Below are 72,089 nucleotides of genomic sequence, written 5' to 3'. Positions count from 1 at the left end.
ACCAGTAGCAGAGCAGTCACTGTACTCCTCAAGCAGTTGTAACTAGTGACAGGACGGTATTCATACTCCACAAGTGCATGTCACAGGCAGCGGGACTGTCTCTAGACTTCACGGGCAGTTGCCATTCAGTGAGGCATGCTTTGTACTCCACACAGGGTACTTGTACGAGGCAACAGAGCAGATATTTTCCTCACTCATGGTGTAGTCACTCCAGACTTTTGAGGGGGCCACCACTAGGCCCAGGACAGTGGCGTTGCTATGGCTGGTGTCACCCAGTGAGGTAGAAAATGGTGTTCCCCCCCCCCCCCCCCCCCCGAAGCAAATATTTTTGTTAACCATATGTGGGGGCTATGGGGGTGCTACTGTCGTGGGGGGGCATCCGTTAGCTCAGCAGACCCCCCCCCCCCCCCCCCGATCGCCGACGGTGGGGGGGAGCTAGCAGGATCCAGAGCCTGGTCTCGGGAGGGGCACTTCCATATTATTTTCTGTCCGCCGCCACAAAACAATGTAGTGCTTATAGAACAGACTACACAGTGTAGCGGTATACTGTATACTGTGTGGCACAGTGTAGAGGTATACTGTATATTGTGTGGCACAGTGTAGAGGTATACTGTATACTGTGTGGCACAGTGTAGAGGTATACTGTATATTGTGTGGCACAGTGTAGGCTATATGTGTATAACATAAACATATTTCACATGAAAACTTACAGTTACTTGGCCCTTGGGGATCTCGGACACCACTTCAACACTTTGGCCAGGGGCTCGGCGGAGCTGATGTTGTGCTTTATGCTAATGAGAAAGATTTCATAATAAGGATTTGGAGAAGGGGCAGAGGGATAGCAGAGCAGGGAGAGGATGGTGCTGCTACTAGGGGGTCATACCATGGGGGAGTAATAAAGCCCATCATAATGCCCCCCAGTAGAAATAATTCTCCTAATAATGTGACAGTGCAAAAAATACCCCCTTGTAATGCCCCAGTTGAGCTAATGTCCCCATAGTGCCCCCATAATGTGCCAGTATAAAATACCCCTATATAGTGCCCCCAGTAAATACCCATAGTGCTCCTCTCCCCCCTTTCTCCTAGTGCCCCTTATAATGTACCAGTATAAAATGCCCCATATATAGTGCCCCAGTAGATGCCCTCAGTGTCCCCCATAATTTGCAAGTATAAAATACCCCTTCTTAGTGCCCCCGTAGATGACCCCATGGTACTCCTCTCCCCCCTTCCCCATAGTACCCACCATAATGTGTCCCAGTATAAAATGCTACTGTACAGAGCCCCCATATAAAATACCCCTTCTTTGTGGCCTCAGTAGATGCATAGAGGAACAAGGAAGGGACACGCCTGAGGACGGCGATACAGATTACTATGCAGATGAGCGCTTCCACAATGGAAGCGCTCATCTCCCTGTGCCCTGCCGCCATCAGAGTCACTGGTGTCACCCCATCACTGGTGTCACCCGGTGCGGCCCGCACCCGCCACCCCCCCCTTGCAACGCCACTGGCCCAGGACAGTCTCTTTCTCAGGCCACAGCGTCTCTCTGGGTGCATTTGTCAGGGCCCCTACTCACGTTTCACAGTACACTCTCAGGGGGCAGCTGCAGGGTACAGCGGGCTGGAAAAGTCATAATGTATGGGCACTAGTTCACCAGAGTAACAGGATCATGCCTACCATGTTACAGTTTCTAGGCTGGAAGTGGTCTGCAACCATCAGAGCGGGTGGAGGTCCTTCACTACTTCAGTTTTCAGCTCCGTCCACAGATTATCCTCACTGCACACTAACTACCGGCAGATACGCTCTCAGCAGCACTTAGTCCTACACACCCCAGCTGACTGACCACCAGGTGCCCTAGCCCTTCCTATTTATGAAATGACCTCATTTTGCCATAACTTGTTTGGCACGAGGGTGAACTGGCCGTAGGCCTTACAGGGAAATCTTGTGGTGGGCTGATGCCCAGGGGGCCACTAGAGCCCTCCTCACGGCCTCCCGCTAGATACATAATGATCTGATACGCTCAGCATTAATTCATACTAGGAGCATCAGGTACTTATGCCCCTGGCCGCCCTCCTGAACTCAACTGTATCACCATCCTCAGAACAATGATACAGTTGAATACTGTGAGGCAGGAGGCAGTAGTTTATGCTGCACTGTGGTAATTCGTTCTGCTGGGGCGGTATTTTGTGCTGCACTAAGGTACTGCTGCCCCTGCCTACTAGCCCCACTTTTTCTTAATCTGGATCAGCCTACAACATTGGGCCACTTTTAGTTTTTTTCTAGGGCCACCATGAGTTCCCAGTCCACCCCTGGTTTGGCGCCAAACTACATCTTCTGCACATAACACCTGACCTCAGGGAAGCCTGGAGCCGACTGCTACGTCAGGTACGGTACATCTCAAATACAATATACAGTATTTTAGGTTTACATAAAGTCCCCTGACCAGCAAAATATGTTAACATGGCATATCACAGGATACATAACATGGTGGTCACCAGTTATTTCACTGGAGGTTACAATTCAAGGTTACAGTTTGCTTAAAGGGGTGCTAAGTGGCCCTACAGTCCTAACTGGGGAAAGATTATTTACCCTTTTTTAACGTATTTATTTCAATTTAGTATGCATCTGGAAAGTCCTCAATAACAAAGGAAAAACGAGTCCTGTCAGATGTGCAGTAGAGTATTTATCTAAAGTAAACACTAATGAGTTAATCCTATTCGGGGTAACATCATTTGTACATTAACATCAGTTCATTACTATGTAATTTACATCCCTTTTAAAGCACTCTACATATCTGATGCTATCAGAAAGGCACTACAGGTCCTAACATGTCCTACTACAAGTCCTATCGTGTCCTGCCAGCTGTTGTGAAAGCATCCTGTAGGCCCTAAGTGCGCATAAACCCAAAACTGCCCCATCCAATCCCCCCATTTACATCTAAACCACCATGGCCGATTCATTCAAACCCACTCTAACAAAAAATTGTGGTTGATCCTTTCATAAACCGCAAATAATGGTACGAGTGGCGGCGTTACTGAAAGATACAACAGGCTAAATTCAGAAAAACTGCATCAAAGCGGACGGACGCTTTCTGATAATTATCATAGAGATAAAATACCGTGTAACTTCTCTGGTAGTATTAGGGCCCCTACATACGTGAATTTATACTGGTATTTTTTTATCACTAAAATTGCCATTTAGACAGCTTGTGTTTTTTCACACACCGCAAGTGTGTTTTATGGCTTTTTTAGCAGCATTTTTTCCCAAATGACTGTGTAAAGTGCGTTGTTTTTTTTAACCATTTTTCTCCTATAGAGATATGCAAAATAACCGTGCATATTACTGTTTCCCAGGGAGCTTTGCACTTTGGATTGCTGTGTTGAGACTCTTAAATGAGGCTCCACAGTGTTTTTTGTAGCTGGTCTCCCTAAGGTCAGCTATTGTTTTGTTTTAGTAGTCTCCTATAGAGAAGATGTCAAAATATCGGAAAAAAACGGCTTCAATATGCTGCATTTAAAAATAAAAAGCCAGAGCCAAAAGTCAAAAACTACCGAATTAACAAGACCGCCAGTGGCAGAAATGCTTGTTTGTCCTGGGTTTCAAATTTTCCTTAGACCTTCAGCTAACATCTAGAGCTGGTGTTTTTACCACAAAAAATGCATGTGCACAAAACCGTACTAAATCCTGTGTAAACCTGCAAAGTTACTCACGTATATAGCGCTGACATATTCCACAGCGATTTGGAGACATTATCATCACTTGCTATCTCCAATGGGGCTCACAATCTAAATTCCCTATCACTTTGTCTTCGGAGTGTGGGAGGAAACCGGAGAACAACCCTGCAAACATGGGAAGAACATACAAACTCCATGCAGATGTTGTGCTTGGTCAGATCTGAACCCAGAGCTCCAAAGCACCAGTGCTAACCACTGAGCCACTTATCCCTCATCCACAGAATGAGGAAAAAGCATTAGAGTGGTGGGCGTTTGACCCTATCTCTGGCAGTCCCATAAAGAATGAAGGGTGGTCATGTGCGACCTGCCACTCCATTCACCCCCCTGAATGAATGGAGTGGCAGGTCACACATGACCATCTTTCATTCTTTATGGTAAGGTAACATTTCCATAGACTGCATACTGTGTCAGTTGTATACCTCCTGACCACGTACTGTATGTCCCACTGAAAGCCTGACTGTGACGTATACAGAGCCAGAAGCAGAATCGTGCACAGAGATATTCCTCATCTCTACTGACATCAAGAATCGTTTTCTATTCTGCTCTGAAAATGATGCATAGTCCTTACCTGTGCATTTACATTGTGGTCCTCTCTAAGATAGCACCAATCTCTGGGGATTCTAACAGTTTGAGGGTCTTTTTCCGGACCAAATGTTTGTCCCTGATAGTTGACCAGTATAAAGGTGCCATCGATAAGTGGGCAAGTGCTCATTTGTCGGGTGATCACATCATGTTTACGCAGAACATTGTCCTGAGTAAACAGCGGATGTGCTGCCAACAACATGCAAACTGCATAGGGAGCAAACAATCATAATAATGATTATTCATTCCCATTCATCATGTATTGGTGTCATTGAGAGTCCCTTTAAATGAGCGTTGATCATCTTGTATATTGTCAATTGGCATGTGTAACAGGACTCCTACACCTATTAACATGTTTGAGAAGGATCGGTAACAAGTGAAGGGGACAACCAAGGGCGTAACTACCATAGCGGCAGACCATGCGACTGCTATGGAACCCAGGGTAAGAGGGGGCCCAGTTGGGATCATCCCATCTTCTACTGGGGGTGAAAACTTGGTCAGGACTCTACGTACCCTCTAAGTGTAAGTTCACACCTGAGCGTTTTACAGCACGTTCCTACGCGCTGTAAAACGCACAACAAGGAGAAACCAATGCTTCCCTATGGGAATGGTTCTCACCTGGGCGTTTTACAGCGCGTACGATCGCGCTGTAAAACGCCCGACGCTCAAACAAGTACTTGAGCGTTTTTTAGGGCGTTTGTCGCGCGTTCCCGTACATAGACTTTCGGGAACGCGCGACAATGTGTGTTCGCTTGTCTCTGTATGCGCGCTTGTAAACGCCTGTACAATCGCGCATACAGAGCGCTCCTTTCAGAACGCTCAGGTCTGAACCCGGTGTAAAAGGAAAAACTTTTAGCAAATGAGGCAGTGGAAAAAATGGCCCAAGGGTCATTGAAAGGGGTTTAGGCAGAAACCCTTCTGTCCTGTGTGTAGGACCTGGTTTGATCCTTGCTATGGGGCCCTTACTTCTCTATATACACCACTGGGGACAACCGATTTAAGTCTCTTTCACAGCATTTTAACTTTTATTTTATATATATATATTCTATATGCTGTAACAATTAGAAGTAATGTGCAAGTATGAAAACTCAGAATAAAGGTAAGCAGATCTTCTGTAGAGGTCTTGAAGCTCTTGGTCTGCGGTTTCAAACCTACAGCATCAACTACTTACTAAAAACTGGAGCCTATTATGGGAAAGGAATCTAAAGGGTTTATTCCTATAGCCTTGGTGTTTATATTTCCCTACAGTGGTTTCATGGTGATGAGAAGTCCCTGACTGCGCTCTGCATAGTTGATCATTTGCTGCTCTAAAAAGAGACCTCAACAACCTCTCATTGCCAGACCCTCATGTGTAAAAACAAAAGCAGCCTAAGGACTATTGACCATTGCTCTCTGCCCCTTGCCAGCGCCCATCCCCACTCCTAATGCACAAACTGCATAGACATAACTAGATCAGGTAGGGAATTTGAACTATCTTATCAGATCCAAAATAAGCAATATTCAATTACAAGTCATACAAAAGCAAAATCTCATGGAGTTAAAGGGGAATTGTCATCAGAAAATTACCTATTGTTTAAATCAAGTTTTTATTTAAACATATTTTTTAAGAATTTTTGGTGGTTATTTTAATTTTCCATATCATTGACATTTAAAAAAAAATCTGAAAATCCTTCATTTTTTTGCCCTGACCACTAAGCCTAATAATAGGCACCACCACTTAACAGTGGTCTGAACAGATAACTTTTTTGTTGACATCTCATTATCACCACAGGCAGGATTACAATGAAGGGTATCACCTATATATAAATAACACAGGATTCACAATAGGTAATGGTTACAGCCTAATTGCTCACCCATAGAAGTAAATGAGATCCCTCCAGACTACTGTGTCTATGGCCTATGGTAGTTGCTGTAAAGCAGGCATGCTCAACCTGCGGCCCTCCAGCTGTTGCAAAACTACAACTCCCATCATTCCCGGACAGCCTACAGCTATCAGCCTACAGAAGGGCATGGTGGGAGTTGTAGTTTTACAACAGCTGGAGGGCCGCAGGTTGAGCATCCCTGCGGCAACTCTCTAAGTGCTATTAACAACAGATCAGCCAAGATGGCCATTCCTAGAATCATGTTCAGGAAATAGAATGAAAAAAAAAAAAAAGATTAGAAAGAAACGATATGGTTTTATCAGGTAGAAAAACATCCAGGTGACATTCCCTTTGAATCATGTTCTAAACAAAGGCAAAATCAGCTGCTCGTACCTTCCCTAGGGATTGGTGGCTTTGTGGTGGCTGTGCAGCAATGTAGCTAGATAGAGTCATGCAGGGCATGTGCTCCAGGTGCTGGGTGGGGTAGGCAGGGGCACCAAGGTAAAGCCAATGGAGACAAACAATCCTGATAAAGGCGTCAGAAATAAAGCTTTGTGAAAATAAACCTAAGGGTCCATTCACACGTCCGTAATTTGGGTCCGCATTTGTTCCGCAATTTGCGGACCCATTAGCTTTCAATGGAGCTGGAACGGACGAGAATCGCATTTCTGGGATCCACATCTGCATTTTCAGGATCCGCATCCGTTTTTTTCGGGATCCGTTTTTTCAGGATCCGCTATTCCATTCCTGAAAAAAATAGAACATGTCCTATTCTTGTCCGCAATTGAGGACCAGAAAAGGCATTTTCTATTATAGTGTCTGTGATGTGTGGTCCGCAAATTGCGGATCGCACATTGCAGGTGTCCGTGTTTTGCGGATCCGCAAAACACTTACGGATGTGTGAATGGGCCCTTAGTGTGCCACTCTACTCAGTGAGGCATATGGTGGGGGTCTAAACACCCATCCATAAATGACGATTCTAGTTCAGCACCAGGTGCCAACATCTCCCAGGCTCCAGAAGGAAAGGTACCTTTTCAAAAAGATAATCCATGCTGCTGGAGGAGGTTGTGAGGCATAATCTGAAGTTTCTGGGCCTCAAACTACCATATTCCATTTATAATAGAGCTGTCTTCTTATTGAGCTGAGGGGCATGTGGACTGTCTCAGGCACTAGACTCTAGGTAGGACAGCTACCCACTCACCTATAGCTACACCAGAGATATCTGTCATTCTGACTTTTTTCCATGTATAATAAGTTGTCACAATAATTTCTTCATCTGATAAACACCTATGGTAGGAGAACCAGCTTATGTCAAGTAAAGGCATAAAATGTCATATGCTCATTCCCTTTCTCCGAACACTGTCATTGAAGGGAAGCCTGTTTAAGCAAATTAGTTCTCAATAGACATAAATTGTGGTTAGCGAACCACCAGGAGAGTCTCAGGTCACATACGCCTGATTTGAAGTCACAAACGTTACCACCGTTATTTGTGTTTCCATAATGTTCTAGTCAAGACTGTTGACATGAAACCGGCGTCTTCCACACCTGACTGAACAACGGCCCACACACAAAAATAAGCATTCCCGTCTCACTCCTACTTCCGAGACACCTGTAAGACACCTGATCATTCAACGCTATCATGTTCTTTGCCCTCAGGCTCTGTCTGAACCATCTGTCTTCAGGTACAATAGTTGACGTGTGTAAGGAAAGTGACTGGGAAGAGCTTCGAACAATACGTGTGCAGTCTCCAGCCATGTATATTATGTATAACACAGGGATGTGCCACGGGTCATTTGATATGAAGAATGAATTATGTATATGAGTGTGTGTATGAACCAGCTCACCATTTTACCAGGTAACAATAATCCTGTAAATGGTTTAATACAACAATAGCCAACAACACCGGTCTGTCAGGTAGATAAGTATATTTATAGGATAAGGTCTGTTTCACACCACCGGCAGAGAACAAGCCACCGGAGCTCTCTATTGACTATAATGAGGTCCAGCGGAGACCCAGACGCCACCCGGCAAATATGCCGGGATTTGGGCGGATATAAATAAAGGTCCAGAGAGCTAAGGCAGGTTGTTCTCTGCCGGAACAGCCTACCAGAACTATTGCTGGCAGTGTGAAACAGGCCTAAGACAGTTGGGTCTTCACTGAATTTGTAGGGGTTTGTACTTGCATATGATGTGTCCCATAGAGAACAGATGGTTAGTTAAGGTTACAAAGATTTTTGTCTGTTGAGAGTCTATAGCCGGCCATAAATATTCAATAGCTGTTGGCCAAATAATCGTTTCGCAGACAACAACGTCTATCATTTATGTGTATTCAATGGGGAGAGAGGAGAAAGCTGCTGTCAGACACATCTCACAGGGGAACAAAGGGATCAGAGGAAAATATCACTTCACCCGATCCTTCTCCCCCTCAAAATCACATGTCGAAGGAGAGTCGGGAGCTCCTCATGCCTACTGGGTTGTCAGCCACACCCGCCGTTATCGGTGGATGCAGCCAACAATACACTAGTGTGTATGGTGGCCTCAATGTCTATGGAGACAGCCCCACTGTCCTTGACATCTCCTCTCAGTGAAAACAGGGCATTTGCCTATCTGATAACTTTTCTTGCCCTAGATAAGTGGTGTCAGTAGGCATTAGTCACTCATCTCCTTCCCTCTAGTCTATAGAAATTAACCTGCTTGTTCAACCAATCCAAGTAGGCTTGCCTTCCTCTGGATCAACATTGAGCAATCCCACCAGAAACATGGCAGACTAAACTGGTCAATCAGCGAGTCCTTGAGTACAATGGCAAATAATTGGGCAAATTTGGCTGCTCATGCCATACACGTCAATTTTGTCCAACTTTTTCCAATAAGGTTGATAACATTTTTACCCATGTTTATGGCCAGCTATGGATAGGCAGATTCTCTAATGATAACTAGCACCTATAAATATGTCCTATCCTTGTCTGCTAAGCAGACAACAATAGGGCATGTTTTGTTTTGTGGGCTGGCGGAATGGACAAGTGGATGCGGACAGCACACTGTGTGCTGTCCACATCTTTTGCGGCCCCATTGAAATGAATGGGTCCGTAACCGATTCTTAAAAAATGCAGATCGGATGCAGACTAAAAATACAGTTGTGTGCATGGGGCCTTAATGTGATCACTGGTACCCCTCCCCCTTCTATCATAAGCTTTACATTATTGTCAGCAGCAAGTCCTTTTCGTCAGGATGTTTACATGGGGCAATCGGGAAACAACGATTGTCATAACGTCTGCTCACCCAATCATAGGCCGGTGTAGGGTCTTCACTAGATAACAATGGAAAATTAGGCATTATACACAGAGTAAAGCAATTTGCATGGAGTCTGGCGGTAAGTACAGCTCTGTACTCTGTGTGCATCTGTATGTTGTCTTCATGCAGCACTGGATTCACTCCTAGCGGTACTTCTAGATAATATAGTACACCATGCGATGAAACATTTACTTTCTCACAAAAACTGTGTGTATTCATAAAAAATCTGCGGCACATAGAGATATAGTATGAGAGATATGTCTGTACAACACGGATCCATTACATGGTTATGCACATGAGCCCTTAAAGGGTTGCGATTTTCACTCAGCCCCATTTACTTCTATGGGGCCTGCGTTGCGTGATAAACGCACAATATAGAGCATGCTGCATAAGTGATTGGTGAAAATCACGGCTCATGTGCACAGCCCCATAGAAATGAATGGGTCCGGATTCAGTGTGGGTGCAATGCGTTCACCTCCTGCATTGCACCCGCGCGGAAATCTCGCCCGTGTGAACTCAGCCTTAGAGAGATGGTAAATTTCCTCCACAGTTTTGATACATGAAGCTGAGCAGCAGTGACCATATAAAATGAAATGTACTGTATCAGGTTGGCCTAATTGCTGTAGACTCTAATTTGTACTTTAGCTAATTGTAGCACAAATTGATAAGGCTGTCTGAGACCACCTTCCTTCTGCGTTTTGCACCTGCTAGAAAATTGTCTTCAGAATTGTAAGAAAACCATTAAAGCTTTCACCTCTATCAGTATACTGTGTTCAAAACTGCATGCAACACAAACAGGAGTGCATTCAATATACATAATAAAAAATGTAGCCCCGATTTACACAGGACGTTGAGTAGCGTAATGTTTAATTCTACACTGACCAAACATATAAATGCAACACTTTCGGTTTTGCTCCCATTTTGCATGAGCTGAACTCAAAGATCTGAAACATTTTCTACATACACAAAAGACCCATTACTCTCTCCTTGGCCGAGATAATCCATCCCACCTCACAGGTGTGGCGTATCAAGGTGCTGATTAGACAGCATGAATATTGCACAGGTGTGCCTTAGACTGGCCACAATAAAAGACCACTCTGAAATGTGCAGTTTGATCACACAGCACAATGCCACAGATGTCGCAACGTTTGAGGGAGCGTGCAATTGCCATGCTGACTGCAGGAATGTCTACCAGAGCTGTTGCCCTTGCAATGAATGTTCATTTCTCCACCATAAGCCGTCTCCAAAGGCATTTCAGAGAATTTGGCAGTACATTCAACTGGCCTCACAACCGTAGACCACGTGTAACCACACCAGCCCAGGACCTCCACATTCAGCATGTTCACCTCCATGATCGTTTGAGACCAGCCACCCGGACAGCTGCAGCAACAATCGGTTTGCATAACCAAAGAATTTCTGCACAAACTGTCAGAAACAGTCGCAGGGAAGCTCATCTGCATGCTCGTCGTCCTCATCGGGGTCTGGACCTGACTGCAATTCGTCGTCGTAACCGACTTGAGTGGGAAAATGCTCTCATTCGATGGCGCCTGGCACGTTGGAGAGGCGTTCTGTTCATGGATGAGTCCCGGTTTTCACAGTTCAGGGCAGATGGCAGACAGCGTGTGTGGCGTCGTGTGGGTGAGCGGTTTGTTGACATCACCGTTGTGGATAGAGTGGCCCATGGTGGCGGTGGGGTTATGGTATGGGCAGGTGTATGTTATGGACAACGAACACAGGTGCATTTTATTGATGGCATTTTGAATGCACAGATACCGTGACGAGATCCTGAGGCCCATTGTTGTGCCATTCATCCACGACCATCACCTCATGTTGCAGCATGATAATGCACGGCCCCATATTGCAAGGATCTGTACGCAATTCCTGGAAGCTGAAAACATCCCAGTTCTTGCATGGCCAGCATACTCACCGGACATGTCACCCATTGAGCATGTTTGGGATGCTCTGGATTGGCGTATACGACAGCGTGTTCTAGTTCCTGCCAATAAGCTGCAACTTCGCACAGCTATTGAAGAGGAGTGGACCATCATTCCACAGGCCACAATCAACAACCTGATCAACTCTATGTGATGGAGATGTGTTGCACTGCGTGAGGCAAATGGTGGACAGATACTGACTGGTTTTCTGACCCTCCCCTCCCCTCCCCTGTATGGCAAAACTGTGCACATTTCAGAGTGGCCTTTTATTGTGGGCAGTCTAAGGCACACCTGTGCAATATTCATGCTGTCTAATCAGCACCTTCATACGCCACACCTGTGAGGTGGGATTGATTATCTCGGCAAAGGAGAAGTGTTTATTAACACAGATTTAGACAGATTTTGAACAATATTTGAGAGTAATGGGTCTTTTATGTATGTAGAAAATGTTTCAGATTTTTGAGTACAGCTCATGCAAAATGGGAGCAAAACCGAAAGTGTTGCGTTTATATTTTTGGTCAGTGCATTTTTATCCACATTTTGTATTAGAGTTTTAGTACATTTGCCAAAATTTGCCATTTTTTTTAACTAAATTTGGTGCATCTAGTTTTACTCAGATCTAGAAGACATCTGGCATCAGCTCAGTGAGTAGAAGAGTGTGGCCTAAGATGCAACGCTTTGGACCAACACTGCTGCAAAATTTTGGCACATGTTAACCAGTGGTGTTAAGTTAGACAACAGTGTCTAGCCATGCACCAAATTTTTCATCCAGCCTGAGTCACTCTGATAAATATGCTGCTTCTTTAGACTAACTGTCTAAAGGCCCTCATACACATTAGACTATTGTTGACCAAACCCACCAATTTAGGCCAGCAGTCTAACATGAATGGGAAGCTCCTGATGATACTGGGGAAGAGAGGGATTAGGTGTGCTCATTTTCAATGGTCAATCCTTCTCCCAGAAAATAGCAGCTCTCTGCTAGAGAGATAGAGGTTGGCACATGTATAGAGAGATAGAGGTTGGCACAACAAGTTTGGCAGACAGCCATTGAAGTTATATGCGCACCGTTTACACTGTCTACAGGTTTAGTAAATTGTCCCCTTTGTTCTCTTAGGACTGATATCTGTAGTGGCCAGTGCGAAAACTGGATGGTTTAATGATTTCTCATAAGGTATAGACATTGACATGGAAAATTAAAATTAATCAAAAATTCAAAAAAAAAAATCTGCTTAACATAAAAACTTGATTTAAACAATAGGTCATTTTTTTCATTCCCTTTAAGACACTTTGGCCACACGGTGTTGGTGACAAAACCTTATTGTATTCAACCCTTCTTTGTGCACACTTCTACCCTGGAGCCAATTCACAGATCTCTAGCTTGTGGGCAGTTTTCAAAAAGGTTCACTAGAAGAAATATGGTTTTTGCCCTATGTGACCTTATGTTCTCCTTGACACCTTCAAATGTCTGAGTGACTAATGCTTACTGGACAAATGCCACCTTTCAAGATCCCCACTGGAGCAACAGCTCGAAAAACTTCACTCTTATTTCCCCCTCTTATGGTATAATGCACTCAATGCCTTTCAATAAATAAGTAAATTAGTAGTGGTGGGGCACTCTCTATAGTATTGAGTAGGGTTTATTAATAAATGTATAGAAGTAGATAAATATCCAAATGATCTATAATACAATTGATTTAGCAGCAATAATAATACGTAGAATACTTAGACTCACGTATTCACTGAGGAAAATAAACTGTCAGATGACATGCAGAATGTAAAAATAAATTCCCCATTAAAAGTGTCCTGTCTGACCCAGGAAGAAGTACAACAGCGACTTAAAAAGATTAAAATAGACAAATCGCCAGGACCGGATGGCATACACCCCCGTATCCTAGGGAAATTAAGTAATGTCATAGCCAGACCCTTATTTCTGATATTTGCGGACTCTATACTGACAGGGAATGTCCCACAGGATTGGCGCGTGGCAAATGTGGTGCCAATATTCAAAAAGGGTTGAAAAACAAAGCCTGGAAACTATAGGCCGGTAAGTTTAACACCTGTTGTGGGTAAACTGTTTGAAGGTTTTCTGAGAGATGCTATCTTAGAGCATCTCAACGGAAATAAGCAAATAACGCCATATCAGCATGGCTTCATGAGGGATCGGTCATGCCAAACTAATTTAATCAGTTCTAGACTTGACGGCGGCGAATCAATGGATGTCGTATATCTGGACTTCTCCAAAGCATTTGACACTGTACCACATAAAAGGTTAGTATATAAAATGAGAATGCTCGGACTGGGAGAAAATGTCTGTATGTGGGTAAATAACTGGCTGAGTGATAGAAAACAGAGGGTGGTTATTAACGGTACACACTCAGATTGGGTCACTGTCACTAGTGGGGTACCTCAGGGGTCAGTATTGGGCCCTATTCTCTTCAATATATTTATTAATGACCTTGTAGAAAGCTTGCATAGTAAAGTATCAATTTTCGCAGATGACTCTAAACTGTGTAAAGTAATTTACACTGAAGAGGACAGTATACTACTACAGAGGGATCTGGATAGATTGGAGGCTTGGGCAGATAAGTGGCAGATGAGGTTTAACACTGACAAATGTCAGGTTATGCACATGGTAAGGAATAATGCAAGTCACCCGTACATACTAAATGGTAAAACACTCGGTAATACTGACATGGAAAAGGATCTAGGAATTTTAATAAACAGCAAACTAAGCTGCAAAAACCAGTGTCAGGCAGCTGCTGCCAAGGCCAATAAGATAATGGGTTGCATCAGAAGGGGCATAGATGCCCGTGATGAGAACATAGTCCTACCACTTTACAAATCGCTAGTCAGACCACACATGGAGTAATGTGTACAGTTCTGGGCTCCTGTAAACAAGGCAGACATAGCAGAGCTGGAGAGGGTTCAGAGGAGGGCAACTAAAGTAATAACTGGAATGGGGCAACTACAGTACCCTGAAAGACTATCAACATTAGGGTTATTCACTTTAGAAAAAAGACGACTGAGGGGAGATCTAATTACTATGTATAAATATGTCAGGGGTCAGTACAGAGATCTATCCCATCATCTATTTATCCCCAGGACTATGACTGTGACGAGGGGACATCCTCTGCGTCTGGAGGAAAGAAGGTTTGTACACAAACATAGAAGAGGATTCTTTACGGTAAGAGCAGTGAGACTATGGAACTCTCTGCCTGAGGAGGTGGTGATGATGAGTACAATAAAGGAATTCAAGAGGGGCCTGGATGTGTTTCTGGAGTGTAATAATATTACAGGCTATAGCTACTAGAGAGGGGTCGTTGATCCAGGGAGTTAGTCTGATTGCCTGATTGGAGTCGGGATAGAATTTTTTATTTCCCTAAAGTGGGGAAAATTGGCTTCTACCTCACAGTTTTTTTTTTGCCTTTCTCTGGATCAACTTGCAGGATAACAGGCCGAACTGGATGGACAAGTGTCTTTTTTCGGCCTTATGTACTATGTTACCATGTACTATGTTATAACGCAGTGTTCCTAAAAAAATCTTCATCAATAGTCCATCAATAGATAGCCTCCAATAATTCCCAATGACTGGATGGGATACTGGTCATCCAGACCTACAATAGTATTGACTTGTCCACAATGTTAAAAGATATATCAAATGCGATTAAATTACAGCCAGATATCTTCTAAAATTCGAATCAGTGTGCCAGGTAATCTCCAAACTAAAGCGCAATCAAGCGCTGACAGTATTTAGAGCGGCGTCCCGCTCACTTGTCTGAGACAGCGGCGTCCCGCTGTATTATTCGGATAATGCGATCGCTAACTTTCACAAAACTGACACGATCTTACCGGGAGGACTTCAGTGGATTTTTCTTGCCCTCGACGCGGTGTGCCTCTTGTGTGATTCGGCGCTCCGGTCTCAAGGGCTGTTACTTGCCAGAAAATATCGCGCCAACGGTGGTAATGCACGTGGACCCGCAATGGATAAAGGTTTTCTCCGTACAGCAGGCGTTGTTCGCGCGAATAGATGTTGGAGAATGGCAAATTCCACTCCTCCTCAGGTAGTAGATATTCATGTGTCTGTGTTCCAATGCTGGGGGATAATACCATACGCGTTTCGGGGTTTAGAAGAATGACCCCTTCATCAGTGGTTGACGTCTTCCCTGTTGGTGCCCCTCCTTTACAAGAAAACCTGGCCTGGAGTAAACCTTCCAAATTTTCATAAATGTCATCAACCACTGATGAAGGGGTCATTCTTCTAAACCCCTGTGTTCCAATCCCCCAGCGTTGGAACACAGACACACGAATATCTACTACCTGAGGAAAAGTGGAATTTGCCATTCTGCAACATCTATTCGCGCGAACAACGCCTGCTGTACGGAGAAAACCTTTATCCATTGCGGGTCCACGTGCATTACCACCGTTGGCGCGATATTTTCCACATTGGATCCCATGATGAAGTATAATAATTATTTATGTACTCTTGAATCTGCACTTTATAGTACCTCCCTAAAAATACTTTTTGCACTTGCACTTTATTGCGGTTATCCTGCCGTGTGGTCACCACCACTGTGTTGGTGTTTTTAATCTTTTTAATTTATTTGTGTATGCCAATCATGTCTGCAATATATGTTTAATAATAATTTGATACTATAACCATGATGGATGTGTGATCCCTGAACCACATCTACTTCTATTGGTGTTCTTATCTGGTGACAGGCTACCTTTAAATGACCAGTAGACACTAATGATTGAGCAATTACTGTGCATCTGAAAATGGGACTCATGGTTATAAATGTAGATAACATTAGGCCGCTTTCACTCAGTCAGTGATTTCCAGCAATTCAATCATGTAGTCTAAAACAATAAAACGGATGATGTTGTTTAGAGTCATTATGTTATACTCATAGATGAAACACCTTAAAGGAATTCTGTCACCTGGATTTTAGTGACAGAGCTTTTAACATCATCACATCAGTCTGCTCGTTTTGTATTAAAATATACTAGTATTACTACCCTAAGTGTTGTCCTTTGTCTAGAAAATCGCTTTTATTAATAGGGCAATTACCTGAGTAAGGAGCCCAAGGGGCTGTCCCTCCGGCCGTTGGAGCCCAGACGCGCCCCTTCTCCTGGAGCCCAGCACCGCCCCATTGCTAATTTATTCACTCCTCATTGCCGGCTGGCGCATGTGCAGTGCGTCCTGTGAGGCCGATTCCAGGCGCTGGCATGTGTATCCACGGAATGCGTTCGCTGAGCCATCTGCGCATGCGGGCAGCCATCTTTTCTCACAAGTCCGGCGAGGCGCAGGTAAGTCCTTACCTGTACCTATGCCTGTGCGCGAGCCAGTCTGAAATCAAATACGGTGAGCGGGAGCAGGCAGTTCCGAGAACAGCCCGATGAAGGAACTGCCTGCTCCCGGTGACCGCATTTGATTTCAGACCGGCTCGCGCACAGGCACAGGTAAGGACTTACCTGCGCCTCGCCGGACTTGTGATAAAAGATGGCAGCCCACATGTGTTCGCGGGCGAACAATGCAAACTGGCCATCACTGCACATAACTATATGTGTTTTGCGGTCATCAAATTGCGGATCCGCAAAAAAAAACGGATGCCATCCATTTTTTTTGCAGTTCCATTGTAACAAGGCCTAAAACAGACAAGAATAGGAAACACGGAAACAAACAACGTTCGTGTGCATGTAGCCATTGTGTGTAGGGATGAACGAATCGACTTTGGATGAAATATCCGAAGTCGATTCGCATAAAACTTCGATTGAATATTAGAATGTATTGGCTCCAATGAGCCAAAGTTATTACTTCGCTTAGTATGGCGAGACTTCGGGTAATAACTTCGTAAATTAATTTCTACTGTAAAAAACTTTTGTACCGAACTCGGGTTCGGTTCCAGGTGGTACCTTGAAACCGACCCCAAGTTCGGGAAAAGTTTTTTTTACAGTAGAAATTAATTTATGAAGTTATTACCCGAAGTCCCGCGAATAACTTCTGCTCATCAGAGCCAATACATTCTAATACTGTACGGAGCGCTCACTCTGTACAGTGTCAAACAAAGTTTTATGCGAATCGACTTTGGATGAAGAATACTCACAATCACCGATAGAAACCACTGATAAAACACTGACTAGATACTGAATAGATACTAAAGGTGGATTTACACTGCCCGATTGTTGGGAAAATTTTCGGGAATGAACGTTAATGCAAACGATCGTTCCCGACAATCTGCACGTTCATCGGGTAATCTTGTCGCTCATGCAGGCACATCAATAATTGTTAACAGTGATCTGCTGCCCAGAAAGTGCCGCTGGGGCTATTGCTATCCCTCGTCCTCATATTGTGAAGGAGATCGCTGCATGTAAATCCGTCACCTAACGAGCAGCCGACTGTCGGGGAGGGCGGCTTTCTGGTCAGTGCGTATAAAACCCGTCTTTAGGGCTGTATTCAGGGGTGCACCACCAGTGATGCCAGGTGAGGCCTCAGGCAGCGCCAGGTAGGGGCAAGAGGGGGGCAGCGGAAGGGTCATGGGCAATCAGCGCTTTCATTGTGGCAAAGGGGTTAGGTTAAGAAATTGGCATGGGGAAAGGGGAGCGCTGTTTTAGTTTTCACCTTAGGCTACATGCACACGACCGTATGTGTTTTGCGGTCCCGCAAAAAAAACGGATGACGTTCCGTATGGCATCCTTTTTTTGGCGGATCCATTGTAATAATGCCTATCCTTGTCCGCAAACTAGAAAAAAATAGGACATGCACTATTTTTTTTGCGGAGCAACGGAACGGACATACTGATGCGGCCAGCACACGGTGTGCTGTCCGCGTTTTTTGCGGACCCATTGAAATGAATGGGTACGCATCCTATCCGCAAAAAAAATGGATCGGACACGGAAACAAAATACGGTCGTGTGCATGAGGCCTTAGGCAGCAGAAAGGCTAGGTGCACCCCTGGCTGCATTACATCAGCCGATTCTGCAGGCGATTGTCGGGAAGGAACACTTCCTTCCTCACAATCGCCTGCTCGCTAGATGAGGAGAACGCTGCTATTACATGCAACGATCTCCTCCACAGCATGGGGAGGAGCGATCGTTATGCCATCACTTGTCCTCATGCTGTCTAGTTATTTGCCGGCAGCGGATCGGGATTAGACAGCACGGTCTGCCGCGGGCAAATCCTGATCTTTCAGCATGCTGAATTCCGTTCCGTTTTGTTGTGCACTGTGACTGGACACAAAACCGCTGCAAACTGCAGTTTTGTGTTCTTTCTGCGAAAGTGAAAAAGCCGGATCCAGCACTAAAAACAATTTAAGTCAATGGTGCTGGATCCGTATTTTTTGTTCATATGATGGCCGATCGGGTGCAGAGCTGTGGGGTCAAAATCTGTCTCATTGGTCACAGACGTGTGCATTTTATTTCCGGTTACTGCCTGTGCTGACCGATTTCTAGGCCTCATGCACACGATCGTATGTATTTTGCAGTCCGCAAATAACGGATCCGCAAAAAATACAGATGACGTCCATGTGCATTCCATATTTTGCAGCACAGAACGGCTGGCCCCTAATAGAACAGTCCTATCCTTGTCTGTAATGCGGACAATAATAGGACATGTTCTATATGTTTGTGGAACGGAAATACGAACATACAGAAACAGAATGCAAACGGAATGCACATGGAGTAACTTCCGTTTTTTTTGCGGACTCATTGAAATAAATGGTTCCGCATACGATCCGCAAAAAAACCCTGAACGGACACGGAAAGAAAATATGTTTGTGTGCATCAGTATTTGTCATAGACTACGAGTCACCTCACGTGCGCCGAATTCAGTTGCAGCAAAAACTGTTCATCACTTTTTTCAGGGACGGGGTATCACTTGCCTTTTAAACATTTCCAAAAATAATTATAAAAGTCAATGTGCATTAAAGGGGTTGCATAAGATATAGAAAAGCCTCCAGAAACAGCGCCCCTTGTACATGGGCTGTGTCTGGTATTGCAGCTTAATTCTGGAACAGGGATGAGCTGCAATACCAGACACAGCCTGAGGACAAGAGTGGCGCTGTTTCTTGGGCAAAAAAAAAAGCAGATCCTTTTTCAGTGTTGTAGATGTTTATACAATTACACACAATTTATCATTTTTCATCTGAAACAATAATTACCATAGTCATGAGGAATATCTCTGCGGCTGCTACCCCTTGTTAGGGATCAGCCGGGTTCCAGCCATGTTCACAGTTGCATTTGAACTCCGGTAGCCTGATCGCAATAACTTCATAAATTAATTTGTACTGTAAAAAAAACACTTCCTGAACTCGGGTCCGGGTCCAAGATACCACTTGGAACCGAACCCGAGTTCGGGAAATGTTTTTTTACAGTACAAATTAATTTATGAAGTTATTGCGTGAAGTTTCACGAGACTTCGCGAAGCAATAACTTCGGCTCATGGGAGCCAATACATTCTAATACTGTACAGCGCTCCTGCTCCGTACAGTATTAGAACGAAGTTTTATGCGAATCGAGTTCGGATGTTTCATCAGAAGTCGATTCGCTCAGCCCTATTGATGACCTATCTTCAGGACAGCTTGTTCCTGTTCAAGTGTATACTACAGAGCCGCCCCATTGAAGCGAATGGAACGGCTTCTTGTAATCACACTGCTCACCGATGTGATGTCGAAGGCGAGCAGGTAAACAATGAAAGGAAAGCACAAAAAACGGCCTTCTCTTCAACCAGCTGATCGGCAGCGGTGCCGAACCCCCGCCAATCAGTTATTGGTGACCAGTGGCGCAGAGCAGGTAAGGGGTAAGCGTGCTTTCCTCTGCAGGTCTGAACATAAGGAGGGGGCCAGGCAGAAAAGCCCCCTGAAGGGGAACAACCCCTTTAAAGCTCTGTTCAGAAGCCATGGCCCTAGTGTGAACAGAGCCTAAAAGGTGCATTTACACTGCGTAGAGGAGAAGACCATTGTCGGCAAGGAAGCGTTCCTCCCCAATTGCCTGCTCGTTAGTTACATGCAGCGATCTCCTCCACAGTATGAGGATGAGCGATCACTGCTGACAGCGCTCCTTCTCATACATTGTTTCTGGGCAGCACTGTTCACACAGCATGGATCTGCTGCCCAGGAATGACGACCCCATGAGGACTGTCACTGGTTTGCTTTTCAGGAGTGTGGGAAAGCCTGGTGAAGAGGCGATCAATCCAATTTGTCCAATAGCTGGTGACCAGCGTTTATCAGAAAAAAATCTGAATTTGGCCAGTTTCACATGAGAGTGTTCGGTCTGGGAAACGCGCTCTGTGTGATGGCCGCATTTTCCGGACTGAACTCTGCTCCTGTGACCCAAACCTACAGCATCATCATGATTTATAATGCTGTGAGTTTCTGCCCGACTGCGGGTCTACTGGACTGCATTCACATAAGGGTCCATTCACATGTCCGCAACGGTTTTGCGGTTCGCAAATTGCGGATCCACTAAACACGGACACCGGCCATGTGCTTTCTGCATTTTGCGGACCGTACATTAATAGAAATGCCTTTTCTTGTCTGTGGCTGCGGACAAGCTCTATATTTTTGGCGGGGGCCGCGGAACGGAACTGCAGATGCGGACAGCACAAGGATTGAAAATGGATGGGTCCGCACCCGTTCCGCAAAATTGTGGAACGGATGCGGACCCATTTTGGGGACGTGTGAATGGACACGACAGTAGCCATTTTTGCGGTCTACAAATTGTCGATACTGGCCGTGTGCCTTCCACATTTTTCGAAACTGAATGTCCGTCCCATATGCCCATAATAAGGACAAAAATGTCCTATTTTTCCATTGAAGTCTATGGGTCCGTGAAAAAATCGTATAGCATCCGTGTTGCGTCCGTTTTTCACTGACAGGAAATTAATTTTCAGCTGGGCAGCATCTGTGAAATATGGATGACACACGGAGGGAAAAAACGGACCAAACACAGATGCTTTACGGATATCACACGGCCTGAATCTGTTACCGATATGATACTCCCTGCACTGCCATTCATGATGAGGAGCCCTCGTCATAAATTGAGCACATCCTCCAGCAGTTCGTGCGCGTGGAGTGAAATCCAGGTTTACGACATCTTTTAATCCAACATCAAATGTTAGTCATTTTACCAGGACTAATGGCCCGGCCCTGGCGACGCCTCAATGGAGAGGATGAAGTAAAAAACGCCCAGGACACAGAATTCTCTCACCTGGGAATTGGAAAAGTAGCAAAAAGAGACCTTGCGCCAAACTGGCTTTAGAAATGACCCCCAGTGCTTCTTACTGCTGCCATTTTCTTCTTTTTCTTTCCCTATTGAGAAGTTGATGTCAAAACGCCTGAAAACAAAAACAAAAGCAGCTGCAGCAAGCGGGGGATTAGAAAAGCTAAAAAACAAAACAAAACCCAAACAAACAAAAGAAGACGCCACCTAATGAACAACAATGGCGGTAGCAAGAAGAGCCTCCGATGCGTCCTCATGTCCTGCATGTTCCAGAGCTTCAGCTAACATCTGGAGATGGCTTTTTAGGTTACTTTCACATCTGCGCTTTTCCTTTCTGGTACTGAGATCCGTCAGAAGATCTCGATACTGGAGGAAAACGCTTCCGTTTTGTCCCAATTTATTGTCAATGGGGACAAAACGGAACGGAACGCAGTGCACCAGAATGAATTCCGTTTGGCTGTCTTCTCATGCCGGACACAAAAGCACGGAAAGCAGCGTTTTTCAGTGCATTGTGGGATGCGGAGCAAGACGGATCCGTCATGAAACACAATGTAAGTCAATGGTGACGGATCCGTTTTCTCGGACACACAAAACAGATCCGCCCCCCCATTGACTTACAATGGTTTTAGTGCTGGATCCGTCTTGGCTATTTTAGAGATAACACAACCGGATCCGTTCAGAACGGATGCAGACAGTTGTATTATCATTAGGGATGAGTGAATCGACTTAGGACGGTAAATCCGAAGTCGATTCGCTAAAAACTTTGCTGTAATACTGTACGGAGTTCAGTATTAGAATGTATTGGCTCCGATTAGAGATGAGCGAATTTCATATTTTGAAATTCGTTCACGCTTCGTTTGGTAGTAAAAGCAGAATTGCGTTATGGATTCCGTTACCACGGACCATAACGCAATTCCATGGCGGAATGCCTTTAGAGGCCTTCCGTTATTCATTCCGTCATAATAGAAGTCTATGGGCTGCAAAACGGATCCGTCCCGTTTCCGTTATGTAGGGGAGTCCTTTTACCACCAGGGGGTGCTTTTACCACCAAACGAAGCGTGAAAGAATTTCATAACATGAAATTCGCTCATCTCTAGCTCCGATGAGCGGAAGTTATTACTTCGTGAAGTCGTGCGAGACTTTGTGTAATGACTGGGAATTAATTATTACTGTATAAAAACTTGGTACCGAACTCAGGTTCAGTTCCACGGTTTTTTACAGTAATAATTCCCAAAGTTATTACACGAAGTCTCGCACGACTTCACGAAGTAATAACTTCCGCTCATCGGAGCAAACACATTCTAAGGGCTCATGCACACGAACGTATTTTCTTTGCATGTCCATTCCATTTTTTTTGCAGATCGTATGCGGAACCATTCACTTCAATGGGTCCGCAAAAAAAACGGAAGGTACTCCATGTGCATTCCATTTCCGTATTTCCATTCCGCCAATAAATAGAGCATGTCCTATTATTGTCCGCATTAGGGACAAGGATAGGACTGTTCTATTAGGGGCCAGCTGTTCTGTTCCGCAAAATACGGAATGCACACAGACGTCATCCGTATTTTTTGAGGATCCGTTTTTGCGGACCGCAAAATACATACGCTCGTGTGCATGAGCCCTAATACTGCACAGAGCGGGAATCCTGCACAGTATTACAACGCAGCTTTTTGCAAATCGACTTTGGATTAAGTAGCCAAGTCGATTCACTCATCCCTAATTATCATGACGGATCCAGCAAGAACGCAGATGTGAAAGTAGCCTAAGGCCCCTTTCACACGAGCGAGTTTTCTGCGAGGGTGCAATGCGTGACGTGAACGCATCGCACCCGCACTGAATCCTGACCCAGTCATTTCAATGGGTCTGTGTACATAAGCGTTTTTTTCCCACATCACTTGTGCGTTGTGTGAAAATCGCAGCATGTTCTATATTCTGTGTTTTTCACGCAGCCCTGGCTCCATAGAAGTGAATGGGCTTCAGTGAAAAACGCATTGTATCCGCAAGCAAGTGCAGATGCGATGCGTTTTTCACTGATGGTTGTTTGTAAACCTTCAGTTCTTTATCACGCGCCTGAAAAACGCATCAAAACACGTTGCACCCGCACGGAAAAAACTGAACAACTGAACGCAATCGCAGACAAAACTGACTGAACTTGTGGACCTAATCCGTCACGCTTGTGTAAAACAGGCCTTCAGGTGTGGGAAAAAAAAACTACATGTGAAGCAGACTGAGAACGAGGGGAGATGGATTATGCGCGGCCATTGGCAGCTTTTTTGGGCATCTAAGGCTACTTTCACACTAGCGTTCGGAGCGGATCCGTCTGATGTTTCATCAGACGGATCCGCTCCGATAATGCAGACGTTCGCATCCGTTCAGAACGGATCCGTCTGCATTATAACTTAGAAAAATTTCAAAGTGTGAAAGTTGTCTGAGCGGATCTGTTCAGACTTTACATTGAAAGTCAATGGGGAACGGATCCGCTTGAAGATTGAGCCATATTGTGTCATCTTCAAGCGGATCCGTCCCTATTGACTTCCATTATAAGTCTGGACGGATCCGCACGGCCAGGCTGCAAGCAGCGTTCAGGTGTCCGCTCACTGAGCGGAGCGGAGGCTGAACGCTGGCAGGCGGATGCATTCTCAGCGGATCCGCCTCCACTGAGAATGCATCAGGGCTGGACGGCTGCGTTCAGGGCCGCTTGTGAGCCCCTTCAAACGGAGCGCACGAGTGGACACCTGAACGCAGGTGTGAAAGTAGCCTTAATCTGCGCAAAATTCTGATGTGAAAAGCGGCGGTATAAATGGGACCTTTTTTTTTCATGGTAATGCAAATCAGTGAAAACGGATCCGTCCTGACTTGCATTGAAAGTCAATGGGGGACGGATCCGTTTACAATTGCACCATATTGTGTCAGTGAAAACGGATCCGACCCCATTGACTTACATTGTGTGTCAGGACGGATCCGTTTGGCTCCGCATCGTCAGGCGGACATCAAAACGCTGCAAGCAGCCTCCAGAGCGGAATGGAGGCTGAACGGAGGCAAACTGACGCATTCTGAGCGGATCCTTATCCATTCAGGATGCATTGGGGCTGAACTGACCCGTTTGGGGTCACTTGTGAGAGCCCATGACGGATCTCACAGCCGGACCCAGAAACGGCGCCAGTGTGACAGTAGCCGAAGTGGAAGAGACTCCTGAACATAAAGCGCCATCCACACATTTATTTTGGAAAACACCAGTAAAAAATGCCATAAAACCAGGCAAACTGTTTTTATGGCATTTTACTTAGGGAAGAAGACCACAGCTGTGCCCTCCATGCTGGGAGTTGTGGTTTGGGCACAGTCTGGAGCCCACCACCTGATGGCACCACGTGTGGTCAGTTTTAGTGGGCACCTTCTTCCTCCCCCACCATTCACACCTCGGTGTCAGTCCCCGGACAGTCGGCGGGTGTGTTGCCCGGGCAGGGCACGCCGCGGTGTGATTGCTCACAGGGTGACACCCACATTTACACCCGTGGGAGCGGAAGTGAGGATGAGGAGGGCGCAGTCCTCTGCCCTGCGCTCAGTGTGGATCAGGAGCGCCAGAGACGAGGATGGGGAACCTGAGCTGTGTCCCGCAGCCGCACCGCCCGCTGAGGTACTCCTTCTCCAGGAAGAACTCCGTGCAGGGCAAAGAGTGAGTCCATGGCTGTCTGAGCCGTACTACATTGTGTGTTCTTACCTGTCTGAGCCGTACTACATTGTGTGTTCTTACCTGTCTGAGCCGTACTACATTGTGTGCTCTTACCTGTCTGATCACATACTACATTGTGTGTTACCTGTCTGATCACATACTACATTGTGTGTTCTTACCTGTCTGATCACATACTACATTGTGTGCTCTTACCTGTCTGATCACATACTACATTGTGTGTTACCTGTCTGATCACATACTACATTGTGTGTTCTTACCTGTCTGATCACATACTACATTGTGTGTTACCTGTCTGATCACATACTACATTGTGTGCTCTTACCTGTCTGATCACATACTACATTGTGTGTTCTTACCTGTCTGATCACATACTACATTGTGTGTTCTTACCTGTCTGATCACATACTACATTGTGTGTTCTTACCTGTCTGATCACATACTACATTGTGTGTTCTTACCTGTCTGATCACATACTACATTGTGTGTTCTTACCTGTCTGAGCCGTACTACATTGTGTGTTACCTGTCTGATCACATACTACATTGTGTGTTCTTACCTGTCTGAGCCATACTACATTGTGTGTTACCTGTCTGATCACATACTACATTGTGTGTTCTTACCTGTCTGATCACATACTACATTGTGTGTTCTTACCTGTCTGATCACATACTACATTGTGTGTTCTTACCTGTCTGAGCCGTACTACATTGTGTGTTCTTACCTGTCTGATCACATACTACATTGTGTGTTCTTACCTGTCTGATCACATACTACATTGTGTGTTACCTGTCTGATCACATACTACATTGTGTGTTCTTACCTGTCTGATCACATACTACATTGTGTGTTCTTACCTGTCTGATCACATACTACATTGTGTGTTCTTACCTGTCTGATCACATACTACATTGTGTGTTACCTGTCTGATCACATACTACATTGTGTGTTCTTACCTGTCTGATCACATACTACATTGTGTGTTCTTACCTGTCTGATCACATACTACATTGTGTGTTACCTGTCTGATCACATACTACATTGTGTGTTCTTACCTGTCTGATCACATACTACATTGTGTGTTCTTACCTGTCTGATCACATACTACATTGTGTGTTCTTACCTGTCTGATCACATACTACATTGTGTGTTCTTACCTGTCTGATCACATACTACATTGTGTGCTCTTACCTGTCTGATCACATACTACATTGTGTGTTCTTACCTGTCTGATCACATACTACATTGTGTGTTCTTACCTGTCTGATCACATACTACATTGTGTGTTACCTGTCTGATCACATACTACATTGTGTGTTCTTACCTGTCTGATCACATGCTGTACATACTAATGTCAGATATATGATCACATGCTGCGTTATATGTTCCTGCTTATTTTCTGTATGATTGCATGCTATACATGCTATGCAGACATATCACTATCCCTCTGTCTGGTCAAAAGTTTTGTAAAACTTTGTGTAGTGGTGAGCGGAGTTCTGACTGTTCCTCTCGCTGGGCCATAGATTATCCAGTCTGTCACATTATAGGGCGGTGGTATTTGCTGGAATCATTAGAGGGAGTTTTAATATTTTTAGGTTTGATTGTGACGTGTATTTGACAATCTGATGATCCGGACCATTGAATGAATTAGTCCAGATTGTACAGTCTTATTCTTTGTTATAATGAATCTTTTATTTATGGGACACGTATTTGGAAGGGATTGTGCGCAGAAAGAGAAACTTTTTGGGGTTCTATAGATTGGATGCTGTGCTTACACTCGATCCAAAATCTCACACGTCTGATCAGATAGCGCGCAGAGAATGTGGAGCGGATCATCCAGATTTAAGAATTCCTGGGTATGGAGGGGAATATAATCCCTGCGGTCAGGTTACAGTCTGCTGAAAAATAATATCATGATATAATGGACTTTCTAGAAGAGCAGCGACGGCCGCTGTTAAGGCTACTTTCACTCTGGCGTTTTGGTTTCCGTTTGTGAGATCCGTTCAGGGATCTCACAAGCGGTCCAATACGGATCAGTTTTGCCCTAATGCATTCTGAATGGATAAGGATCCGCTCAGAATGCATCAGTTTGCCTCCGTTCAGTCTCCATTCCGCTCTGGAGGCTGCCTGCAGCGTTTTGCTGTCCGCCTGACGATGCGGAGCCAAACGTCCTGACACACAATGTAACACACAATAGAAAACTGATCCGTCCCCCATTGACTTTCAATGGTGTTCATGACTGATCCATCATGGCTATAGAAGACATAATACAACCAGGTCCGTTCATGATGCAGTTGTATTATTGTAACGGAAGCGTTTTTGCAGATCCATGACGGATCCGCAAAAAAACGCTAGTGTGAAAGTAGCCTAAGCTGCTGCCCATAACAAGTGAACGCGTCTATTGTGGAAGCGAGGAGAAGTTGTGGGAAAGTTTGTGGAGTCAGTTGGAAGTGCGGTTGAAGGGATTTGGAAGTTTGTTTCTTTGTATTAGGTCTATTTGCATATCTATTGTATGTTTCGGAGGGGTGCGGGGAGAGAACAGACCAGATAGTTCAGTTTGTGGATTGCAGAAAAAAACTAGTGACACTAAGGCCCCTTTCACACAAGCGTGGATGCAATGCATGAAGTGAACGCATCGCACCCGCACTGAATCCTGACCCATTCATTTCAATGTGTCTGTGTACATAAGCGTTTTTTTCACACATCAGTTCTGCGTTGCGTGAAAAACGCTGCATGTTCTATATCCTGCATTTTTCACGCAGCCCTGGCCCTATAGAAGTGAATGGGCTTCAGTGAAAAACGCATTGTATCCGGAAGCGAGTCCAGATGCAATGCGTTTTTCATTGATGGTTGCTAGGAGATGTTGTTTGTTAACCTTTCGTTTTTTTTATCACGCGCGTGAAAAACTGAACGCTATCGCAGACAAAACTTTCTTGCAAAATGGCGCCAGTTTCCGGACGTAATCCGTCACGCTCGTGTGAAAGAGGCCTAAGGCTTCGTGCACACAACTGTATCTACCTTGTGGTCCACAAATCGCACATCCACAAAATACGTATACAGTCCTTGTTGCATCCCCAGTGTACTGACTCGGTCCATGTTTGGCTACTTTCACATCTGCGCTTTTGCGGTCCGGTTTTGAGATCCGGCATGACATCCATTCTAATAATACAACCAGCCAGATAACCAATTTGGTTATATTATATCAAAAATAAAGGAACCGGCACTGAAACCATTATAAGTCAATAGGCGCTGGATTTTTCATGTCTGTAAAAAACGGATCCGGCACCATTGACTTACATTGTTTTTGGTGCTGGATCCGGCTTCTTCAGTTTCCGATGCCACAGACAAAAATGCTGCTAGCAGTGATTTTGTGTCCGGCATGGGAACGCGACAAACCGGAACAGAATGCATTCTGGTGCCCTCCGTACCAGTTTGAACAGTTTTGTCCCCATTGACTTTAATGTGTCTGCATTTTGCGGACAAGTATAGGACATCTTCTATCTCAAGACCTACGGATGCACAAAGCGCATATTTTCGATTTTCAAAAAGACAGAACATGGCCAGAAAATGTGGTCCACGGACCCATTAGAAACAACTGGTCCAGAAATAAAATATAGACAGGTCACGGGCTGCAAAACTGATACGGTAGTGTGCTTGAGGCCTTAGGAGGAGGATGCTCATGCATGTTGTTGTGTTTTTTTTTTTTGGGCAGATTCCATTGTTTCCAAAGGGATCTGGCAAGGATCTTGTGTGTCTAGTTACCGGCAGACCCCATTGGATGTCTGTTCTTGATGATCAGGGGGTTTGGGGCCTAGATCCCTGCTGGAGATGTCTTCTCAGCCCTCCTCACTCAGACATAACATGTAAGTTTGCCTGAGTTGAACATGTGTTCATATATTTGGGGAGGGATTACGAGAACTGCCAGCTGAAGAGTTTTTCAGATGCCAGTTCTGCGCCATGAAGTAGATGCCACTTAATACTTTAAGAGGCTCAGTAAGAGTCTACAAGATATTAAAGTGTAATTGCTTCTCCTCTTCCCATCTGTGTGTTCTGGGAACCCAAGCCAATGGAAGGTGGTTGTGTGTAGAAAATGTCTTCTGGCCATGTAACATGTAATCCAGATCTCTCAGGATGTGTAAGGAACGTCACATGTCTTATGTGACGTTCCTTACACCCCTTGAGAGATCTTTTGGCAGCTTTTTGATCTTTCTGGGAAGAAGAGTTGAATGCATCACCAAAATTAAGTATGAGATGCTTCATGTGGAGCACAGAAGTTAACAACAGCAGCATTTCGGCGTTCTGGCCTTTCTTGAGAGCGGCCTGTGTGCCGGTACATTGCTGTTTTTGGCTTGTATATCCCAAAATGAAGCAGCTTATACTTGGACTCTTCTGACCAGTTTTATTTCTTGGTTAGATTTAGGTGGAGCACACCAGAAATTAACCTGGCACACCCGTTACTCATTTGGATATAGCATTTTGCTCTTGTGTATGTTGGACACATTGTGTACGTGTCACGAAGCATCTTTGGTACATGCCACACAATGACCGATCCGTCCTAAAGGCGCTGGCCGATTGTAGGAGGAAACCGGCTGACCCTGGGGATCAGCCTGCAATATAGAGCTTACCGGGCAGACCAAGCGCCAGGCCTCCAGTTCTATCTTCTGGGTGCATCGGTGACCGTTCGTGACCCCTGCAGCCAATCACTTGCCTCTTCCTACTGAAACCGGACAACCCCTTTAAGGTCCCCCGACACTTTACGCTATTGTCCGCTGAACCCACCCAGAACTGCTGGTTCTGACAACAATCTAATATGGGTAACTCCCAAATGATGATATCGGGCAAACTGGATTTTTTATATATTTTTTTTTTCACCCGATCCTTTTCTCCCGTTGACAACACGCCTGAATCCAATGTGTATGTGGGAATCGGAAGAGAGAGCTGTTGGCTGAATGATCATTCAGTCGCCAGCTATTGAATGTTGTATGGCTAGCTTTAAAGGGAACATGTCATCAGAAAATGATCTGTTTAAATCACATTTTTATGTTAAACCTTTTTTTTTCTTTGAAATTTTGGTATTTTTTATTTTTCCGCATCACTATCTATATTTAACAATAAAATAAATAAATGTATAAAATCCTGCAATTTGCCGGCGTCTCCTTCTCCCAGGCTGTAGCGCTGGCCAATCGCAGCGCTCAGCTCATAGCCTGAGAGAAAAAAAAAAGCCTCTGGCTAGGAGCTGAGCGCTGTGATTGGCCAGCGCTACAGCCTGGGAGAAGGAGACGCCGGCAGGTTCCCTTGGGTGGAGCCTAACTATGAAGATACCGGAGGCTATAAACGGGAGAACGGAGCGGCGCCCAGGGATAACAGTAAGTGCAGGGGGATCCCTGGGCGCCGCTCTACGCGTCTGTATAGTCAGTTTAGAGGTTTTATTCTGGTGAAAGGTCCTCTTTAACCTAAAAAAATTTGATTTAATTTTCACATTCCCTAACTATGGAATTGTCGTGGATTATGACATTTCCCGCTTCCGTCTCCCTGTGTGACTCGGAGATGGCGCAGTGTCACACTTTGGAAGTGTAATTATCTTATAAATGTAATTATCGATGACTGGTTTTACGCAGAGGTTAATTTGATGTCGTTTAAAGGGTTACTGAACTTTAACCCCCCTCCTTCCTGCAGAAATGATAATGCATTTACCACACCAACAGTTTATAATTAGGTTTCAAGCAGTTAGAATACATGGACAATTAGGCCCCAGGGGTCGTCCCTTCCCCCAACCCCACTACGTTACTGTAGACAAAATGACTTTGTCTTAATTGTATTACATTGAGGCAGTGAAATGCAATCACATGTTCTCATGTGGCGTGAAGGATTCAGACAGATAAAAAAAAAATATATATGAGATTTCCTGTCAATCTGATCGTTGATTAGATAAAAAAAAAAAAAAAAAGTTTGACTTTATAATGTAATGGAATTTTTTTTTATTTTTTAAATGGCGCCCCTCGTTTAAAGAGGACCTGCCCCCTCTCCTGACCTGTCTGTTTTAGCAACTACTTGCACCCTCATATAATATGAATTTTGGAGCATCAATTCTTATGGCTCTATGATGTGCCATTCCTTTATTATTCCTGCCAGCAGTTACCAGTTGGGGTTGTGTCCCTGCACAGCTTGACACTATACAATCAGTGCTTCTGATGTCAGACTGTGCAGGGACACCCCCCTAACTGGTAACACCCTTCTGGACCTTCACTGCAAACTGCTAGTAATTCATTCACAACTTCTAGCAAGAATAATAGAGGAATGGTACAACACAGAGTCCTAAGAATAGATGGTCCAGCTGGTTACTAATACCGACGTTTCAGGAGAGGTGACAGGTCCTCTTTGAACTTGACACTGCCATTGATGGTGTCTGCATTGTATCCTTTCATAAGAGATAAGATTCTGTTGACCTCTGTCAGAATCCATCTTGATTCAACCCTGCAGTAGATAAGTGGCTGGACCTCTTGGCTCTGATCAGCATGTTTTCTCCTTTTGAACAGGAACCTGTCACAAATGCAGTCCTATCTAGAGACAGCATATTATAGAGCAGGAGGAGCTGAGCAGATTGAGATATAGTTTTATGGGATAACATACAGTAGGACTTGTAATTTATTCGTCTAAAATCTGGATGTAGGAGTCCACCTACTCATGATTGACATTTGTATGGGGAAAGGCGGCCAGTCACTCATTAGTACTGCCCACTGGACTCCTACACCAGGAATGAGCAGAGATTTAGATGAATTAATTACAGGTCATAATAAATCTTTTCCTATAAAACTACACCTCAATCTGCTCAGCTCGTCCTGCTCTATAACATGCTGCCTAAAGCTCTGACTGCATGTTCAATGTAACAGGTTCCCTTTGAATGTAAACCTTCCACCTCCCAAATAGAATTTACTCTCTGCACAGCATCTGGGGTTTCATTCATGGTCCCTGGACGTTAAACTTGGGTATGAAATTCTGGTTGGACCTGCAATTGCTCTCCTTGGCAGACTGAGAGCTCTAAAGATATCGGCATGTCTGCCCGAGCCCTGTCTGGGCCGAAGACTTCTCTCCAAGTACAATATTAGATGATCCTTCCATTTGGGGATTGGCCCGGGCCGGGTGAGGGTGGAGTGCACAATCTTATCTGCACTTATTCGCTCTGATCTGTCTGTTTACTGCCTATTACTAAACTGTTTACCTGTGATCCATGCTTGATGGAATCCAGCAGCCTTGCAGTGATTGCTGCAATGTTTATGGCGGCCACTAAAATCCTGTTATCAGTTTACTTTTTGCCTCAGGAGTTTTGTAAGCTTTGAAATAATACGGTAAATCTACAATCATGGGATCGGTGTTTTGGAGTCGGTGTGTAGAATTGTTAAGCTGACCATGCACATAAGATAATTGTCAGGTGATTCCACTGATTTCAGTAGGACCCGGGGCCTTTTATTGCATATGGAGGCCTCCTGATGTCAGATGATGAGGGAGATGAAGATTTGGTTTTTGGATTTCAGCTGCCTGATCCTTTTGTTCTAGGAGAGAGGGGAGAAAGCTGCTGCCAGACATTTCTGCCAGCAGTTTTCTCCCCATTCAAGAAAACACACGCACGCTTGGCCAAGTGGACATCTAGATGAGGGATTGGGAGAGACAGCTGTCGGGCAAGCAAGCTTTCGGCCAACAGGTTTCTCATCTGTAGCCAGCCTTAAACTCCAAATAGGTTATAACTAATGATTGTTTGGATCATTTAATGAGTTTTTCTTTGAGAAGTCATTGTCGTTACTTGTGTTTGAGGCTGTCACTCCTAGAATTTTGAATTTCTCAGTAATGAAAATCTGGGATTTATACAGTAGTACAAAGAGTCCCTGTGACTCAAGAGTATGGACTTTTGACACTTTGTCTGTACAGCTGCATATTAGGGTTAAACTTTATAGTAAGTTCAAAGTCTGAGGAAATTTATCAAAACTGGTGCAAAGGAAACATGGAGAAGTTGCCTACCAGATTGCACCTTTCAGGCTACTTTCAGACTAGTGTTCAGAGATCCAGCAGGCTGTTCAGGCAGCGTCCGCCACTGCCGGATCTCTGAATGTTGGGGTGAAACTGGCCTTAGTTCTGCAGAAGCGTTTTGGAACTTGAAATCCAAAACCCAATTAGTTGCCCATGAGAGCATCTCGACTTGTACTTTGCTCCAGCTCTCCTGTAGGTCTATATGGTCTATATTTACAAAATGAGAACAGATCTAATCAAAGGAGAGCCAGGAAAAGGATTCCTCCATCCCTGTTTTGGATGGGGAAATATGGATTGTGAATACATCATTTGATCAGTCACCTCACTTGAGCTGACCATACACTAGAGATTTTCGGTGGCCACTTTCTGAATTACTTGTTATTGACGCTTGGTCTGAGAGGTTGTGGATCTGTACCCAACAATGGCTGTTCTCAGATATCTGCCTTTGTGATGTAAAGAAGGTCACAGGAAATGGTCTCAGTTGGCCTTTAAGTCAAAACTATCCAAGTTAGCGCAATCACATTGACGATTGCATCGTCAAGCAAACAGTTCCACCATGCGTGACCATCTTCGAAAAGACATTAGGCAGATCCCAGAACAACTGGGGACAGCAAAGAAACCAAAGCGAGCAACCGTAAGGGAACGTTTAACTTGTCAAAACATTGTGAAGCTGTTCTCGACACGTGGTCTCATAACAATTTATTATAGGTCATAAAGCGTTAAGGTTTTTGTAGCCACTGGTGTCAGCGTAACATTTCATAATAGCATTGATGTATGTCTAGTGGTGAAAGGATTCCATGCAGCTGTCTCACCCCACCTCTCTTCACAGGCAGGATAGCAGAACTAAGTGGACGTATTTGTTTGGGAATGAAAGTGGCGCCGGGAGAGTGACCCATACGGACAACATTCTGCACTATATCCCAGGGAAGGTAAGCACTTGGTTCAAGCATTTGTCTCAATTAGGGCTGCAGTAAACAATTATTTTAGAAATCGAGTATTCTATCGATTTTTATTTTTTGATTAATCGAGTATTCTAATACGAAAACATTGACTGTTTTTCCTTTATAAAAACTCATCAGACCCCTTGCCATCAGTTCCCAACACCCTTCATTCCCCCCTGTGTGATCATCCCAAGTGCTACAGTTTCCCCCAGTGCCTTCAGCTCTCTCCCCCCCCCCTTTTCTTTATGCCAGCAGCTCTCCCCCCCCCCTCCCTTTCCTTATGCCAGCAGCTCTCCCCCCTGCTCTCCTCCTGGTTGCTATGACGCTGTGCACTACGGGTGCCCGGCCTTAGTCGCACCAACTTACCTTTCCAGCAGGGGCGCCGACGAGACACTCCATCGTTCCGCGCTGCTCTGCGTCTGACGTCATACAGTGCGTCAGGTCACCGCGTGCGTACATCAGGAGGTCAGTGCAGCACGGGACCATGGATGTGCTGTGGAGTGTCCGGAGGCCCCCTGCTGGAAAAGTGAGTATTGCGGGAGACCACGGAGCGGGAGTAATAGCAAGTGCTCCACTACCGCTCCGTGGTCACGTGACACAAACGAATGTTCGAATCAAAAAATTTGCATCGAGGATTCTTTATTTTTTGGTTGAATTACTCAATTCAATAGAGTAATTGTTTCAGCCCTAGTCTCAATCAACCTTGGGAATGCATTTGTGCTGTAGATAGCCAGCTTATCGATCTGCCGAGCAAGGAAGGGTAAAGTCTGTTCTTGGGTCTCCTTCTTATCAAGCACGTCTGATGTGTACATATCTCTGCATACTTGGAATCTGGGATAGGCTGCCAGGGTACTCCTCACTCATCTGTGTTCCCATAGGAAAGGCGTTGTATAAAATGACCATATTAATGAACTTTCTACATACACATACAGGACATATGCATCCATTTTTAGGAGCTGTTCAGATTTTATTATGGAATTAGTATAGTTAAAAAAACAAAACCAAAAACAAAACTTAAATATTGCTGTAAGTTAAAGGAACGATTTGAAAAATAAACTGGAGTGATGGCGTCAATGTGGCCTCAATGCTTTTTATGACCTATGCAGTTTTATGAATAACCATTGTGTCTGAGGAGTATAAACCACGGTATATGGCAATATGTAGAGGACTGCTAGGCTGGGGCTTATTAAGAAATTTGCCACCATGGAAAAAAAAAAACTATATAAAATTGACGCATTATGATGAATTGTTTTCAACCACAATGTTTCCCTAGGAGGGATAAGTTGTGGACGTCTTGTGATGTTCACAAGAATTCCAAATCGGTGGAAATGCTTGCATGCCTGTGAGACGTCATAACTCTGGTGATTGTCTGCTGATTGACCTTTTGACTATCCCTCTCCTTGTGAAGAAAAAAATAAAGTAGATAGTCAGACATCGTGAGCAGAGTGATCTAACCTCTTGAGTTGGAAACTGAACTAATCTGGTATAGCTTAGAAATTTGCTATGGAGCCTTAAAGGGGTTGTCCGGGTTTAGAGCGGACCCTAGACCTACCACATTTTCACCTAGGCAGCTCTCCTAATATGAGCATTTCATGCTCTGATGCTCTTCTTTGCCCTGCTCTGAATTACGCAGGGCAAGGACTTTTTATGGAGATCCGGTGACGTCCCGGGTTGTCCATGGGTAAGCTAGGTGGAGGCTTCTGCTTAGCAGTGAGCCCGGTGATGTCACTGGCACTGAGGGCGGGCTTTAGCGCTGCCCTAGCCTGTAAAACGGCTAGGGCAGCGCCAAAGTCTGCCCATCAGTGCCAGTGACGTCACCAGCAACACCGCTAGTCGGAAGCCTCCACCTCGCGGTGTGAAAATATAAACAAAGAAGCCCTTTCCCTGTGAGATCCAGTGCAGGGAAAGGAGGGAGAGCATCTGAGCGTTAAATCCTCATATCAAGGGGACTGGCTGGGTGAAACTGTGGGTATGTCCGGGTTCAGCACTGAACCCAGACAACCCCTTTAAAGGGAACCTGTCACCGGGATTTTGGGTATAGAGCTGAGGACATGGGATGCTAGATGGCCCCTAGCACATCCACAATACTTATTCCCCATAGCTCTGTGTGCTTTTATTGTGGAAAAAACCCTGATTTGAAGCATATGCAAATTAACCTGAGATGAGTCAGAGCTTGAAAATATGACTCTTCTCTGGTCACACAAGTAAGATATGACTCTTTTATGTTAATTTTCATATGTATCAAATCAGTTTTTTTCCCACAATAAAAGCACACAGAGCTATGGGGACTGGGTATTGTGGATGTGCTAGCGGCCATCTAGCAGCCCATGGCCTCAGCTCTATACACAAAATCCCGGTGACAGGTTCCCTTTAAGGTACTATTACACTAATTGGTTATTGTGTAAATGATCATTAAATCGAGTGAAACTGCAAGATTATTGAGCAGTGTAAAAGCAATGAACGATAGAGCGACAATTGGTAGACTTCTCGTTGGGTCGATCGTTTTGGTGGGCACAAAAATCATTGTTGGACGTTAACAATTTCATACATGTAAACGGGAATAGTTCACTGATCGCACGATTAGACGATTGCACCGTGGGTGTGTTTAAGCACGCCACTCAAGTTATCGCTTTGTGTGACTATAAAACTGTCTGCTTTACAAACGATGGAATATGCAATTGAAGTTAAGATGTTCTGAACGATAATCGGTGCGTCTAAGGCTACTTTCACATTAGCGTTTTTGTGGATCCATCATGGATCTGCAAAAACTTCTGTTACAATAATACAACCGCATGCATTCGTCATGAACGGATCCAGTTGTATTAGGTCTTCTATAGCCATGACTGATCCGTCATAAACACAATTGAAAGTCAATGGGGGACGGATCCGTTTTCTATTGTCAATACTGAAGCGTTTTCTTCCGATATTGAGATCCTATGACTGATCTCAATAGCGGAATTGAAAACTCTAATGTGAAAGTAGCCTTAAGGGTCATTGTGTAAATGTTCTCCACACCAAGAAACGACACTCGTTCAGTCGTACCAATTATCTACTCGTGTAAAGGTACCTTAAGTTTTGAGGCTGGATATTATTGATGTTTATGAAAATTCTTATCTCTGGACCAATACAAAGTCAAGTTAGCTCCTGGATGGTTCTTTCAAGCTCCCCAAATCTGCTGAATTTTGTCTATCCCCTTTCAAACAATGGTAGGCAACTCTCTACTCTGCGTACTCCGAAAACCTTTGTAAGTATAGGATGCTCCTTACCTGGGAGCCTTCCGTTGAGGCCTACAGAGGTAGCATGTTGCCTTTGGTCAGAAAGCACCATGCGGTGGCACCTGTTTTTTTGGATAATTATTATTATAGTATTCTGCGTCATCAGTGTAAGTAAGAGTTATATTGGTTGTAGTTTGAACAGGTGGCTAGCCACTGCTTGCCCAGACCAGTACATGCAACATTGTGAGGAAACTACTTTAAAGCTTGGTTTTTGTCACACCTTCTTGAAACTATTGAGAAATTAAGTCTCACTGTGGAGTTCTACAGAATATATATATATATATATTTTTTTTTGCACTGTTAATGTACGCAAGCAGTAACGCTTCATTACCTTTCAGTTTTTGTAAACATATGAAGAAGTTAACGTTGCGACATGAGGGTGAATCAATAATAGTAATGGAGTTCCTTTGTTTGGGAAACCATATTCTGTAAAATGTTCCAGGTCAGAAAAGGACACAACTGGGTTGTGCTTCTTCATGGTTGTAAATTTAAAGGGACACTAAAACTAATGGCATCAACATACGTTCTTAAAGATCATCTGTTCAGGAGCAACTTTATTGAACAAGGTCTTGTGAAAATCCGTTACGCCACTCCAGCGGAAAAAGTGTTATTTATGTGCACAATAAGGGCTGCAGTTCACCAAGCCCTAGCACCTTGGCACACCTCAGCTCTTCTGCTTTCCAGCGTTGGCCACCCCCTCCTTTTGACTGACTGGGCCCCCCCCTGCCAGACCTTGTTATCCCGAGCATGCTACATGGATTGTACAATCTGCACATGCGCAGTACATCTCCTACAACTTGCTCTGCTTCTGAGATGATTACTGCACGTGCGACATTGACATCATCCTCCATCTGGAAGAGGAGACGCTCTGCTGACTGAAGAAGACCATAGCCTCCCCTGTTCCAGGTGGAGGGTGACGTCATTGTGGTATAATTGTAAAGAAAAAGAGCTACCTCCGATGTTGTCTAGTGTGAAATTTGTTCTTGAATTTATTACCAATAAGGGTATGTTCTGCAATATGCCTCCATCATCAGTGTGAGTTCACATATATCAGTTGTGACCGGTCAGTTCTTTATGGCCTGAGCTGGTGAACAATTGATGAAAAATCCTATTCTTTATGCATCATATAGATATAGGACATGACAGTCTCTTTCTAACTAAACTAGAACCAGCCCTGCACCTCACATTCGATGCCGCAGTATGCTCTGCTAGAATTATTTTGGACTGGCTGTGTGTCCTTTTCCCCTGTAACTGCTACAGCATATATGGCTGGTGGAAACTGAAGATTGAGCATGTGCGACCACCCCAGTGAGGTGGACAAAGAAATAAGGAAAAGAACAAGCAGCAGGTGGTGCCATACAGATGCATTTTATTAAATAGCTAAAAATAAAATGATTGCTTGCAATTACAAAAGTATTCAGATCCAGGTGCTGGTTTGAAAACTGTAGACTATTTTTCCTGAGACCACTCCTTTAATGGAAAAATGAGGGTCAGTTTTGTTTCATTCTGGTATGTTGTGTTTATTTTTTTATATATATTTTTTTCTATACCAAAGGAAAAAAATGACTTGGTGTATTTAGCATATTGTTTTTTTGAAATTCAAGGCAATACATATTATTAAAGTGGGGGTGGGGTGTCTGGATTAACTTTCTTTGAGATTAGCCATAAGGGAATATACAAATGGAGTACAGATTAATGGGAATTCGGCATAAATACTGGGGATTACAGTTGTGTTGGTGGCTATACATGTTCATTGACACTGGGCGACTGATAAACGTTTTTTTTTTTTTTCCTGGGAAAGATCTTGGGCCGGCAATTCCTGGACGATGATGATCTGTCAGGTGTCGATTGTTCATAGCTAATTTTTTGGTTGAAATTGTCCATTTTAATTATCTTGTCTGTCATGTTTATGGACACCCTTTAGGCCACATGTACGCTTTGCGTATTATGTACAGATTTATCACGTGGATGTGCACGTGGAAAATACACAATGTAAAGTACAGTCTAATTAGATGAGATTATAAGAATTTTATCTACTTGTTGCGGAAATTTTCCATGCAATCCTCAGCTTGTTACTATTTCAGAGGATTTTCATTGTGGCTTTCACCCTTTTGCAATGAATAGTGTGCGGCACCTCCGTGACAGAATCCACGTGTAGCGCAAGGATTCATCACGGAAACTCCACAAAATCCACATGCAGATCTGTTTGGAAAATCTGCACCCAATACTTCCGGCAGGCCTGTAGCCTAAGTGTCGTAAAGGTGTAAAAATATCACTTACATTTTTTTGTTTGCTATGGGAAAACCGGGAATGCTTGCCTTTATTTTTATTACTTGAGGAGTGTTCTGGCATTTTGCAGTTTTGTAGCTCCATTGTTTCTTCACACTCTGAGCATTACTCCTCTGACCAAGTACATTTATGTTTTGGACCCCACATAGGGGACACGTCGAGTGCTGTAATTGTTTTGCAGCAGCTGGCTGGTTTCATTGTATGAGTCACTTGTCTGCACCGTGGTTTCAGGGCTGTATATCTCAATCTTATGGGCATCTCACATGTAAATATGCTGAACTAGCTGTATTCATGCCAGACTTTCACTTCAAGTTCCATTGATTCAGTGTTGTAGACACGTTATCATCTGCCAAGCTGCCGGTATGTTTACATGCTGGTGTAGGATTTGGTCATTTGACTTATTCAAGCAAGGAACCCAAAGATGGGGGCAGAAGGCAAAAATATAGAATACTTGCACATAAACTATTAGTAAAGCAGATAACAGTCTGAAGAGCCGTCTTTCACCCAAATGTTGGAGTACCACCTGCCTCGGCAGCTCAGGATCCAGTATACCTTCTTTCATAGAAATCTATGGAGACGTTACACAGTTGTATACCCTTTTGTTATACATTCTGTATGTCAAATGTGATGTGAACTGAGCTTCAACAGATGCCACTAGTATCTAGCTGAGGGGCAAAATGTCTAATTGAATGCGGTGAGCCACCTACATCTGTGGCTAATTTGGACAATAGACCTCTTGCCCTCTGTCAGGAACAGCCCGGTTTTGTTATCTTTGACTAATTTGAATGGGTTATTCATCTTTGGATGATTCCAGCAGAAGTGCTGTAGGGATATTGCCTGGTTTGCCTTTGGATATGTTCTGCTCAAGCACATCTGGTAGGCTTGTGACGACCATGTGGTAGGTCATTAACTTTGGAGGTACTTATATGTCCGATGAGGAACAACAAAATTGCTTTGCTGGAAAACTAAACCAGTCAATGTTTATGTTGTGTTAATTCCAAATACCAGGACTAATATCTATGGTGGCATCAGGGTGTTGTCCATGTGTTTTTAGATGACATTACCAGATCTCCTGCAGGATCTGATGATGCCACCTACTTCCCACCCATGGACGGGAATGTGACCAGGAACAGCAGGAACCCTGAAGATGCAGAAGCAAACCAGTGGAAGTGACATCAGCGGAGGAAATACAGACAGGGTTAGATGACTGGAGTCCAGATCTGGAGATGGGAACCATTAGATAATGAGTGACTGGGGGACATTGTAATAATGCAGGTGTGGACTCAGAACTTAGTGGTCCTGGCAAAAAACTAAGTGGGGCATATTTTGTACTGGGGCCCAAATTGACGGCAGGGTAAACACAAGTAGATAGGCACGTAGTACCACCCAAGCAGAGGCAAATACCACAGTACATCACAATATACTGCCCTCTGGTGGCACATTCTCTCCTCCTACTCCCAGTTGCCTTAGGAAAGCAATACAGTTGATTTCAAGAGTAAGAAGGGGAGCGACAGATCATTACTCACTTGGCAGGCGGCTGTGAAGAGGGCTCAGACGGACCCCTGGGCGTCGGCCCACCAGGAGGTTTCCCTGTAGGGTCTATGGGCAGTCTGGCTCTAATAATATGGGATAAAATGTTGAAAGGACCTGGACAAGCGCTTTAATGTAATTGGGGCCACATGGAGGTACTGCATGGGCCCGTAGACATCTGTGTCCTGTATTATGCATCCATTCTATACAGATCTGTAATATGGCCTAAATTGTAATGGGATGTGTTTTTGATTACATTATATGACATGCCAATATTCGTTTATGTAGCACAAGTGCCCACAGGATGGCTACCTTGGAATTTTATCTTTCATTATTATTATAATTATTATTTTATTTATTTTTTTGGTTCTCTATAATTGCAGTTATTTAGTGGTTCAGCCCATCAACAAAATCCATACTTTGTGTAGATAGTTTACGTGTTCATGTTTCACCAGTCTCAGAACCAGATCAGTGACTTCTTACTCCTCCACTAATTCTAATTAAAGGGCAATTATACAGATATTTCCATGGACCGCCAAAAGCAAGGAGACGGTAATCATAAGCGTGTTTGCTTTTATGCAACACTATGCAATGAGGAAGGGTTATTACTAACCCTGCTTGTCGTCCATGACATCATAACATGGATGTTGTTTCCTCCTGCCTCTGTTTAGTCATTTGTCTGTCATATAAAGGAGTGGTAGGAGAGCTTACGTATACGTCCGCTGGGGTCACTCACCTCTGCTGTATGAATTTGAATCATTGCTTTGGAAAGATCCTGTTTTCAATTTATCTCCTTCTGGGTGATCAGGTGTTCCCTGAAATTTAATCATGTTGGCTTTCACAGAAAAGAAGGGTGTGAAACACAAGTATGGCTACCACACCTTTTTCCTCTAGTACATATCCTGGGAAAGGAGATTTATTCTCGATGTCAGAAGCAAAATCTAGGCTTATGAGAAATTGAGACGTGTTTTTAAACAAATTTTACTGTAAGACTTGTGTTTTTTGTTTTTGAGAGATCAAGTAGATTTTTCCATAAGAAGAGTGGTCAATGATGGTCTGATCCCTAGGACCTTCACTAATCCCAATAATGCAGGTCCCCAGTCACTTGCATTCACTCAGCCATCTCTTAGACTTTAAAGGGGTTTTCGAGGAGTGAAATATTGGTGACCTATCCTTAGGATAGGTCATCAATATCTCATCAGTGGGGGTACAGATATTTGAGGAGGCCACTTCACGTTCATCGGTCACATGGCCTAGGCGCAGCTCAGTCCCATTCAAGTGAATGGACTTGGGCTAGAGTCCTGAGGATAGGTCACCACTGGAAAATCTCTTTAAAAGAAAGTTACTGCATATAGTTGAAGCCCCACTGATCACACTTTTGTGCGATATCTTATTAATATGAAATGTTTTCTCAGGAAAACCCACTTCAAGATGAAATTTGAGAATGTATTATAGTTGTTCTAAATTTCTACCAAGATTATCTTATCAGCTGCTTCAATCATGATTTTCCTAAATTTTTGATTGGCTCTTCTCCACAATGTTTCAAGGGGTTGGTTTTCCAGCACAAGAAAATTTGTGACAATGGGCTCAGAGATGCTTTTAAAACATAAAAAAATGGTCCTGCATAGTTTTCCACCACTGCTGTTCTGGCACTGCCTTGCTCTCTGCTTCCTACTTCCTGCTCCCATCTCGACATAAAAGGAGAAATGCCCCCCAGCTAATGGGGCGCTCAGGTGGGTCACTGGTAAGGCCAGTGATTGACTGAGTGCTTTTCCTGGTATTTTCCATGCATCAAGGTGGGAGCAGTAAGTTGAGAACAATAGAGACCAGGGCAACATTGGAATGGCAGCAGAGGGGATTTCAAGCCACATCAAGCCTACTAAGATAAAAAAAAAAATTCTTGCTATAAACCTCCTTTAGTCTAGTACCGGTAATTTGAATTTAATGTTTCCAATGTTTGTTTTCCTTGTTGTGGACAGAGTTTCAAAGGCTTGCCCTACAGACTATAATGGGCCAAACTGATGTCTCACAATTTAAACCAAGAGCCTGAAGGGAAGCTGGAGAGTATCAAAGGTGCCTTCAACCCTTCGACTGCTGGGCTTTAGTGGTTGAACCACCAATATCCTATCTATGTCCCATAAATGTAAGTGATAGGAACCCAATATCTATGCACTGGAGTGAGGCGTGCAGGTTATTCTCTGATCAACAATTTGACCTACATAAAGATTGATGTCCTTAATGGAACAACCTGGTTCCATGGTGGAACTTTTCTTTGTCTGTCCTTGATCATTTATGAAGATTATGCTTGCAGAAGGCCTTGTATGTTTACACATGTTGTACACTCCAGCTGTGGGCGCACCAGCGTGACTCCAGCAGCCAGGGTGTTAGACTTTATTTGAAGTCATGGCTGAGTGCTGGTTGGGGCTGAGCTGCTGCTCCTTTTGTTTTTCCACTGACTCTGCTGTCTGTGGCTCCATTTCGGCTGAATGAAACGTGTTAGAAGAGCAATTTACTTCTGTTTGTCACTTTTGTACCTCAGGGATAAGAGTGTCGTACAGGATCTGTGTATTTCAAACTGTTCTGCATAATTAGCATTGTGGTGAAAAGAAGTGCTGGATAAATCTTGTTTTATGGATTGGTTGGTGGATTTGCACAATGTTATTGTGCATAGTGTCAACCCAAATGGTGCTGCTGATACACCTTATTTTTTATATTTAATATGGTGATTACCGTATATTTTTATAAGTGTCTTTCCGTTAATAAAAATAAAAAATAGTACAAAATGTTGAGCCTTTATGATGACCTGTTAATCGCCTGATCATCAGATTGGATGACCAAGAATGCCTTTAGGCCCAGTTGCACATGTAGATTATGGGTCACTGCGTGTGACAATGCATTGTGTATTTAAAGGGGTTGTCCAACAAAAATTTCTACAGTTTTCCAACCAGCTGCTAGATCTAAATACTTCTGTAATTGCATTTAATTATTTTTTTTTAGCTATTTCAATGGAATCTCTGTATAGCGCCACCAACTGTTGTTCTTTATCTAATTTATTTGTCCATCTCACTGAGGTGGACGCACATGCTCAGTTCTAATCTTCAACTGCCACCAGCTGCAGCAGACAGGATGTGCCCCTTGAGAAAGGAGTGCTTGAAATAAATCTGGCAGAGCAAAGAATGGGGAGCTCTATGGGTTCATGTGAGATACAGGACTGGTTCTCGATTTGTTGGAAAGAGGTTGTCATCGATTATGGTAATTTTTAACATCATGGGGTAACCCCTTTTTTCCTGGCAGGCAGAATGAAAAATACAAATTTCTATTGGAAAAGACTGCTCATGAGCTTACAGTTTAATGGGTGCTCTCACCATTCACTGTCGCTTGCAGACATGTAACTGGAGAGCATATGCTGAGCCCTATGGATTAGCAGAATAAAGGTCCATCGGTGGTCTCTTCACTGCAGTAGCACCCACAGTATTGTCGATACAAGCCTGGGTTCGCCTAGTACTGCATCACTGGAATAGGCACAGCCATATTTATTGACGTCATTGCGAAGGGATCCTATGATCGAGTCCTGACCAGCCGTACATTGTTGTTCTGTTCTAATTATAGGTTAAAGGGAACCTGTCATCACCTTTATGCTGTCCATACTAACGGTAGCATAAAGTAGAAACAGGTGATTTCAGCGGTCTGTCATTTATAAGTTAAAAGTAAGTGGTTGCCGAGAACCAACATCACAATTATTGCAGACTGGGCCTGGAAAAGAGTCATGGCCACCTGAGAAGAGTCCTGGTTATTCATGAATTCCTGCCCACCGCTGATGACTGACAGTCTTCTACCTAGTTTTCTCCCTTTCTCTCTAGGAGAGAACTGCCAATCATCAGCAGATTAGTGAGAGTGCAGGAGATTATGAATAACCAGGACTCTTCTCAAGTAGATTTGACTCTTTTCAAGGCCTGGGCTGAAATGATTATGATGCTGGTTCTCAGCAACCACTTACCTTTAGCTCATGAGTGACACAGCGCTGACATCAGCATTTCTGTCACTAATTTATGCTGCCCTCAGTGAGATCAGCATAAAGTTGATGCAGGTTCCCCTTTAAACTAATATTCTGAAAAACCAGTTTTAACCATTAGTTGGGGGAGTGCCGGCTTCGTTCCAACTAGAATTGTGTTGATCGGGTCTTCTGCATAGCATGGCATGCTTTCAGGTTATATGCACCAGCACTTTTGCTATTTCTTTCATTTGCTGCCTGAGCACTTTTAGCAGCTTCTGTAAGACATGTCCAATCCTTGAGATGGCCTTTACAATAATCTCACTGCCACACTCCAATGCTTTAATTGCTTCTTACCCATTGTCCACTTTGTACATCCACATTCTAACCAGTGTCAGGAGTGTCTCCTCTCCTGCTGGGTCTGATCAACGTTCCGGACATAACCGCTGCCTGAACGTAGGTGGGATTTGGTGACTCAAAGATTTTCTTTGGACAAGTGTGTGTGGTGTTCCAGTGGATTACTTTTAAAGCAAAACTATATGCATAAACTTTACCCCTCCAAGGTATATTTTGTATCAGTTTTGAGAGATGTCATGATTTTTTTTATATAAAATTTTTTTTTTCTCTCCTTTGACATCCAAAGTGATTGTAAGCATCATGCTGTCTGCTACTTATCATGTGCTTTGGTTATCTGCAGTCGTGTAATTTAACCCTATGACAACTAAAGGTTAGCACCATTTTTTTAAGGAGGTTTTGATGTAGATGGTGAGCTTAATGGAAAGGGGCTTGGCTTAAGATGCACAATTTTGCATCAAAATGATGCCACAATTCTGGCGGAACAGTCTGTCTGAAGTAATCCAATCAATAGTTGCTAATAAGTCAGAGACAAGTGTCTATCCCTGCAGCAGATTTATCATCCAGTCTGAGCCCCTGTGATAAGTGGTTCAGGTCTGGACAGCCTGTCTACATGTACGCCGTCTACAGCAACCAGAACTCCATCTAACGTTGGGTCTTTTGAGCAGAAGATGCAGTTTAGTCTGGAACCTGGGGCTCAAGCATATGTTTTGCACAGAGGCTCAACAGTGGTTGGTACACGGAGTCTACAGAACCATAGGCACTCCATATATCGTTGTATGGTACCTCCATGCCCTACTGCAGTCCAGAGATTGGGCCTCATAGACTATTGTGGTTGCCATATTAAAGCTCAGTACAACTTGGAGGTTGAATGGAGCTGTAATATGGTGTGGCCATGAGACCTTAAATGAGTTATCCTACCACAAACATGTATTTCCTGCTCATAGGATAGGTAAAAATTTATAATAGGTGGGGTCTGACTGCTGGAACTCCCACAGATTGCTAAAACGGGGGTTCCAAGACATTTGGATGGGGTAGTGGTCACACCTGTGCCATGCCACTCCATTTGAAGTTGCCCAATTAAAGAGAAAAAAAGATGCATCTTCTTGAGGCTAAGCATTTTTGTAGCCCAGAACTTAATAAAGAACATAGGAAAGTTGTCCTATTGAAAGGTAATTTCATATCCCAATGAGTCCCAAAAAAATGGAATTTGACACTGTTTGACACACTACTGAACACAGGACAGAATTTGTCCCAAGGATTACAAGATCTAAAGAAGCTCCTCCAGAGATAGAGGCACCAGGTCTTTGAGATAATATCAGTTTAGAAACCATAAAACATTCACACTGCTTCCCTGTAGGCACATTTAACGACTCCTTCTCCAAGCTATTCTTGTTATTCTTTTGTTTTTCGAATGTCCATTACACCATGTTTTTGCTCTTATTTTATTTTTTTTATATATGTATGGTGTTTCTTCAAACACTGTTATATTATGCTTGATGAAGAGACCTACGTTGTCTCGAAAACTTGCTATGTGTCATCAATGCTTCCATTTTTGTTAGCAATTTAAAAGGTGTTGTACCTGCAAGACTCTTATTTATTGCTGTTGTTAAGAGAATCAAAATAAGTCATTGGGACTGATGGAACTAGGCAGCCTGTTCGAACGTTATTACGTTTAAACTCTAACGTAACAGGGTCTTAACCCCCCTTTTATAGTGATTGTGGGGATTTAAAGTAAGTGTAGTCTTCTGATCTGGTGGCTTTCCATTGTGCTGATGGGTCGTATTGTTTGTTAGGGTTAATACGTTTTCTTTTTTTCTCCTGTATAGAGGTTTCTATAGTGTGCTGTATCTATTCAATCCCTTTCTATTTTAGTCCTCCCTGCAGAGCTGCACTTGGTAATTCTGTCCAGTGGAGTTTTGCGCATTCCTTGGTGGGGTGGAATGTTCCTTTCCCTAGTTCAACATTCCATTCCAGTAGATCCAGTAGCTATTGCCAGACCTTGGCTGGAGTCTGGGGATCTAACAATTGCCAGCACAGATGTATCCAGAACTGTGATACAATGCGTGATTGTTGGATGCGCAGAATTGCAATTTTTGAGTGTTCTTTTTTTGATCCATAATTGAGAGAGAGAGATTTGTGTGGAAATTCTACCAGCTATACCCCCAAATTCCCCCCCCGACCTGATGTCCTACACTCATGACTATTGCATCCCAGAAAATACAAGTCTGCCAACTGCCTATATCTGTGCTAGTCATAGTACCCATTATCTTACCTGGGTCACTGTCATGAAGTCATTAGTTCAAGGATGATGGCTAGAACCAACCTTTGGTCCATTCTGTTTGACTAGTAGTGCATGCCTACTTTTTGTTGCACCTATAAGCGGACATCAGAGGCAAATGTCAATCCCTTCTGCCAACCCTGAAACCACCATTACGGTTGCTATAATCTGAGGATCTAGCCTACCCTTCCGGGAGGTCTCTTATTTTTCCTGGAATCTTCCAGACATTCTGTGATCTGCAGTATGTTCTAGAATATGTAATGTTGTGGTGGCGTTTATATGCTTTTTCTTTTTCACACTTCTAGAAGTCCAGTGGTCTGAGCAATTCTCTAAGCCTCTGCTCTTAATATCCAGGTGCTCTGCTTGCTTTCAGACACAGAAGATTTATTATTCTTGTTAATCTGTTAACATTTTGACAATAATCTGTCTGTCATCTGGACTGGGTAGGCGGATTAGCTAGAATTATACATGGCAGACATGAGTTGTGTCGTGCTATTGTCTAGCACCTGAGATCTGTAGATATGTGGTCTCCTCCTCAGCCTGCATCAGTTATGGACACCTCAACATTGAGGACATCTCCTATGATGAGTAGTTCAGAGTTGCACAATTACTTAGTGATGACTACCACTTTTTTTTATTTTATTTGTATTCATTTATTCATCTGCCATTAAAATTCTATGTTTTTAGGCATTACTTGTGGCTTTTCTATGTCCCTGTCCAAGCACTCCTCAATGATGTTTCAGTTTTTTTTTGTGTTGTTTTTGAGCAAATACTTGGACAGAGAAGTCCCTGGTATAATACTTGGGACAATTTTCATGTAGTACTATAGAGCTCACCAACACTATCTCAAACACTTGACATAGGAAAGCCATGGCAAAGCATCAGCTACCTCATGTATAAGAAAATTATATGGTTCAAAAAGGAAGTCAGGAAAAAACCTAAAAGAGAAACATGACAGGTGATGTGCAGTATATAGTTATTGTGTGGGTGATGGCTCATGATTCAACTCCCTAATACATTGGGCTTCAGAGTTGTAGCATCAGTTTGAATATCATGGGAGTTGTAGTTAAAGGGATTTGCAGTTGCAAGGTAGGCCTACTGCTATGTACGGTAGAATACCTGAAACATAACCATAACTTTCTTGTTAAAATACAGTCCTCGAATACTGAGAAATGATTTTCGGTGCACCATGGGTGGGGCCTCTCCCTTCCCAGCAGCTGGTCTCCCCTGCATCATCTTTACCGGTTCTGAAATCCAAGGAACTGTCCATCAAATAAGGGGAGAGGTGCTGGGTGATATTACTGTCAGAGCGATGCGGCATCAAACTGAGTGGCTTCGCCCACAGTGCACTAAAAACCTAATTTGCATGAAAATAGACTAATTTCTAACAATTAGTGCAGTGGATTTTCACAAGAAAAATGTTTGTTTTAGCGGCCTGCTTACCTTGAAACAGATTTTGGAGGTGAAAGTGTTTTACCCAGTCTAAGGTAGGCACCACCGAGTGGCAGTTAGTCAGGATTCGTCCTTTATGTCTGTGGTAGCCATTCCCCAGCAGGATTAGAGCGTGCCGTACATCTGTGTCTCCTGTTACACTGCACAACTATGTGCGTTATAACAGTCGGTAAAGCCGGCTATAATCCTTCCACCATCAGAAACTGATACAGAAGATCCTGGCCTCAGAAAATCAGGCTAGCAAGTAGATAAACAGGACGTGTTCTCTTTAAAATAAATTCCGTACGGCTACTAATTTGATGTGTAACCAGAAACTTATTGACTGATGTTAGAAAATGGTATCCCTGACTGCAGCGGGTACATGGAGACCGCCCTCGAGCCTTTACATGTAGGCCTGGGGATTAGCGGGTCACTGTCAGCGACAGGCGCGTAGGCAAGATCAGCACAGACATCTGAAACTGAATACTGGGTCAGTCAAGTTCAGTCTTTTGAACTCTATCCCGCTGACCTTAGAAATATTATCAAGATTTCTCTTCAGGATATAGCTTTCATTACTGTGCCTCTCATAACTGTCAGTGTAAAAAAAAAATGCTGTAATTTTTGTAATTTCTCCCAATAAGAGTCTATAAAACAAAAGTTTATAAATATAAAAAAACAAGCCCTAGAGGAGCTGTGATGCCTGCCATTTTGGGTGCATTTCTGTGAAGGAAAGAAAAAAAAAAAAAAAAACTAAATAAAGAAAATATACTAAAGAAACTGCTGAATAGAATTTGTAATGTATCGACAGTTGTAGACAACTCGAGAACTTTGGCTTCAGACGTGGCTATAATAGTCTGCTACCAAAAACATAAATCGATGTGGTTTCCCCTTAGATACAGTTGTGTTTTTCTGTTTTTTTTTTCTTCAAAACTAGTGATAAGAAATACTGGCTTAGTTGCCCCTAGCAACCAACCCGGTTAATCCTTTCATTTTCCAAAGTAGCTCGAAAAATGAAAGGTGGAATCTGGTTGCTAGGGACAACTAAGGCAGTATCCTTTAGCACTAGTTTTGATAAATCTCCCCCCTGAGGGCATTTTAACAAAACTGGTGCAATGTGGAGTAGTTGTCCATGGCAACCAATCAAATTCCACCCCTCATTTTTCATAGACCCCTTGAAGGTGAAAGCAGCAAACCTGATTGGTTGTCAAGGGCAACAATTTCATTTTTGCTTTGCTCCAGTCTTTATACATCTCGCTAATAGATATTGGCAGGAGCGTTTCTTATGGTATATATTTCCTAAATTCTGTGTGGGTCGGTGGTCTACTTAAAGGTGTTGTCTGAGCTTAGAATATCCATTTATTTCATATCTTATTGGGGGATTCTTATCGGGGTCCACGGGATCTTTTTCTCTTGGCAAGAGCGTCTTTTGTTCTGGAGGACTTGTCCTGCCCTGCATGGTCATGGCGTAATGCTTCATTTCCCCTGTGATGGCGCTGTGGGAAGGAAGTTGAACACTTGTTACCCCTTAGGACTACAGTTGATTCCTGGGGTCCAAACACGGGGGCACTTTTGCATCAGCTTGTGTTCTAACAAGTTGGGATTGTCCAAAATGGAGAATTCCTTTTAAGAAAGTTGACCCATTGAATATGCTTTCATTTGGATTAAACTTTTTCTTATTTTTTTTTATGATAAAATTCCATTTTTAACAAAGTTTCTTTCAATAGGATATTGGCAATGATCTGCAGAAGGACCATGTGGACCAAAGATTCCTTAGCATCTTCCGCAAGGGCAAGAAGAAAACTATTGTTCGAAACATGGGGCAAATGATTCATTATTCCAAGGTCAAGTTTCGATTCCAGAACAGCCAGGTAACTATGACTACATAGAAATGACATTGCCATGGAAATCGCAGCTTGTTTAAAGGGGTTTTCTGGGTGTAAAATATTGATGCCCTATCCTCGGGTGAAGTCCTGACACCTGGCTCTCCCACCAATCGACTATTTGAAGAGGAGAGCTGCGGCCTTCTCACTGCCTCCAAAGCACAGCGCCATACATTGATATAGTGTCTGTGCTTGGTATTGCAGCCAAGGTCCATTCACTTGAACGCCTACGCCTTGTGACCGATGATGTAATTTCCATCCAAAGGGTCAACTCAAGTCTAAAAGTAGGAACGTTGACAAAGTTACATTTTGGCTGCCTCACGCTATAGATCAGTGCCCCTCTGTGTGTACATTACAGGGCCCCATGCACCCCGTCTGCAGCTGTTTACTATATCATTTTCAGTCCCTCCATTTGTAGTTGTGAAGCATCTTAAAGGTTAATGGAGTTAAGTATATACCGCAGTAGTGCATGGTATTCGCCCCGGTCATGACCGTTTTAAGGCCCGTCTTATTCACCATGTACCTCTGCCTGTGACTCATTTCCGAGACTACTTGTGTCTCTATCTTGGACCTTGATCTCTAGTTGATTGTATTATGTTGTGTGGTAAACGTATTAACCCTTTTTGGCTTCTACACCTTAAAGAAGACCTGGACAAATCTATATTTTAGCAACTCCTTGCACTCTGTATGTAATAACAATCCTGGAACCTTTGTTCTTATGTTCCATTCCTTTATTATATCTGCAGGAAGTTATGAATGAAGTACTTGCAGTTTGGAATGAAGGTCCAGATGCAGGAACAAAGCCCCAGCTAGTAACACTCATCTGGACCTTCACTGCAGTCTGCAAGCAATTCATTCATAACTTCTAGCAGGAATAATAAAGAAATGGCACGACATAGTCATAAGAATAAATGCTCCAAAGTTGTTATTACATGGGGAGTGCAAGTAGTTACTAAAACAGACGACAAGTCAGGGGAGGGGACAGGTCCTCGTTAACAATTTTGTCCTTCCAACATCTATATTAAAGAGATTTCTGAAAATAAAAAAAATCCCTTATAAATATCTACGTTATTGGGAAGATGGGTGATTAACAAAATAGCAGTAATTAAACCTCCCGCCGGGTTTTTCGCACCAGTTTCCATTGACTCCTGATCAGCGTTGGACTGACCCATCAGAGTACCAGAGGATCCTCCGGTGGCCCAGGATATAATACCACAGTAGGACCCAAAGGTTCTGGATAAAATGACTCATTGGGAGCTGCCTTTTGAACCAATCACTTGCCACAAGGGGCCATTTAAAAAAAAAATCAAAACCTATTAATAATATGGGGGTCAGGCCTGATAAAATAATTTCCTCTGATGTGCCCAAGGAACCCCAGTTAGACACTGCTTCTGATGGCAGTTAACCTTGTTTAGTGTCACAATATGGGCCTCCATCAAAGCACTACAGACAGTACTGCCATTAGGGCTCCAAGAAAATGAGTCTAAAAAGGGGCCCATACTCTCCTGTCCACTGCTACCTATTATATTGTCCCATTTTTTGCTTTGTAGTATGGGTCCATATGAAGAAACACTCCTTGCCTTTTCCTCTTTCATATCAAATGTTCACCGTGGGAATAAACTATAGATGGGGAGGAAGAAGTCCAAAGAGCCCTGGCCATTTGTTTGGTGCCTACATATTAGGCTACTTTCACACTAGCGTTAATACTTTCTAGTATTGAGATCAGTCATAGGGTCTTAATACCGGAAAAATAACGCTTCCGTTTTGTCCCCATTTATTATCAATGGGGAAAAAGCGTAACTGCACAGAACAGAGTGCTCCAAAATGCGTTGCGTTCTCATACCGGAGAGCAAACCGCAGCATGCGGGACAGATCCGTTTTCTCTGACGCAATAGGAAACGGATCCGTCCCCCATTGACTTTCAGTGGAGTTCATGACGGATCCGTCTTGGCTATGTTACAGATAATACAACCGGATCAGTTCAGAACAGATGCAGATGGTTGTATTATCGGTAACGGAGGCGTTTTTGCTGAACCCTGCCGGATCCAGCACAAACGCTAGTGTGAAAGTAGCCTTACAAATGTCAGCCCTCTAGAAAACCTTGGTGTGATCTCATCAGTAGTGGCATCCTAATTAATTGTCGCCCTTTTTGGTTTTGTGTAATGACTATTGTCACAAAATTTCTGCAGTATCTCTTTTTAGTGCACATTGCTTGTCTATCCAGTTTAAGAAGATTTTCAGGTTGAGATTTCTTTTACTTTCAGGATATTAGTGACTGCTATTTGGAAATGTTCCAGTCCCACCTGTACTTCCAGTCCCGAGGTCCCGCCGGGTTGACGTATCAGGTATGTACTCACCTGGCACTTTTCTTGAGATTTGGACATGCATGCTTGTTCAGAAGCTGTTGTTATGGGAAGGGGTCTTTGAAGTAGGTCAACGTACTAGAAACGTGACTTCATGTAGATTCAGCCAGACAGACCTTGTTCAAATATCTCTTGGCTTTTGACCCTTCAGGGTCACATCCATCACTCGTGTTTACACAACATTCATGCCCATCTTTTATCTGTGTCATGAGAAGCCTAGCAAGTCCTTTTTGGACATTTTGAGTATTTATATGTTTTGTGTTGTTTTGTTCTCCACTGGACTATATTGCATCCTTCTTGGCTTTCTGTTTGGTATGTGCTGACCCAGAAGGGTATCAGTTTTCTTTCTTTGAGTGAAGAACAAGGTATTTGTAAACCTCCTTTCTTTTGGGTGTTTATCTCTATAGCTCCTATTAGCTATTAGTCTTATATTGGTAAACACACTTTATTATATGTCACTAGTTTGCAGATATGGCATTGTACCGCCCCGTCACAGGTATCTTTGTTGTCTAGGCCCTTCTCTATCCAAAACATTTTCACCATTTTAAAACTTCCTTTCATACTTTATTTTTTTTTACCTCCCCAGGGATTGGTACCATTGAAGGAGCTGAGTGTTTACAAGTTGGAACGCTCTAAGGTTCCACCAAAACCTGAGGAAGAGCATGCTTTCCGAATCACAGGTAAAAACAAATGAGAGCCTTACATAATGGTATTATAAATTTGGCTAGGATTACAGGGTGACCTGCACACGTCATGTGGCTGATGATCCCAGAATGGTGCTTCCTGCATCACACCTAGTGAAAATGAGAGGGGTTGCATTGTGACTCCCAAATTGCAGTGACCTGACATTTGCAATAAATCGAACCCTACTGACCACATTCACTTTCATTGGTCATGATGCAGGCACACCACACTCGGATCTGCGTAGCCCTAGACTCATTTCTACTAATCCTAATTTATTATATAAAGGGTCTCTAGCAATATTTCAGCCCATTTAGACGTTTAGGGCAATGGCTGAGGTTACCATATATGACAGCTATGGTCGTAGACCCCATGATCCAGTCATAATGTTTCAGAGCTCTTAACTTTTGTTTTTAATGTGAGATGGACACGTAGTTTGGTTATTGTCACTGACTATTATTTAACTCATTCTTCTATTAGGTCCCCTGCTTAATCCTTTAATAGTTTATTGCCCAACACCGCAAGAGTTGCAGAAATGGCTTTACCACTTGGAGAAACAGATCCAGCTCAATGGTGGAAATCTGGATACTTTACCCGTGACGGAGGTAAGACTTGTAAGAGATGTTTTTGGCGTCTGACTACTGATGTTGGCAGAATCTATCTTTGGAGCTTTAAAGGGAACCTGTCACCGGGATTTTGTGTATAGAGCTGAGGACATGGGTTGCTAGATGGCCGCTAGCACATCCGCAATACCCAGTCCCCATAGCTCTGTGTGCTTTTATTATGTCAAAAAAACTATTTGATACATATGCAAATTAACCTGAGATGAGTCCTGTCCCTGACTCATCTCGCGTACAGGACTCATCTCAGGTTAATTTGCATATGTATCAAATCTTTTTTTTACACAATAAAAGCACACAGAGCTATGGGGACTGGGTATTGTAGATGTGCTAGTGGACATCTAGCAACCCATGTCCTCAGCTCTATACACAAAATCCCGGTGACAGGTTCCCTTTAAAGGGGTTAGATATTGATTACCTAACTTAAGGATAGGTCATCAATATCAGATCGGCAGAGGTCCTGAGTGTCAGTGATTGGCTGTTTGAAGACACCACGATTAGGCCTAATGCACCTGAATATCCAATGAGTGGCACTGTGCTTGTTAAGCTGCGAGAAGGCGTCCTTAAACATCTGATCCACGGGGATCCTGGGTATAGGACCTCCCCCTTCCAATCTGGTGTTGGTAACCTATTCTGAGGATAGGCCATCAATATCTGAATCTCAGAAAGCCCCATTAAATTAACCTCTTCGTGTTGTAGACCTATTTCGGCCCATTTTCACTGGCCGACTGAGCAGGCAATTATCGGGAACGCACAGTTAATTTCCTATAATTGCCTTTTCGTCAGAGGAGGTGAGAGCTGCAGTTATACACAACAATTATCTCCTCTCTATGGGGACGAATGATCACTGCTGTGATCACTCATCCACATACAGATTTGTTTCTGGGTTGCAGATCCCAGTTTACACAGGACTATCTGCTGCCCAGAAAAAAACGATTTAGGTATGTTCATCAACGATGCTTTCTCCCCATGAAAGAGGTGGTTCATTGTGTGATCGGTGGCTCCTTTTACAACGACCGATTTTTAAAGAGCAAATGGTTGAATGTGTTAAAGGTGGCAGTATTGTACAGTTTTACAATAAATGTAAAAAAAACAACCAATCTGTGCACCTGGCTAACTTTAGAAGCTCTGTAGATACTGGACAGTGGAGTGATCCCATTGACTACTAAGTAAACTCTATGGGCAGCTGTGCTCACTCTTTACTTGTTCACTCTTTGGCGGTTTATAATACTTGCTAAAAAGTAGAGTCTTCATAAAGTTTTGTTCAGAGGGGTAGATGGAGATTTGGCAGGGTAAATGTTCTCGCATGAGAAGAAAGGCTATTTTGCAGCCGACACATATTTTATGGACTTAGACAGCTGATCCCACCTGTTTGCTTTGGCTGTGCAGCTGTGATCAGTACAGAGGGGTCACACAAGCTCCAGCTGTCCTCCAACACAGGAGCCGTCTAATATCTGAGCCTGAGTGGATGGTTTCTACATTTCTTCTAATTGCTGGGGAGATGAGTGCAATTTTATGCAATGTGCTCTGTAATTCTTGATTAGTTTCAAATGACCCAAGGAAAGATGGTGAAATCGGAAACTTCATGGCATAAATGACTTTTGGGTGTGAACAGGTTTCCAAACACACAATGATCTGTACACTGATGAACACCTCAATCCTAACCTCAAACGCATCTAAAACATAAGTACGTCAGTAATTTCAGGGACCTCCACCGTCATCATATATTCACGTGGCTTGCTTTTGTCTGCCGTATTAAAGCCGTAATGATCTTCAGTTGTTGGAACAAGTTTGTAAGCTCCTTAGATGTTCTCGTACTGTGATCTGTGAGTGACATGATGGACAGGCTTTATAATGTCAGACCAGACCATTTTAATGCTGTACCTATTTTGCTAATCTTGGATGCTGAATTTAGGCTCAGATCTTTCGCCTTCCCTTCTCTTTTCTTCATTTGCACCTGTGGCCCCTGAAACTCTAGAATTAGCTGCTATGGGAACAGACAGTCCTGAACAGCAGCAACAGCTGTGAGGGTGGACAGGCTTACCCCGCCTGCCAAGGGATTACCCTGGGTGTCGGCACAGCTGCAACAGATTGGGTCACACACCCTGGGTCCTGGCCTGCACTCCAGGGTCATCACACCCTGCAGTTATGAACACAGTTATTGTAAGGACAGGACAGCCTCCCATTTGTCTGGATATAAGCCCTAGATCTGAGCATCTCCTCTAACCTAGGCATACATGTGCGTGCGTGCGTGCGTGCTTGCGAAGATGAAATTAATTCCATATCAGAACTTCTGTCTAAGGCCTTGTGCACATGACAGTGTCCACAAAATACAGATGTGGTCTGTGTGCCATCCTCCCATTGACTTCAATAGGCCCATGGTCCACATATTGAGAACCTGTTCTATTGTTTAGCAGAACGGACATACGGATATTCTTTCTGCATACGTATGTCTGCTCTGCAAATGGGATAGAACACATCCTATACTTTATGCTGCCCTCAGACCTCACTGAGGGCAGCATAAATTAGTGACAGAAATGCTGATTTCAGCGGTGTGTCAATAGTAAGTGGTGGTCGAGTACCAGCATCATAATCATTGCAACACAGGCCTTGAAAAGAGTCACATCTTCTTGAGAAGAGTCATGGTTATTCCTAATCTCCTGCTCTCCCGCCCACCTGCGGATGATTGGCAGTTCTCTCCTAGAGAGATGGGGAGAAAACTAGGTAGAAGGCTGTCAATCAGCAGCAGGTGGGCAGGGAGAGCAGGAATTCATGAATAACCAGGACTCTTCTCAGGTGGCCGAGACTCTTCTCCAGGCCCAGTCTGCAAGGATTGTGATGTTGGTTCTCGGCAACCACTTACTTTTATCTTATAAATGACAGACCGCTGAAATCAACTCGCCTGTCTCTACTTTATACTGCCGATAGTATGGGCAGCATAAAGTTGATGACGGGTTCTCTTTTAAATGAGGTGCATCTGTGCACCAGAAACTCATAATAAATCCTTCCCCTTTGTGATCAGTAAATTCTCAGGGAACCCTTCCTACAAGTAGGGACTGTTAAAGGTGGAACCCTCTTTAGGCAGTAAAGCACTAATACACCTGGTACTGTGATGTAGAACATGGTTTAAGAATACATGACCCGAACATTAGGTGATTACCCCGCAGTCTCTCTATGGATAGATGAGAGATCAGTTTTCCTCACCTGAGTATGTGCTGTGCCAGCATTTTACCAGTCCCTGGAGTACTTCTTGTAGTAACTTGTTCTGTTTTCAGCTTGTGTTCTATTAGAAGAATGTAACAAATAGACTTTATGTATATGAGCCAGATCCACTGTGATACCCGGCAGCATTAGTAATGGGTGCCAGTATCGCACACGGATAATATTATTCCACAAATTCCAACCTCCTTCTGTTTGTTCTATGGTTAAGAAAGAGTAAGGTGCCTACAATACAACATGATTCGAAGGCCGAGAAGATGTCTAGCTTGATATAAATGTATGTGGCCACAAATGGCCTTGACCATTCTTTTAGATGGTACATTGTCATGATGATCTTCACTTTTAGGTGAACAATGCAAACGTTTTGGATAAATCTGAGCTAAGGAAATCTGTCCAGAGCCAACATGTCCAGGACTGGGAGGGAACACAGAGGGAGTCTCTAGGTGCCATCACTTGCATTTCCAAGGTGAAACTGCAGACCCTGCCATTCCAGGTTAGTGTTCAGGTTTCTATAGATCAGAGGTTGCCAACTTGTGACTCGCCATCTGTTCTGAAACTATAACTCCCAGCATGTCCTGACAGTCTTTGCTGGACGTTGTTGTTTTGCAACAGCTAGAAAGCCAAAGGCTGAAAACCACAGCTGTAGACCATGGATGAATACTGTTGTAATGTTAACAAGAACCTGCCAGGAGATTCATGCTGTCTGAACCTCAACTTGCTCCATCATTACAGGCAATTAAAGTTTTACTCTGGATACTGTGGCATTGCAGAAAAGATGAGACAGAAATGAAGGTGTCATATTGGTGCTTTCTCTTGGCTTGATTGACAGGCCTTTGCCTGTTTTTGTTTAGGGACAGACCTATGTCTACCTGAATCGCCTAGATAACTATTCTCTTTGCTGCTGAGTAAACCATAGCTAGTCTGTAACGAAGGAGCTTGTGGTTTGGGCAGCGTAGATCTTCTGGCAGGTTGACTTACAATGAGGTCCGTCAGTGTTTTGTTGTCTGTCGTTTTAACAGGAAAATTACTGCTGCCTGCAGTTCTATTCTGTTCTTATCAAATCTGATGGAATTCACAACGGGAAGCCTAGAACACAAATGTGAACCTAGCCTAAACTTGTCACTCAAAATCTTTTTCTTAGATGCACTTATTTTCTCTAGGCTTTGGTTTAACATGCTCTTGCTATGGCTAGAGATGAGCCATTTGATTCTTAACAAATCAAATTTGTCTTGAGTTTCTAAAAAATTCACATTCCAGCTGAATCGGAATAGTTTCAGTTCCATTAGGATGAATCTCACAAAATGGTGGCCACCATTTTACAGGTCAGAAGATGTAGAAGACATTTGCCTCCAAAAAGGGATAATTTGTGGACCATGTTATAATTTAAAAATTAAACAGGCTGTTTCTTACCCCCGCTGTTAGCTGTCACTTTGACATTACTGATGATGTCTTGGTGTTAAAAGAGCTTGAAAGGGGTTGAATACAGTCCTAGGAGACCTGAGAGCATCATACATGACTTTTCAGGGCAGTCCTGGCACTTTCGATTTTGGTATGAATAAATTTGTCCCGAACTGAATCTGCCAACCGATCCAAAACTAATTTTAAGAAATTCACTCCTCTCTAGCCACGGCCTTTTCACTGGTGGAACAGGAAATATTTGTGCGTATGTAATGGTCCCTTGTTTGGATGAGATATCATAAAGCCATTCCTTATAATTATTCCTGTCAAAACAATGTGTAAGTGATAATTTTACATTGTTAGCAAGTCCATGTTGACTACAGTCCTATAAGTGTTGAGTCATATGTTCAGGCAATATACGCCTTGCAGGCAATCGTCCTACTGGACTGACGTGTATTATTCTTAGGGCACGAAGGAAACCTGAAAACGTATGTGTGTGCCTCTGGGAGAATTGCTGACGTAGACTGCCTATGTTCTAGATCTCCGAAATTTAACCCCATTTTTTTAATGTCACAGGAGCTGAATGACAGAGTGTTGGTCTTGTACCCGTCCACTCTTGTGATACTTTCTGAGGAAGGAAAAACTCTTAGTTTTAAGGTAAAAAATTTTTTTTTTTTCCACGTTAACTCATCCCATGAATTGTTTACTTACACTTGAAGGTATTTTCTGAGACTCCTGTATTAAAGAGCTATCCTCAGATCGGTGGTGGTCAGCTATGGTCATCACTGAGCTGTGGTACTTTGATCACTGCAGCCTCCTCACAGCATACCAAGCACAGCGCCATACATTGTATAGTGGCTGTGCTTGGTATTGCAGTTTAGGCCCATTCACTTGAATGGGTCTGAGCTACACAACCAATCGACCTTGAAGTCACTGGGCTAAGAAGGGTCTACAGTGCTCACAAGAGCACCACAGCCTCCTCAAAAAATGATTGGCAGGGGTGCTTGGAGCCTGACCCCCGCCAATCAGATATTGATGACCTATCCAAAGGATAGGACATTAACGTATGTTTCCGGGAAAATCCCTTTAAAGGGGTTGTGCCAAGATTTACATGTCTACTCTACCATCAAGTGGATATGGAATGTCTGATAAGCGGTTGTCCGATCACTGTATGAATGGGGTGCCAGTAGAGCATGGACTCCGACGTGCCATTCATCTCTGTGGAACTACCAGAGATAGTCGAGCTGTGCACTCTGCTGTCTCCAGCAACCCCTTATAGAATGAATGGAGCTGGAGTGCGCATATTTGAACACCGCTCTTTTTATATTGAGGAACATAATGGACACTAATCTTTTGGCCTGTGGTTTGGGGATAGGTTTACATCATGACACAACCCTTTTAATAGTGATCAACCAACTGAAATAAGTGTACCCTTCCAGGAGATGGTAAAGTACGTGGGCAAAAAGAAGGAACTTGCATGGAAAAGTGCAAATCTACTTTCACACTCGCATTTTGGTTTCCGTTTGTGAGATTCCGTACAGGGCTCTCACAAGCGATCCAAAACAGATCAGTTTGCATTCTAATGCATTCTGAATGGAAAAGGATCCGCTCAGAATGCATTGAACTGACATTTGGAGACTGACAGCGTTTTGGTGTCCGTCTGATGAAACTGAGCCCAACGGATCCGTCCTGGCACACAATGTAAGTCAATGGGGACGGATCCGTTTTCACTGACACAATCTGGCACAATAGAAAACTGATCCGTCCTCCATTGACTTTCAATGGTGTTCAAGACTGATCCGTCTTGGCTATGTTAAAGATAATACAAACTGATCCGTTCAGAACGGATGCATGCGGTTGTATTATCTGAACGGATCCGTCCATGACTAAACGCGAGTGTGGAGGGGGTGACGTTGAGGTGGGCATGTTTTGTATTGAATCTAGTCTCCTGACATGTCTGGAGCAATGTCCCGGGACTTCAGAGCGTATCCGACGGCCCATAGGCCCTGCATGTTGTCAGACCTATTAGAGGGATGCCGTTGAGCTCCCAGGAGCTGTGTGTACATGTCTGTATCCAGACAAGCTGGTTGTGAGTCAGTGTGGGTGAGATCTAGACTCACGGTATTGGGAGAGGTGTGTGTGGGAACAGGAAGCCAAGTGTAAATTACAAAATTGCCCTGACCAGGTAGGGATGACACCCTCTTTATAAGTGATACTAATGATTAACCCTTCACCACCCTGTATGCTGTGTTGCAGGAGAATGCAGCTTTGTACTGTTCAGTAACCATGTATTGTTTCTTTTCTGAATGCAGGGAGAGCTCCCACTAAAAGCCATACGGGTGATTACAGACGACAATGAAAAGAAGAGGAAGTCATTCTTATTAGAGGGTAAAATATTCAATCTCGTCATTTTATTGTTGTCTCCGGTTCTGGTTGAACTCCTGATTCGCCTCACAATGGCCGCCGTCGCTGCAAGAGCATGACATGTGCAGCGCTCCATATATATCAGATTTCCTCCCTGGCCGCCATTTAAAAGGGTTGTCCAGGTTCAGAGCTGAACCCGGACATTTCCCCGTCTTCTCCCAGACAGCCCCTCTGATATGAGCATTGGAGCATTTTTCGCAGGACAAGGACTGTTGGTTTATATTTTTTACACTGCTAGGCAGAGGCTTCCGCCTAGCGGTGTTGCCGGTGACGTTGCCTGCATTAATGGGCAGCCTTTAGCACTGCCCTAGCCTTTTTTACAGGATAGGGCAGCGCTAAAGCCCTTTCTTTAGTGCCGGTGACGTCACCGGAAATACTGCTAGGCAGAAGCCTCCGCCTAGCAGAGACCAAGTAGATCTAATAAAAAAGCCATTGCCCTTGCGCGATTCAGCAACGGGCAAGGGAGAACATTGGAGCATGAAATGCTTGATGCTCATGTCAGAGGGGCTGCCTCTGATCCCGGACAGCCCCTTTAAGCACAGGCTGTGCCTGGTACTTCAGCTCATGCAGGTGAATGGCGATGATGTGGCGTGCCATGGTCCCTTAGCTCTGCAGATTGTGAGGTCAGACCTGCTCCGATCATAAACCAATAGCCTCTCCTCTGGGACAATTCTCTGTATGCTGTTGGTGAACTAAATGACATCTCCTCGTTCTATAATGGAAAGCTGGACATGACCTGTGCATTATGGCTCATTTGCTTCTCTTCTCTGAAATGGTAGGAAGGTACATCAACACCATCCGGGTAATCTGCCTCAATCAGCAGGATTTTGATGAGTGGATCGATCACCTAAAGAACGCTCAGCTACAAAACCGAGACTCCTCTCTGTCCGCATCCAGTAGTTTCTGTGGATCACACTCCGCACATCATGAGCAGGTACTTCTTAAACCTCCATCTAGGCCAGCCGTTCTGGTGGGTTTGCTGATTGAAATTCGATGGCTTATAACCTATTAAAGGGGTACCCCAGTCACACAAAGTGATGGCATATTGCTATGATACACCATCACTTTCTGATCGGTTGGGGTGCTGAGCACTGCCGCTGGTCCTATTGACTTCAGTGGAGCTGCACCGCAGTACTCCTGCACAGTGCTGTCCCGGCCATCTGCTCTGAGCCAACTCTGTGGCCCCTTCATTCTTGTGGATGGCCATAAACCCCCCCCCATCATAAAGTGACAACATCTTAGCGATAGGAACAGCCCTTTAATAAAGCTATAACCCATATAGTCTAATTTCTGTCGGGTTAGGTAGTTATTATATACTGCAGGATAGCTATGGATACATACTAGATCTGAAATGACCTTTGTCCGTCCATAGGTGACTGCCAGCTGCCGAAGCTCCTTCACCTCCGATGGACGAACCAAATCCTGGGCATCGGGGGGGAAGCTAGCAAACTCCAATCCACACTCCAACAGTACGACGCAGGGGTCTGACCGGCAGTCCTACACCATACTGAATGAGCAGAACGTGCCGGAGGATCCGCTGTCGCCTGGATATTCACAGCCTGTTCATGTGAGTGCCCTGGAGTTTATTAATGACTTTAATTATTACAGTTATTATCCTGTATGGAAGCGTAATACACCTCTAATGGCCTACCCTATTCTGTAAGCCTTGGCTCTTCTCTTTTGCCATTTGTATAATACTAGGTGGGTCTATACAGCAATGTAGCTGTGCCCAATTTGTCATCCATCTACTTTGTGCTTAATGATCCAGACTGTAAGTCGAATACTGTCAGTCCTGTGTAAAACTGATGATAATCCTGATTTAACTCTGAATAGTTATGAATGGCAAACTGCTCCATATTGTTGTTCTATTAGGCTGGGGCAGCACGCGGGGTGGGGCGTCCATGAGTTGTAGTCCAATCATGGCGGTATTGTTTCCCTAGACTTGATAGACACATTTTGCCCAAAGCTATAAGGGTATGAACAGAACCAGTGACCCCTAGAGATTGAAGGGCAGTACTACTACTCTCCAGCTAATTGACTGTTATGTCGAGCCTACACATAAAGGTTTTGCACATAATATATTGATATTTTCGCATTTTTTTTTTTTTAAAGTGCTTGGCAAATCCAAACTGGCTTAGTGGACTAAATGGACCAAGTGATCTTAAAAGAGGTGGAAGCGTCCGAGGGTCAAAAGGGAAGAAAAATTTGTGCCTGCAGATACAGTCCTCTATGCCGCACAGTTATGACATAGAAAATACGGGATTTGGACTCATCCCCGAGACCCCCAGTGAAGATGTTCTGTCTCCCCTGTACAAGGAGCCTTACTCCTACCAGAAACCCCATACTACTGTGACTCCGCAGGATATGGTACGTTCTGACTGGCGCACTAGCTGGTATGAAACGTGCACCAGGGGGTGCAAACCAGGAACGCAGCATCCACCCAGTCATTAAAGGGCTGCCCTAATTCTTTACAAAGCATCATTTTGCATGTAATGATGCTGTAAATTAATTGAATGTGTCATCAGAAAATGACCTGCTGTTCAAATCACTTTCTGCACTGATAGGACCACCTCCTGGACTTCAAATTTCAAAATTACAAGTTTTACTGAATCTTTTGCCATAAAATTATACACCATCTTTTCAGCTCCACCTGCTCTATAATATGCCGTCTGTAGCTTATATTGCATTTTCATGGTGACATGTTCCCTTTAAAGGGACTTTCAGAAGTAGGCAGAAATTTGGTCGTTGGGGGCCGACATTGCTTAAAATAATAAAAGATACAATACATGCCTGATAAAGTCTCCACTGTTCCAGCCCTGTCCCTTTCAGGACTTTGTTACTTGGGTTCAGCAATGACGTGCCTAGACGTCTATGTAACCGCCGCAGTCAACCACTGGCTTCACTGGTCTTGTGCCGTACACCCCTGAGGTTGGTGATTGACTCCACAAGTACGTATGGCGCATTGTTCAAACTGCAATCAAATTGAGGAAAGTGTTGGGTCTTTTATCATTTTATTCCATTCCCCCACCTGCCTTTTGGCCAATTTTCCCCCAAACTTGTGGAGTCACCAGAAAGCTGGTTATTCCTGTAAGGAGACCATGGATTGACTCATGGTGACTCTCTATTATGATCGTATATCGCACATGCCCCTATGATATTCAGAAATCCCCCCCCCTGAGTTCCTCTGGTGTTTGTGTTTAGTTAAACAGATGGAACCTCGCGGACAGCCAGCAGACTACCTCTCAGTCCGACAATCAAGCTTTGTCCTCCCTGTACGCCGAGCCATACACGCCGACCGGCCAAACAAGTAGCAATTTCGTGGAAGAGGTGAGTGTTAAAACGTATTAGATGAGTAATCCCACAGTCTGGGTATTATGCCAGACCGTCATTAAATCCAGAAAATGGCTATAAAACCAACCTTAAAAATAAAATGCCACACGGGGATCCTGGTGATGTTTTATGGACATGGGCATGGCTGTTATTTACCTGTGGTGACTGCACTAGATTGATGATTAAAATGTCTCTGGAAGGTTATGTGACCTTTGGACAATCCCTTTTTGTTAGAAAGGTTCCTCGATAAGCCGATCACCTGCTGCTGGAATTCCCAGCGATCATCTATAGAGGAAGCTGGCAGCAGGTAGTTCAGTTTTCCTACAGTGCCACCACTGGAGAAATGAAGTATTGCATGCTTTCCATTTAAATCAGTGGGCTATCCCTGTGATGAAGAGGCGTGGGGTGTTGTCTGGGGAGAAAGCGTCGCCCTTTATAGCTGTGAAATCTGGTGTCGGATCCTTCTTCTTTTTATTTATTTTTTATTCTTTTTTTTTTTTATATATAGAATATTGCAAAATTATGACTTCTGCAACACATGCGTTATTTTTAAGTTGTTTCACTATTTTTTTTAAGATTCTTCATTTTCACCAATCTATAACATAACCATGTTTTTTTCTCTCTGTAAATTATTTTCTGAAGCTTCTAAGAAGTTTGAACACAAACCGCACTGAGACCCAAGCCCCGAATGTGAAGTCCAGTGGATCATTCCATGCGAGCAACAATGCACACCCACCATTACAGAAGATATATTCCCATCCCGTGAAGGGGAGCCATCAGCTTGTGAAACCCATGTTGCACCGGAACAGTGAACCAGATACCTCCTTGCACTCCAGACTTGTACCAGCTGCACAGACTCCCTTTTTTAAAAGTGTAAGTCCTTTATACTCCTCCTGCTTTTTAATTTGAGATGTTATTTAGCATAATGATCAAATTAACCCTACTACTACTAAATTATTATTTACATTATTATAATATTAATATTTCTAATTTAATTACTTTTTTTATTGTTTTTAGTTTCATTAAATTATTACTACCACCCAATTTGTCACATTTATTACTGTCTCCATAAATCATGAGTTAAAGGTCTACTTTTTGCATGGTGTGAAATTGTTGCAATTCCCATAAATCTCAATGGAACAGAGCCATCTAGTGGAAGTATTGGGTATTGGGACATTTTATATCCAATCGCACAATAGCTGCTGAATTAAAATTCTCTTAAATTTAATGATTTCTTTGCCTTATTAAGTTATGTTAAAGGGTTTCTCCTCCCTGTTTGTTAAGGTCCTTCAATTATAAACTGATGACAGAGCGTCCCCGCTTCTAGGGCGCCTAATCTGCTATAATGTATTGAAACTCGGCAGCAGTTCACATATAGAGCGACGTCAGTGAAAATTAAGAATTATATAACTCTAGACTCATATCAATGGGCTGCCCTGACTATGTCGCTCTCACCAGATGTGATGATGCGTTGGATCATGGGCGATGATGTGAGCGGTGGGTTTCCTTGTCATTCCATTAATTTTTATTTTTTTCTATCCTTCTAGTTATCCTCAGTAAAGGCAGAGATGTCCTTCTCTCAACGCAACAAAGAAGGTAATGTCATGATATTCTTGTGCATTCAGGGAGGGAGCGCAGACATGAGCGGTAAATCCGTTCCGCTTGTCAGGTTAAGCGCTGATAGATTTACAGTTGTGCTGTGAACATAGTAATGAAGCAATGAGTGTGGTGGGTGACAAGGTTCGCCTTCTTGCCAGCAAGTCTAAACCCGTCATTGAACCGCCCGTACCATCCTGTACGTACTAGCAGGTTTTATAGATGTGGTTTATTAAAGGAACACTGAACTGAAATATGCAAGTGAGTAGGTCTGAGCTGCAATACCAGACGCTGCCCATGGACTTGAGTGGGGCCATTCTGGGGAAAAAATGGCACAACCCCTTTGAGCCACTGACCCTATAAGAAATGCAGTCTGGTGGAGAATTTTAAATTAAAGGGATCCTGTCACATTGAACATGGTGTCTAAGCTGCAGGCAGCATGTTATAGAGCGGGAGGAGCTGAGCAGATTGATATGTAGGTTTATGGGAAATGATTCAGTAAATCTTGTATTTCTTTCATTTAAATCTCTGCTCATTCTGGGCTCTGAAGTCCAGGAGGCGGTCCTATCATTGATTGACAGGTATCTCTGTATACACAGTCATAGAGGGAAGACTGTCAGTCACTGATAGCCCCGCCTCCTGGACTTCAGAGTCCAAAAAAAGAGGAATTGAAATGAATAAATTACAAGTTATACTGAATCTTTTCCCATAAAACTACATATCAGTCTGCTCAGCTCCTCCTGCTCTATAATCTGCAGCCTGAAGATTATTTAGCATTTTCATGGTGACAGGTTCCCTTTAAAGAGGGTGTGCCAAGATCAGAACGTATCACATATCCACAGGATAGAGGACGAGTATCTGATATTTAGGGGGGGGGGGGGTCCACATGCTGGAATGCTCACATAGGGGTGGACTGGCCATAGACCCTATAGGAAAATTTCCCTGTTGGCCGATTCCCAGGGGACCACCTTAGCCCTCCTCAGGCCGCCAGGTATGTAACAATCTTGACACTCAACATTATTAACAATGGGAAAATCAGGTACCCTGCCTGGTACCACATGTGCCCTCTGAGTTCTACTGTATCGCCATTACCCTTGGCTTCCTGCTCTGCTGTTCATCCTCATAGGAAACAGACCACTAGACATGAAGTCTATGAGGCAGTTTAAAGACTGCACAGGAACATCTCGGGCTCCATGCTTTAAGAGGCCTGGGCCTGCACTGCAGATGGTATGGCTGAGACCACCTACTTGTGTTGCTCTCACCTTCTGTAAGTTTGGAGTGAACCTAGATAATGAGTGGGTCAGAAGTGCACATACACTACCTGCTGTGCTCCATTCTTACGGGGGACACAGGACCCTGGTTTTCATGATTTGGAAGGGGCCCCGCTGGTCCTGCGCCCACCCGTTAGACACTTCTATCCTATAGGTAGGGGATAAGTTTTGAACTTGGCATAACCCCTAAGTTTTATATGCCCCAAGTGAACTGATGGTTAGTATTAGTTTGATCACGTTACTTTACATATAGGTAATATGAAGAAAATCCATATTTGTACCGCCATATGCACTGATTCCTACATTCTCACTTGGTGTTTCTGCTTTTGATTTTGTAGTGGAGGAGATGTTCGACCTACCATCCTCCAGTAGTCTGCAGACAGAGACATTGGACCATGACTATGCAGAGCTGCAGAGCTTCCAGAGCGACTTCAGTTATGATAATATTTGGGACTATGAAGTCAAAGAGAAAGATCTCAATCAGTATACACCACCTTCTTACCCTGGGCACAATCTCCCAGGCATCAAAGGCAAGACTGTACCTAGCCGTTGGCTGTAAAGGAGATGCTGCTGCAAGACCCCAGAGCTGGAGCTGCAGTCCAGGCTTGGATTTTTGTGAAGAACATTTTGCTGCTTGGATCACATCCTCTGTGCCAGAACTTCTGCTTAATGGAGGTGTTACATTCATTAGGCATGGTGCCGAGTGGCCCATCCATGCCTCCGGTGTCCACTGAGCTCAGAAGTGGATTTTCTATTGGGTTAGGAAGCTCCTCATTCTGTATTATCCATTCTGTACACATAAAAATAATACTGCAAAGGAGAGAAGGAGGCCATTGCAGGTGTTACTAATTTGCATCTAGGACTTGGTTTCTTTACATTCACTATGCAAATGCATGGCCGTCTTTTCCAAGGTACCTCCTGTCTAGTACGACTCTCATAATATGCGCTTGGCGTATGTTCTAAAGACCGATGGATCCCCAGGATTTGTGCGCCAGGTTCTAAGTGTTGATATCGAAACGTGAGCTGCCAATGGGCAACAGGTTAGCCGGTTTACATTGTAAATGGAAGTATATTTATGTAATAATTGGTTTAATATTTAGGCCACAAGGACCTTTGATGTTTTTTAGTTTTTATACTGGTTTCAAGGGTCATATTGTTCAACCTATTTAACGTAATGCGGTATTTATTAAGGATGGTTGCACTGTTTAGACTGTATATAATTTGTACGAAAAGGAAGTTTTGGGGTGGGGTTTTTAGTTTTTTTTTTTAGTTCTTAAAATGTTGTACCTTAACTTTTTAAAATAAAAATCTCACCTCTCCAAGCGATATTTGCTTCTCCTTCCAATGTAAAATCATGTGAGGTTTGATACTAGTATAGTCTAGACTAGAGCAGGGGTACTCAACTAGTTTTATTAAAGGTCCACATACCTGGGTCGGCAGTCAGGTGAAGGTCCGAGCTGAACGCCAACAGTAAAGATGCCATGCGATCATGTGATCCATGCGCTTGGGGCGCTCTGAAGTTATAGTGGAGCGCCCCGGGTAAGTCCCAGAATTAGTAATGGCCACATTAGTGCCCCAGTAAGAATAATGCCCCCAGTAAGAATAATGTCCCCATTAGTGCCCCCAGTAAGATTAATACATTTGCATTCACCTGGCTGCGGTGAACATTCGCTGCTGACTGCAAGCTCAGGACCGGTGCTCCAACGTGATGACGTCTTGTAGGTCCTGTCCTGAGCTTCTAGTCAGCAGGGAGTGTTCTCCACAGCGTCAGCAAATGGAGATGAAGGTACTGTAATTTTATTTATTTTTATTTTATTTATTTTTTTACTAGCACAAGTAGCGGTGGAGGTAAAGGCTGTACTAATGGGCGTTCCATGATGGAAGCGCTCATTAGTAAGGGTACTTTCACACTTGCAGCAGGACGGATCCGACAGGCTGCTCACCCTTGCCACTACTTCGCCGTGCCACTGCTCTGTGCCCATCGACTATAATGGGGATGGGGGCAGAGCTACGGCGCAGCACGGTGAGAGGCCGCCAGACTAAAAGTACTACATGTCCGACTTTTTCGTCTGGCGGCCTCACGCTGTGCACTGCCATGCTGCGCTGTAGCTCCACTCCCGCTATAGTCAATGGGGAGTGGCAGTCCGGCGAAATAACCGGCAGGACGGATCTGACAGGGTGAACAGCCTGTCGGATCCGTCCTGCCGCAAGTGTGAAAGTACCCTAACAGTCCTTACAGGAAAATTCTGGCACCGGCAAGGGAACTAAAGTACCAGCCTTGCTGGTGAACTACTGGCCGGGTGGCAACCCAAGCCACAGAACAGACATATGATAGTTTTGTTCCGCATCCAATTCCCATTATTGGGGGATTGGATGCGGACCCCTGAATTACAATGGGGCCACAAGAGATGCAGACAGCACACTGTGTGCTGTCTGCATCTTTTTCCGCTCCATTGAAACTAAGGGGTCCGCATCCAATGCCCCAGGTTACCTTTAATTTTAAAGAAGAGGGCCCAGGAGAGATGGGAACACGACACTGACTGGAGTCTTTTCCTGCAGTCAGTGACGTGTTCCCGCCTCTCTGTAGCCCTCTCTACGCCCCCCTTCCTTCCCAAATGTGACATTTATTTCATTGGTGGCAGTGGTGATGTCCCTCCCCTCTCCAGCAGCACGTAAGTGTCCTTTGGAGCTTGAAGCTCCCTTATGTGCTGCCGCTGCTGCAGGGGAGGAGGGACCTGTGAGCGCACTGAGGGAGAAAGCTCCCTCCACCTGCAGGTGCCGGATAAAAGCGCTGGTGCCTGCATGTGGAGGGAGCCGTCTCTCACTGCGCCCCTGGGGCAGGAAGAAGTGCGCCGGTAAGCTCCTCCTCCTGCACGTACCAGAGTGTGCAGGAGAGGAGGAGCGCTACATGTGGAGGGAGCCGTCTATCACTGCGCTCTGGGACAGGAGGAAGTGCGCCGGTAAGCTCCTGCACGGTACAGTGTGCAGGAGAGGAGGAGCGCTCTGAAGGATGGCCGGGGTCCGGACAACTGGCGGCCGCGGTCCGTATTTGGACCTGCCAGTTGAGTACCCCTGGTCTAGAGTATCGGCCCACTGTTTTAGTAAAAAAATAATTTCCCCATGGTAACCTCGTTCATAAGACTGAAAAAGACTGTCCATCCATTTCAGCCTGTTATCCTGCAAGTTGATCCAGAGGAAGTAAAAAAAGAAGAAAAAAAAACCTGTGAGGTAGACAAGTTTCCTCACTTTAGGGGAAAAAAATTCCTTCCCGACTCCATTCAGGCAATCCGATAACTCCCTGCATCAACGACCCCTCTCTAGTAGCTATAGCCTGTAATATTATTACACTCCAGAAATACATCCAGGCCCCTCCTGAACTCTTTTGGTGAACTTACCATCACCACCTCCTCAGGCAGAGAGTTCCATAGTCTCACTGCTCTTACCGTAAAGAATCCTCTTCTATGTTTGTGTACAAACCTTCTTTCCTCCAGACGCAGAGGATGTCCCCTCGTCACAGTCCTGGGGATAAATAGATGATGGGAAAGATCTCTGTACTGACCCCTGATATATTTATACATAGTTATTAGATCTCCCCTCAGTCGTCTTTTTTTTTTTTTCTAAATTGAATAACCCTATTGTTGATAATCTTTCAGGGTACTATAGTCTACCCATTCCAGTTATTACTTTAGTTGCCCTCCTCTGGACCCTCTCCAGCTCTGCTATGTCTGCCTTGTTCACAGGAGGACTATGTTCTTATCACGGGCATCTATGTCCCTTTTGATGCAACCCATTATCTTATTGGCCTTGGCAGCAGCTGCCTGACACTGGTTTTTGCAGCTTAGTTTGCTGTTCACTAAAATTCCTAGGTCCTTTTCTATGTCAGTATTACC

At 43.9% G+C, this 72,089-nt stretch overlaps 1 protein-coding gene across 2 annotated transcripts; it reads left to right on the top strand.

The window, feature by feature from the left end:
- Positions 1 to 25,094: 25,094 nt before the first annotated feature.
- PLEKHN1 (pleckstrin homology domain containing N1) lies at positions 25,095 to 69,522 on the top strand. Of its 2 annotated transcripts, XM_040427105.1 has the most exons (16): positions 25,102 to 25,288; positions 34,155 to 34,254; positions 51,142 to 51,285; positions 53,562 to 53,642; positions 54,247 to 54,340; positions 54,822 to 54,946; positions 58,527 to 58,673; positions 60,155 to 60,235; positions 61,891 to 61,966; positions 62,782 to 62,936; positions 63,375 to 63,569; positions 64,115 to 64,369; positions 65,204 to 65,329; positions 65,975 to 66,205; positions 66,880 to 66,928; positions 68,538 to 69,521. In XM_040427105.1, the coding sequence occupies exons 1-16, from the start codon at positions 25,206 to 25,208 to the stop codon at positions 68,756 to 68,758; spliced, it is 2,163 nt and encodes a 720-aa protein (XP_040283039.1). In that variant the 5' UTR covers positions 25,102 to 25,205; the 3' UTR covers positions 68,759 to 69,521. The 2 variants fall into 2 exon arrangements, with proteins under 2 accessions (XP_040283047.1, XP_040283039.1); XM_040427113.1 differs by lacking the exon at positions 34,155 to 34,254 and having other exon boundaries at positions 25,095 to 25,288; positions 68,538 to 69,522.
- Positions 69,523 to 72,089: the final 2,567 nt, after the last annotated feature.

The sequence above is a fragment of the Bufo bufo genome, chromosome 1, assembly GCF_905171765.1.
Source record: "Bufo bufo chromosome 1, aBufBuf1.1, whole genome shotgun sequence".
NCBI classification, from domain to species: Eukaryota; Metazoa; Chordata; class Amphibia; order Anura; family Bufonidae; genus Bufo; species Bufo bufo.
The sequence above is the reverse complement of the archived record's forward strand: the minus strand, read 5'-3'. Positions and strand labels throughout refer to the sequence as shown.

Coding starts and splice junctions, on each gene's coding strand:
- PLEKHN1 (XM_040427105.1), top strand. CDS start 25,206: ATGGGGAACCTGAGCTGTGTCCCGCAGCCGCACCGCCCGCTGAGGTAC. Junction 51,286..53,561: donor TTCGATTCCAGAACAGCCAG/GTAACTATGACT, acceptor TTTTACTTTCAG/GATATTAGTGACTGCTATTT. Junction 64,370..65,203: donor CTGTGACTCCGCAGGATATG/GTACGTTCTGAC, acceptor GTTTGTGTTTAG/TTAAACAGATGGAACCTCGC.